Here is a 72089-nt window from a genome sequence, read left to right as displayed (position 1 = left end):
TGTTTTTCAGCTGATTGATGGCATATGGCAACTTGCCCACTTTTGGCCTAAGGCAGGTGCAAGGCAAATTATCTCACATAACTAGTTTAGCTTTGTTTTTTATTAATGTTTATGAAATAGCAGGTTTGGGGGGGAGTATATTAAGGCTTGGAACTCCAGTCAATTTTGAAACTGGCTTCTAGACCTTACTTTCCAGCACTATATGACAGTCCCTATTTTTCTCCTGAAATGATCTTTCACCTTATCAGAAACTGAAAATTGGTGGCAATTTTTCTTCTTTTAATTCATTTAAGCAGCTTAGCTATATTTCCAAGGTTATTTTACTGACTGTGTACATAGTACTATTTCTTTGCATTACAAGATTAACACAAGGTTCTAAATTTACAGTGGGATGGAAGGGAGAAACAGTTGAACCCTGTGACTACAAAAGCAGAAATCTCAAGTGCACTAATTAGAACCATTTTAAATGGGGAGACTAATATCCACCTTGTCATAGAAATTTTCCATTAAATTATGATTCAAGAATTTTTAAGACACATGTATGCAATAGTACTAAACAGACATTTCTAAGGTTCTTGTTATCTTTCCACTTGCTTTCGTGCATGTGTGGGAATGTTTGGTTTTGGTACTGCTAATTCTACACTAATATTATACCTAATTAATTATGTCTTAGAGGTTTTGACAGTCTATTTTATCTTGTTTTCACTGGTCTAACAGAAGATTGCGTCTCCTGACAATCTACATAAGCATAGGTGCTTGGTGAGAGAAAGTTTTTCACTAATTCCTGAGACACAAAGTCTAAAATCACAGAGCTTGGCCCTACCTATGTGCATATCTGCCAGGCACAGCAGCTTCTATCTGAACATCTGGAGGAACTGTAGAAGATTAGACATCAAACTACACAGAGGAGAAAAAAACTTACTCTAGAAGGAGGATTGGTGACAGGAGAGTCCTAGAAGTATTTCAAACCCCAAGCATCAGAATCAGTGGACATACAAGAAAATGTGTAGCCTGCAAGGCTGCCAAAACCTATGAAGAAAATGAACAATCAAATGGAGGGTGAGTCTGGAGGACAACACGAAATATGGAGAGTGTGACATGAGCATTTGACATTTTCCCCTGGCCAACCTACACGTAGCAGCAGTTCTCATGCCCTCACTGGAAAAGGACAGTCAAAAGAGTTTCCTCCTCTTGAACCAGCTCTCCAGGGAGCAGGAAATGTGATTGAAGTGATCCTAGTGATCCTGTCTAATCGATTCATAAGGGAACCTGCCCACATTGCCCCTCTTGAACCCGCCCTCTGTATGGGCAGGGTGCTCTGGCTGTGGCACAGGGAGCAAAAATAGCAGCAGTGTTTGAGTATAGAGTGTGTTTTTAGCTGTGGGAGGCAACAGAGATAACTATGGCCAGGCAAAGGTGTGGGGAGGGGGTTAAATGGGGAAGGGCAGGTGGATCACCTTAGGTTATCTCAGAGGTGAGGTTTAGTTGTTTTCCTTAAAAAGTGTAACTTCTTTTTTTGTTCTTTCAATATTACCAACTTTCATTCATCTCCGACCTTTTCTTTTTTTCATTCCTGTGGGATCTAATCCAGCAGAAGAGAGGTGGCATGGGGAACGGAGACACAGGACCTGGCAGTATTTAAGAAACACTGAAAAAATCCCTATTTAGAAAACCTTTTGTATCCTAAAAATTAAGTTCAAACTCTGACATCACACCACATTCAAAGACACAGCAGATGAATTAAATCCATTGATTTTTGTGTTCCATTATGTAAAACAAAAAGAAAGGAAAGGAAAGGAAAGGAAAGGAAAGGAAAGGAAAGGAAAGGAAAGGAAAGGAAAGGAAAGGAAAGGAAAGGAAAGGAAAGGAAAGGAAAGGAAAGGAAAGGAAAGGAAAGGAAAGGAAAGGAAAGGAAAGGAAAGGAAAGGAAAGGAAAGGAAAGGAAAGGAAAGGAAAGGAAAGGAAAGGAAAGGAACTCAGCATCAACACAATGTTCACTGGTCACTTTGGTGTTGCTTTTTGTTTCATGTGGAAGAAGCTCTTGTCATCTACAAGTCTAAGATGGCTACTAAAGAGGCTGATTGCAGTCTTCTTCCAAGTACAATAAAATGGCATTTATTGTTTCTGTGAGGTATGCAGACTCCTTATTGAGTGCCTGACTTTGTCCCTATAACTACTGCAATGCCTCAGTTGAAGAGATCACTAACCGTTCCATCAAACACTGTGATATGCCAGCTGCCTCTGATATTGATGAAGTAAACGCTAAATGAGGCACGCATTGTAAGCTGGCTAACAATGACACAGTTTAAATCAAGACCTATGTATAAGAATGATTCCACTGAGCCTTCAGCCTGAAAAATCTCCAACATATCTAATCTCAAAAATATTGAAAACAAGTGGGGAGAAAAAGGCACCTCCAGAAAACAATTTAACTCTGAATTATCAGCCTTAGAGCAAAAATGTTAGAGCCATCCCATAGAAAGCCCTCACCTTCCCACTTTTTACAAAGGGATCCTGGACAACACACTTAGACTAGATGTCAAAGTTCTACCCATTCAAAATGAGAGATGAATCACACCTATCTCATTTTTTTTCCTGTTTGCAAGAAAGGAGCATGTCCATTCTGGAATATAACCTTAGAACACACATGCTGCCTTCCCAACTCTCTGCTGTCAAGGTTCTCTCTTGCAGATGTGCTTAGCTACATTTCTTTGCAGGGTGACGGGTCTAAAGGCAGAGGGAAGGTCTTCTCCAGTATAAACCCAGTGTTGCACATCAGGGAGAAGCACATGTCCCCCTTTGGCAGCAAGTTAATGCCAACTCATTCTGCAGATGGGAACTGCCTTTCAGACCGAGCAAGAATACAATTATTTTTATTTTTCCTACAAACATCTATTCTCCTTTTTTCTGTCTTTCACCACTCTCTGGCTTCTTTCCAGCACTTAACAAACAAGTGTGTTCTGTGCTTGTTTGGGTAGCTTTCAACAGCTCTGTTAGGTGTCTGAGCAAGCATGCTTCCCAGGCTGCACTCATGACTTCTATGACGATGAAGAGGTGATGGTGACACGAGTATCCTATTTTCAGTCTTCCAGGCTATCAGGTCTCATACTGAGGGAGAAGGACAAAATGACCTTAGAGAAGTAAAGAAATATGGTTTGAGATTTACCCTTTTCCAATTGTAACTTTTCAATTTTTTCTTTTTTTCCTTTTACAGGGAATCTTCTGTTGGATCAAATACACCAACTATTTCTGTGACCCTGCTGCCAGGAGCAACAAGAAGTGGATTTAAATAGTCAAGTGAAGTTGACCTTTTAATGTTAACAGACATCTCTAGGGTGAGTTTTGTCCTCCCAAGACATCTAAGAAGAACCAGTGTTTCCCCCCATTTAAGAAGTACCTATGTTAAATGTAGGTACAGTCAGGATGTGCAGGCAAGGCAAGGTAGATGATCTACATTTTAACTGAGACAACAGTGTCACATTGTTTTATAGATAACTGATGAAAATTTTGTAGCAGTTCTTCAGGTTGTCCTGTATGGGAAATTGGAGGCCTGAAATGCTTTCTGTAGCCAGATTATACCAATGTTAAGGGCTGTTACAAAAAACACTTTTTCAGTGGTAGTTTGCTCCCACCACCTAGAAATACTGCTTCTGTCAGCCTTGTCCTATATAATCTTGTACAAAACTTGCAATGAGTCATAGGCATTCATGAGAAAAATGCAGAGGTCTTCCTTGCACAGAGGGGGGGAGTTTTACTATCCAAATGGTTTCCTGTTGTCATACAATTTTTATATTTAGCACTTCCAGTCCAGGTTTTCTCCCTTGTCTGTTCCCTTGCCGAGTGAAAACTTCCCCATTTGTCTAAAACAGTTGGAGTCTGGAGAAGAGGGACAAGAGAAAAGATGCATTCCCAAGTCACATGTTTCTGGCAGGCTTATTTTTTCAAGCAACTCTTCCTAATATTCCTCTGAAATTCATTATTGAGATTTCCTACTTATTGCCAATTACAGCTGCAGTTACTTAAATGGGATGAGTATGATCCTTAGTTGGTGGAAATCAGCATAGCCCACCAAACTTATAAAATGGACAGTGTTTTTTTGTCAGCTTTAAAGCCAGAACATGTATCAATGAGTCACTTCAGCTTCTAAGGCCTGAGTTCCTCAGAAATCCCATCCAGCAATCCTTGCATAAGCCAAATAGCTTTATAGACATTCATAGCCTTACCGTCAAGCTTTGCAATGCAAGCATTGTATTTACCTATCAGATAATTAGAGACCTCATAACCAACTTCCAAATTTTGTGGTTCCTTCAAAGAGAAGGAAGAGGAATGATTACCCACATACTGGACCATTTTGATCGTGGATCATGGAGTTACATGTTGCTTCCTGTACCCTGTTAAGCCATAGGATATACTAATATTTTTTTTTTTTTTTATTACTGCATCCTTAATGAGGTAGCTTGCAGAAGATGGAACAAGGAATCCAATCACTGGAAACCCCTTCCTGGCAATGGTAGATCATTGCAAGCCCACATCTATTCATCAGCAGCCTTTCATACCTTTATTCATATAGTTTGGCTGATTTGCTCTCCAGGAAAAGTGATTGATTTGCTCTTAAGTGACCCTTTTCCTCTTGAGAAGCATCAGAGAGCCGTTATCAGTCAAACTCCTTTCTTTGCTTTAGCATAACTTGGCTTGACTCCCATCTGCCTTGACGTCTGTCTGCAATACACACTGGATTCTGGTTTCTTTTTCTCTGGGTTAGATAGTGTAACTCCTCAGCTTTCCCACTGTCTGACTTGAGGGAATGTATTTAGAGCAAGTTGGCACAATCTCTTTCTTAGTGGAAAAGTGACTGCCAGCTCTTCCAAGTTTTGGACTGAACTTAACACTCACTGCAATTTAAGAGACAGCCCTAATAGTCCTCAGAGCAATGCTCATTCCTGCAGTCTCCTTGAGAACCCCCCTTCCCACTCTCTGGGCTGATGCTACCTTAATGAAATGCTCCTATTCCTCCCCCACAAGCCCTTCCACATCCTCAGATTTAATGCAGGCTTAAATTCTACTTTCAGTACTTATATGGTCCCTGCTGCCGAGATGGGTTCGTTGTTCTGAATCTGATGGAAATTTGTAGCACTTTTAGAAAACAGTGCCAGCTGGAATATTCACTCTCTGTGTGTCCAGCAAGAAGCATTTTCCATTTCCTCAGTAAAATCCTCTTGGCTACAGCGAGTGCTGCAGAAACCCACACACGCATGCAAATGAGAAATGACACAGATTAGGATCTTGCATATTGGAGTTGCAGATTTGAAGACAAGGAACAAAACGGGAGGCTTCAGAAGATGAGATTCATCTCCTCCAGGTGTCAGTAAGGTCACCATCTCTCAACATGGTGACGTTAGGTATGGAATCCGTGCATGCAGGCTTCGCAAGCAGCACTCTTCCCTTTATCAGGCAACTGCTTTTCTTGGTGCAGGCTCATGGATTTCTAATAGTATCAATGAAAACAATCTTGTTTTGGAAAACTTTTGGAGTAATAGGTTTGAGGTTTTCTGGATATAATACTCAGCCAATTCTCAGCTGTTGACAGAAATAACTAATTACATAATTCACATATATTTCTAATTCATGGCTTGTAATTTCCTGTCTCCTATTTTAGAAAATCAAAAGTCCCTGATTTAGGGCCAGATTCTAAACCTTTTTGTTACTGATTTATACTAGTTAAGAACACAACATGCAGATTTTCTTGGGTTTGGAGTGGGGTTTTTATGCTTTTGGCTTCTGGGGTAAAATACATTTTGTCAAAGAACAACCTGGGAGTGAGCTATATCCTTAGTGATAGTCATACTTAGGCATAATATGCCATCCGGTGTTCTGAGCTGTGCACTCCCTGTACTCTTGCACTTGAATGTGAAGAACCTGGAAAATGCCCAGTATGTTGAATTTATTCACTGGTGGAGCTGATGACCCACATAGACAAAACTGGAATCCAGGGCAACGATGCTAATAACCAAGCTATTTTTTCAGCATAGGCCAGTTTTGACTGAGACAGACACTATTCTACTTCTGTGGAACAGATGACACTCTAAAGAGCTAGGTCCCAGTTTTCCCCAAGCTGTGCAAGATCCCCAAGATACTGGAGATCAGAGCCAGATAAAGCCAGCTGGATGCCACAGGGATATGAAGTCTCTCAGTCATCAATTACTGCTAGAGCTTTACACTTACAGCTCTAGAGTATCCAAGAATTTTGTCTACACCTCCTACTGGGCTGGTGACCTTAGCGTACTTCAGCTTCCCAGATGCAAACTCATGATATTAGCATATCTCTGTTGTGCAAGGATATTTTAAGGATCTCTTCAGTAATTCTGGGTTGTGTAAGGTGCAGGTGCTTGGAAAGAAAGGTGCAATGGGGCAGTGAGACTAACATCAACTTCTGCAGACCAGCAAGGCTGAAGGACGTCCAACAAAACCCAGAAAACCAGTGTAAGCAAGGGAAATCTACTCAGATACCTGCTTAGCCACGCCTGTTTCTCAGTGTGGGTAGTAGGCCCACAAATTACATGTGTGCTATAAACTTGGACTCCAAAAACTTGACAAAGTAACTCAATGAGCAGCCTTGTCTGTGTTAGCAGGAGTGACTATGCTCTGAACACCAGTAAGATGCCTCTCTATGGTGGTATTCTTCAGTGAAGGAGCACTTAGAGTGTTAACCTGTCTCACTTTCCAGGAAAAGCTTCAAAGCAACATTAGAGCGAGGAGGTTTTTAAAAAGGGTCTGCACCTGATGCCCACCTGGTGCCAGCTGCTGTAGAGAGAGCTCTGCTCAGTTTACCCTGGCAAAGACTCTGCCTCACCTGCCTTCCCCACCTCAGCCAAAATCAGTTCCAAGAACAGTTTGCAAGGCAATATGTGACAAAGTTTCAGTGCTTTTGAGTGGTTTCCTAAAATATAGACTCATAGAATAGTTCGGGTTGGAAGGCACCTTTAAAGCCATCTAGTCCAACCCCCTGCCACAAGCAGGGACATCTGCAACTAGATCATGTTGCTCAGAGCCCTGTCCAACCTGACCTTGACATTTCCAGGGATGGGGCATCTACCACGTCTCCGGGTAACTTGGTCCAGTGTTTCACCACTCCCATCATAAAAAATTTCTTCCTTATATCTAGTCTGAATCTACCTTCTTTTAGTTTACCATTCCCCCTTGTGCTATCACAAAAGCCCTGCTAAAAGTTTGTTCTCATCTTTCTTACAAACCCCCTTTAAGTACTGAAAGGCCACAGTAAGGTCTCCCCAGAGCCTTCTCTTCTCCAGGCTGAAAACCTCACTCTCTCAGCCTTTCCTCATAGCAGAGGTGTTCCATCCTTCTGATCATTTTTGTGGCCTCCTCTGGACTCAATCCAACAGGTCTATGTCTTTCCTGTGCTGAATATGAGCATTAACATTGGTATCTCATTGCAGACTGACACAATGCAGCCCCAGTTGCAGACTATGATCTGCCAGAAAGGCAGTCCTCTCCCACGGCTCTGCTTGCCTCTCCAGAGCACTGTGGGGAACCCCTTGTATATACTGGCAGTTTTGTGGGTGATAAGCGTTGGGCAAGCACAAGACATTATTGTGTTCTGTAGATGCATTCTGCCAGGCCTTGACCTTTCAGAATCCTGCTGAATGTCTCTTCCTTGCAAGCAAGAAAAAAGAGTTAAAATTGCACTCCTGCTTTTCAACATCAGCAGAATAATTTTTTACAGGGCATAAAAAGAGTAAGCCTTGTTGCTTCCTTCCTTTAACCTTTAAAGGGAGCTTTGTCTTTCCATGAACTCTGATTCTGCTTGGTAATCTGAACTTGCTATTAGGAAACTGGCATTTTAAAACCTACCCAGGTTTCTGATCAAAGATGCTGGTGGTTGAAAGGACCTATGTCATGAAGCCCTCTCCCTGGCTCAGCTGGTGTCATTTCCTGAGGTCTCAACAGATTGTTCCTTCTTAGTTTTCTCATTGACCTGCCTCATTCCTTATTTCAACACCTTTCTCAATCAAGATTATATATATCAACTCTCTCTTACTCCCACAAAAAAATTCCTCTGAGTTCATGGCCTCTGTACTAGCCTCAGACTGTGATATTCTTCTCTCATTTTCCACTGCATGCACAGCTTACTATAAAGCAGTTAGGATGAGAGACGACAAACACTTTCAGGAACATGGGAACATTTATGTTGTCCAGCTCTATGCATTTTTCTGGCATTTAACAAATACTTATGCCTTGAGTAGTGCTGCATCATTAAGGAGCTTGGGGACTTTTGAAAGACTCTTCTATTTGCATTTCTAGGTACCTAGCACTTTGAAAGACTTGATCTTTGCTTACATATGTCAATTGCTAATGTGCTTTAACTTGATGGTAGAAGTCTGCAGTCCCTAATTTTTTCTTTGATTTGACTCAGATTTTAAACCTATCCATTTACTACTGTAGTATTCCTCCTGATTTACACTCATGGCAGTGAAACTTGGATTAGTTTCATTAAATGATAGATTCTCCTTAGCAACTAGAGTGAATAGTCTAAACTCTTGTCTCAGGTATTTCCTTTTAAATGTGAGTTCAGTGTCCAGATCCAGCTGGGGTTCATTTGGATTTGGGCTAGAGCAGTTCAGAGCAGAGCCTACAGAGCCCTCCTATATGAATTTGGACACCTGCTGATGTGATCAGTCAAATTCCCCTTTACTTCAACAGAGCCAACCCAATGAAATGTTTCAGAAAACAGCAGGGATCGATTGGTGATCCCCAATGATTATAAATGGTATCATGTCACAGATTCCAATACTGTTGCACATATATATATCAAGCTGGATATCTATGCTTATTAATGTCTTTAGAAGATGCTGAAGACAACATATATTTACTTACAGTTCTCTGCAACTACTTTCTTTGGTGCCAGAAGGCTTACACTGACATTGCAGATCATGGTCTTTAAAGATACTCCTTTGCCAGTTGTACATGAAGTGCAAGATGGTAGGAAAGTGCTAGTAACTTTCTTTTGCTTCTAGTCCACTACAGACAGGGATTAAGACCGCATCTCTAACTGGTGGAACTTTTCAGCTCCTCCCTCCTCCCAGTTATCAGCCTTTCTAGAAGTGGCAGAAGAGGAGATGGTTGTTTGCCTGCTGAATGTTCCCTCCAAAGGGATAACACTGCTGCTGCTCAGCAAATCCAGGAGACATTGGAGAGGAACCAGGGCTGGAGTCAGCTCTCTTCTGTCTCCTGCTTAGATATCATCCATGAAAGCACAGTATGAACTATGAACTCCTCAGTGCAAAGACCATATGTCTTTGAAAGACTGGAGAGTGGTAGCTCTCCTAACGGAGCAATAATATCTGAATGGAATAAAAGCAGAATAATCCAATTAGGAGAAGGTGGAGGTTTGGGTGATGAACAGAAATAGCTGGGAGAGGTGCACTGAGGTGCTGAGGGAGTGAATTCTGCAGAGTGGCAGAGAAACTGTGATGTGACTCTCAGAGTCAAGAAAAACACATAGTGACACAGTTCTCACCCGCCTGTTCTTTTCTAGAAGTTTATTATATTGAACAGGGCCCTTTCTCAGACCAAACTGCATTTGGATTCTTGGAAATTTGACAAAAATGTCTCCTGAGAACTGGCCTGTTTCCTCTCTTTCCAAGCTGACCTTTTAATGAGGTCTCATTTTGCTTCCATAAGCTGAGAACAGAGTGTACGAGACCAGCACAAGATGCACATTGTCTTCTAGGATTCCACATCTGGTTCATTCTCCTGCACTTTTCCACTTTCTTGGGGCTAAATCCCAGAAACATTGTCTTTGCTTTTCAGTGAGAGGTGGTGTTCTTTGAGGAACCAACAGAATGGATATACCCTTAAAACCACCACTATTCTCAGAGGTCCTAAAATAGCCACCTATTTACTGTGTCTTCTTTCATGACTTAGAACAAGTCTTTCACATGAAATCTTTTTGGTTGGTTGGTTGGTTGGTTTGGTTTTATCAAACAAATAGAGAGTGCAAGAGCATTGATTGTGTTCCTGAAGTAAGGGTCACAAAAATATTTTTATTTGATTCATAACAAAGTAATACTGCATCCTGTGGGGGGGTTGGCAATACAAGATCTAATTCCAGTATGATTCTAAGGATGCACCAGCAGATGTTAGAAGGAAAGGCTGTATCAAAGGTCTATGAGTATTTAGAATCATACTAAGAGTGGAGAAGAGGGCTTGTATTTGGTCTGCTTCATCCCAGTTGTTACAGACATAGCAAAAATAGAGTATCAAAGCCCCTGGCCCAAATACTTGACATTATAAATGGAGGAGATTGAATAGGATGGGAAGTTAGCCAGACTCCTTGATGGAAGGATTTGGGATTCTCTTTTCTTCTCTGAGGACTGTTTAATCATGCCAGGAGACTATGAATAAGTAGTAAGGGCACAAAGTAGCTTTCCTGTCCAAGGTGTCGATAGAAAATTAAGGAAAGTCACCTTATAGTCAACCTGAGCTTCTAAGGAAGGGAAAGCAGTGAATAAATATCTCATCTCCATGTTGAACATGTGGCTACTAAAGGCATGCACCAGAGCTAGGAGCTTGGTAACAGAAGAAAGATTTTATATCTACTGTCAAGCTCCCAAGGGATCTGGAAAACCCACTCTATCTCAGGCACTTGCAAGTTGATGCAGTTACTCTTCTTTGGCATGCTGTGGATAAGAGAGATTACTACACAGTTTTCTATTCTTCCATCTAAACTACCACAAAGAGATCCAGTAGCTGGGGTGGGGGAAAAGAAACAAGGCCAGAAATGTCAGTGATGTGGATAGTTAGGGCAAACAGCAGGTTCTTCCATTGCTGAAATAATTATATTAGTACTTTTCCACAATAAGATGATCTAGCTTAGCTGGAAATTGATGTATGCTTTACTGAGTGGCCACCAGTATTAGACTGGGAGGCGATGGACTTAAAATTGATAGCATGGAAACAGGGACCTTATTCAGTAAATAGAATTATGCTGGGCATCCATGTAGCATACATCTAACTGGACATTGTAGATCTGAGGCTGGACATTCTTCAAGAAGGAAATGTTAAAAGTGCAGGAGCAGCCGTCCCCATGTGCTGAAAGACAAGACAGGGGGAGAGACCAGCCTGGCTGAGCAGAGAGCTTTGGCTGGAACTAAGGAAAAAAGGAGAGTTTATGGCCTTTGGAAAGATGGGCAGGACACTCAGGGGGACTGCCAGGGTGCCCTGAGGTTCTACAGGGAGAAAATTAGAAGGACCAAAGCACAACTAGAACTTAATCTCGCTACCGCTATAAAAGACAATAAAAAATATTTCTGTGAAAACATTGGAAACAAAGGGAGGGCTAAGGAGAATCTTCATCCTCTATTGGATGCAGGATGAAGCAGAGTGACCAAGGGTGAGGAGAAGGCTGAGGTACCTCATGCCTTCTTTGCCTCAGTCTTCAATAGTCAGACCAGTTGTTCTCAGGTTACCAGCCACCTGAGCTGGGAGACAACAACTGTGTGGGGGTCCCCAGGGCTGAGTGCCGGGCCCTGCCCCTGGGTCACACCAGCCCCCGGCAGCTGCGGGCTGGGGGCAGGGGGCTGGGAACTGCCCGGCGGGACAGGGCCCGGGGGGGCTGGGCGGCAGCGGCTGGGCATGAGCCCCCAGCGTGCCCAGGTGGCCCAGGAGGCCAGCAGCGTCCCGGCCGGTGTCCGAAACGGTGTGTCCAGAGCCGGGCAGGGGCTGGGGCAGGGGCTGGGGCACCAGCCTGGGGGGGCGGGGGGGGTCAGCCTGGAGAGAAGGGGGCTGGGGGGGACCCGGTGGCTCTGCAACGGCCTGGCAGGAGGCTGTAGCCAGGGGGGTCGGTCTCTGCTCCCCAGGAACCAGCGACAGGACGAGAGCAAACGGCCTCACGTTGCGCCAGGGGAGGGTGAGATTGGGTGTGAGGGAACATTCTGCACCGAGAGGGCTGGCAGGCGCTGGCACAGGCTGCCCGGGGACAGGGGGTGTCATCATCCCTGGGGGTCTTTAAAAAAAAAACGTAGCTGTGGTGCCTGGGGGGATGGTTTAGTGGTGGCCTTGACAGTGCTGGGTTAACGGTTGGACTTGATTTTAGATGTCTTTTCCATCCTAAATGATTCTACGAGTTTATGATTTAAGAGAGGATCACAGCACAGTGCTGTGCACTGCTGTTCTGCAGGTAGAAATTCAGTCCTTATGCTACTGGATGCTTAATCAAAAAGCTCAGAGCCAACATGTATATATTTTTGAACAATTCCTTGCAGCTTATCTCAAGAAGACAAGAAGTAGAAAATAACTGCTTGATGGGAGACAGGGATTCATACTTCTGCTCTTCATAAGTGACGGAAAGTGAAATGTTCATAACTCCTGCTAATCATGATAAAGCAGAGCTAGGATTTTTAAAGGTTTTGAATAATGGAAGTGATAATATTTCATAGATGTGCTCACACACATATAAACCTTGTTATAGGACCATTTCTTAAATGATGTTTTGGTCTGTAGATCTCAGCAACAACTTTAACTGAACAAAATACATTGACCTGCATAAGAAAATAAATAACTTGGCACAACAGGATGATGGCATGGGGTGTTCCAGGTTGAGACAGCAGACAGCTTCTGATTTCTTCCTATAGCTCTGTCCAATCTCTACCATCGCAAAAAGATGTGGTTTCAGCTGGGCAGAACAAGAGATAGGATGGGTTAACAACTGCCCCAGCAACTGTTGTGTTCCTAGGTTTGAACAAGACCTTTCCTATATAGATGTCACATTTGTAAGAGCAAACCAGGAAATGTTTAGTGGATGTCTTCAGACAGAATGGCAACAACTGTTGGAAGTTGTGAGGCAGCCATTGAAGGCAGGATCTGTAGGGCTGCTCAGGCCAGAGACTGGGCTGCTCAAGTCTTTCCAAAGGCAGCTGGCACATCTCACTATCTGGAAGAGAAAACAGTCCTCAAAGAAATCAGCAGCTCGGCTCTAGACAAATACAACTCCTGGAGAACTTTTTGAGCTGGATTCTAGTGTTGTCTCATGTCAACAGCTAATTATTGCTCTGTGTAAAGTCCCTGAGATGGTAAAATATGAGGGGCTGAGACTATCCATCTTCTGGTTGCTCCAGATAAGGATCACAGGCTTAATAGAGTTGGTACTGTTACTATATTTAGAGATGCAAAAGTTTACCCACTAAAGATCTTTCTTGTGCATATATTTTATTACTTTCATTATGCACTAGAAATAGAAAGTTCATGATCAGTGCTTTTCTGTGGAAGAAAGAATTAAATTGCATTTATAAGAACTTCCCTCCTTCTTCCATGAGTCTCATATACTATTTGCTACAGGAGCAAAAGAGACTCATTTGATTTTGTAAAGTATGTTCCTATAGACTTTAATTTTACTATTTGCTTTACTTCCTTCTGATTAATAAACATGTAAATTTACATATATGAAAACACCACCTCTTCAGTCTCTTCTTCCTTTCTTCAGTAGAAGCTCATTGATTTTCTCTAGACAGCTCATCTGGGAGCTGCAGAGTGATCAATATTTGAAGAAAATGTGAGGTAGCTCTAACATCACCAAGTCTATCCAAATGAAATAATTCAGAATTAACTCAAACAATTTTTGCACATTGTTGACACAAATGGACATTTTTAAAAGGTAAAGAAATATTAATATTTTCAAATATAGGTTAAAAATAAGAGATAAACACACAAAATTACACAGTGTTAGCAAGATACACTCCAGCCAAAATGAATTAAAGAAATGGCCACTGGGACAGCAGTAGCAGTGTAAAAGGAAAACTCCCTTAGATTAAATGCTTAAAAGTTCCACTTCAATTAATAACTTTTTAATTAAGAGTATGTTTGGGGATGTTGCTGTTACAGACATAGACATCAGATTACCTTCATTTTGGAAACTTTGTGAGGTTATAGGGCCATCATTCTCAGGAGTTCAACTGCGAGAAAATACTATGCTTTATTATGGTTGGGGTCAGTAACTTGAAGAGGAGGAAGCAAAAAGTCTTAACACTAGCATGTACAGATTTTCTGTGCTGTCTGAATGCAGAAGGTCACAGTAGCATGAGGAAGTTGATACTGAACTGATGGGGTTTGTGCATGGATTAACTTTAGTGAGTGTAAAGAAAAGGACTGAGAAACCAAAAAACTATATATACTGAGATGTGACCTTATCCTCTGAAGATCTGTTTCCCCCTTCTTTAATACCTTTAAAAATTGGTAATAAATACTTAGGGCATGGGCCAGGCACCTACAGATTTCTATTAACTACTGGCAGAAAAAAAAATAAACATGTGTACTGATTTAATAATCACTGCAAGGTCTCTTGTGATTCCACCCATATCCCATCCGGGTTGTGAATTGTTGTAACAGTTAGATCCATTACCTAAATTGTATAAACACTCTTGCATTGGTGGCTGTGAGTTCACGACCTGTTTCCCTACAGCCACTCCCCCACTGTGAATGTACAATTTTATTTCAAAAAGTATATCTGCTGTGAGTTTGACATAAAAATAGAAGGCTAAAGCTGCCTGATATGCTCTGACTCAACCACAGGGAGTAGGAAAACTTATTTTAGTAATAAATTAACAACAACAAAAGAAACTACTGTTTTTCAGGTTTGACCATAAAGACACTGGGCCAGTAAAATATGATTTGGCCAAGACATAGAACGACAGTGTCCCCTGCCCCTCAATGCTTGGCACAGGAGATGGGACACTGATTTTTGAATGATTGGCACTAAAGACAAAAGGTGAAGTTGTCTGTGAAAGGGCAGCAAAGAAACAGGATTTCCAAACAAAAAAAGGCAGAGGTTTATGGAGGAGAGGGTTTCCTTCTTACACAGTTTGGGAGGGTAAAACTCACTGTACCTTTTTTTTTTTTTTTTTTTTTAATACACACAAGTACTGCTGACAGGATGGCTGAGAGTTTGTCTGGTGCTTCTTCCAGCCAGAGAATAGTATCACTTCTACGAATACCCAAGCATACCTTGTTCAACTTATACTTTGTGACATCTAATGATAAAGACATTCCAAAGCCAATGAGAGTTAATTTTGAAGCTAAGGATTTGGCTTCTAGAATCTGCTTGCTGGCACTCTTAGATTTCTGCTGGCATCATCCAGTCCTTCCTTCTCCCATCAAACACTGAATATGTTGGGTTGAAATCTGATATTTTTTTTTTAAATATATTTAAACTGCTTAAATGTATTTCAAAGGTTATCTTACCTTTTATGTAATTAGTGACATTTCATTCCCCTAAAACATTGATCCAGGATCACAAATTTACAATGGGAAGGGGTCAAGAAGAAGTTTAACCCAGCAGAATGCAAAACAAACAGATAACCAAAATGCAATAAGATCAATTATTTTAAACAAGGAATTTAATATCCAACCTGAAGAAAAAAGTCTCGGCATTTTGCTGTCTAGCTAAAATTGACATGTAGCCCAATAGAAATGCCAGCTGTGGGTTTTTAATGTAAAAGACTTTGTCAAAGGGATATATTTTGATACTTTTCCTTTCAATGAATGGATAGATTCCTTCCCTCTTGACCTCTCTTCTTGCCTTCTCTGACATACTAGTATTGACCTAGTGCAAAAGGAAGGGCTAAGGTTGACTTCCACTTCTGAAAATCCTGCACTGATTAATGCACATATGATGTATGCCTTGCCAAGAAGACGTTTTCATTTTTTTCTGATTCATGCAAAAGAAGCATATTCTACTTTAGCCACATAACTCTTGCCCCAGTATATAAGGGTTTTCTCCTCACCGCTTTCCACCTGTATGTCATGGCTACTTCAACAAAATCCACTTTTCTAGCAGTTTACCGGGTCAAAACTCTTCCCTACAGATGGTCTCCTCACAGTCCGTGCAGCTAAATTATCTGTTCTGTCATTTGCCCAGCAGAAGACACAAATGCATAAATTATTGGCACCACCTATTGGCGAAAAAAGGCAAATTTTACAGGATTTGTAGGTTAAATATTTTGAGTAAATATGGCTTGAAATGTTCCTCTTGTCATGATTTATTTTAATGATACAAGCCCATAAGGCCACTCAAGCTTTGCATTTCCCTATGCCAGGACAAGCTTTGAGTTGGGTCGTCTGAGTGGGGATATGTCTGCCACAGGGGTCACAAAACAGAGGAGACAGGGCATGAAGCTGCAGGTGAAGAAAGTCTCACTAAACTGAGTTTCAGGTTCTTCTAGGCAATTTGCCCCTCAGATTCAAGCACAGCTCTACAGGATTTTTTCCACTCCATCACAAGTTCCTGCTCGATGGACCTGATCGCCCTCTGTGACAGGGTGACCCGCTCAGTGGACAGGGAAAGGCTGTGGCCGGTGTCTGCCTGGGCCTTAGCGAAGCCTCTGGCGTCATTTCCCAGAGCATCTCCTGGAGACACCGGCTGCGCAGGGCTCCATGGATGGAGCGGCCTCAGTCAGTCGCAGGGGGCACCAAGCCGGGGGGAGCGTGGCTGTGCCGGGGGCAGGGGGCTCTGCCGGGGGCTCCGGGCAGGCCGGGCCGAGGGGCCGGGGCCGGTGGTGTGGGGGTCCCCAGGGCCGAGTGCCGGGCCCTGCCCCTGGGTCACACCAGCCCCCGGCAGCTGCGGGCTGGGGGCAGGGGGCTGGGAACTGCCCGGCGGGACAGGGCCCGGGGGGGCTGGGCGGCAGCGGCTGGGCCTGAGCCCCCAGCGTGGCCAGGTGGCCCAGGAGGCCAGCAGCGTCCCGGCCGGTGTCCGAAACGGTGTGTCCAGAGCCGGGCAGGGGCTGGGGCAGGGGCTGGGGCACCAGCCTGGGGGGGGTGGGGGGGTCAGCCTGGAGAGAAGTTGTCTCAGGGACTCAATGATCTTAAAAGATCCTTTCCAACCTAAGTCATTCTATGATTACCACAAGTACCAGTCACAGCTAGTCAATAAATCATGAATCAGAGTGGCTTTGTTTGCCTTTGGTTCTTGTGACCAGGAAAGAAGCTGTGTGAGGCAGAACTTGCTGAGGCAGATGCAAAACTATGGAAGTCTCACAAGGAAAGCCCAAAATGGCCTGGTATCTTTGCAAAAGATGATGTGAAGGCAACCACAAACATCAAAATCATGATTTGGAAGAAGCACCTGCATCTTCAGTTCTTGTGTTCATCCCGATTCTTGTGTTTGTGCTAAGTTATAGTTATTAAATATGTCTAGAATACAGCCTTTTTTAAATTAAAACAGCTGAATTTTTGTGATGACCCCCATAGAGCACAAGGTAGTGGAAGGGATCTGAAAACATTTAATGTGCTTTGAATCATTTCCTGTCAAAAGTTCTAACTTGAATGATCCATATTAGGCTAGAACAGTAACAAAAAATCTCTGGGGCATGGGACATGATGGTTCTCTGCAGCTACTGGTGAACAGACTTGTTTGAATGATTTGCATTTTCACTGAATAAAAGGTAGGGGGAAAAAGAGAATGGCATTTTGTTTCAGGCTACTTTTTCCTCAAATCCAGAGTTGTTTTGTGGTGATATTAGCCCTAAGTTATCTACTGAGAGGAATTTTTAGCTCTTGGTGTGTTAAAATGTGAATTCAGGCAAGAGCATTGGATTTTGGCTCTGCCTAGACTAACTGGAATGTGGAAGGGGTCTGTCTGCTGGATGCTTCAGCACTATTGCAATTTGTTCTCTGATGTTTCCTTGAGTTTTGTTTCTCTTTGTCTTCCTCAACTTGGAAAAACACTGGTACGGGTAAAACCCTCTACCATCTTCTCTCTAATATCTTCCACCTGGAGAATATCTGCCTCAGTATTGTGATTCTCTTGGTGTTAAACATGAGTTGATCAACTTCTATTAGCCTGGACAAAAGTCGTCCTTTGTTGTTATCAGCTTGCCCAGCAGGATGGGATCCGGTTCTCCATTTCTCGGAAATAGAAGAAATAAGTGAGGACACTTGGTAGACACAGAAAGACTCAGACAGACTTTCTGAAATGTATAAAGCACTGTTCAATATGTCTAAAAGGCGACCCTAGACACTGCCACGACCTACCCGTTACAATATCTGAGTACTTGCACTCTGTGGAGAAGGACTGACTATGACACATATACCTTCATCTATTTTTAAAGAGAATATTGTTCTACACATTCTGAGATGACAAGTGATTGTGGTCAATTTTAGCAGAACTAGCACATGCATGAGGCAGTGCTAATGGCAGAACAATTTTCATTTGCCAGTCAATTGTACTTACCTGACAGAAAGAACATTAATAAAGATGTCGTATCGTGTTTGATCTTCTGCCTTGAATAAGTGAGAGGGCAACTTCAGCTTTTGGAAGAGCTGCTTTCACTTGAAAATACATCCTTTTCTATGGGCTTCTGCTGCAAAACACAACCAGATTATTTATTTATAGTGAATGCCTATTGTCTTTAGACAAATTGAAGATAAAATATAAAAGCTTAAAGACTGAATTTAGAAAGTGACAACTTATTATTATTATTATTATTATTTAGATTTATAAGACAGCGAGTAATCTACAGATTTCCACCACTGTGTGAATCCTATTTAAGTGAACTAAGAAGAAGAAAGCAGGAATTAAGCATTTCTTCAGTCCAACAACTAGTAGAATACCAAGTCCTTTTCCTAAAAAAAAAAAAAAAAAAAAAAAAAAAAAGATGACTGTATAGAGGTAAAATGTCAACAAAATCTATTTCTCCAACTTGAGTCTAGTCTGCAATGTGAATATTTAGAGGTAGATGTGGTATGGATGACAGTCTGTCCATAATGTGACATCCTCCACGGGCAGAGAGTGAGCCTGCCATACAGAAAGCAGCAATTCTTTGGGTGCACGTCTTATCTGGTTGGGACTGGCAGGGTCCATCTTAATTGAAATTGACTGTGGGCAGCCAGTTCCAAATATTTCTGGTCAGATGGTGGCAGATGAGTCGTATGGATGGCCTTTCCCAGGAGTCTGCAGCTGTTTAAATAGCCACCCTGCGGGAGCCACAGCACCACAGCTATGTTTGTCGTTATTATACCTCAGCAGGGACGGGGAGAGCCATGGGGACAAGGAGTCCTTCCCACTTCCTGGTCTCCATAGATTACTTTAATTGGTAAAACTATGCTCCTGTCACTGGAGACGACACATCGCAAAACAAAATATGAACAAAATCCTGTGCCTACGAATTCATTTGCCCTAAGGTTCAGCAAAACCCTTCTGGGTAAAGCTGTGTCTACGGGGAGTCAGAGCACCAGCAGCAAGAGAAATTCCTTGGAAAGGGGACAGGCTTGTCACACCTCTCAAAGGGGGGCATAGTAAACAATCTCTATGGCTTTCTGTCACCTCCCCCCTGCCCCCCCCCCCCCCGCCCCCCCAGTGATTTTAGGCTTTTCCATATGAGCAAGTACATGCATTCTCAGTGTGGAGTCATTACCTTTCTTGACTGAGAGAAAAATAAAACTGTTTCTGTGTGTGTGTGTGTTTCTGCACACATATATGTGAAAGTAAGGGACATTATCCTAATAAGATGCCTTTTTATTGCTTTCACATTTAATTCAGTTATGACAAGTGTAAATGCACTATTGAAAAATGGTACTTAGCAGCTTGCACACTTAAGCACATCTTTTTTTTTCTGAAGTTAATTAATAAAATTTTTACAGGAACAAACAATTCTTACTTGTGACTAAAATTTAACAAGTGCTATTAACAGGCTGCTTTAATCCAAATCTGTTTATGCAAGCCTCTTTTATTTGTGCCAGGGATGGACATGATACACTTTACAATTTCAAGAACAGAGAGAAGTAGGAGTTGAAGATAAACTATACTCTCCATTTAATAAGCTAACAGTTCCCTAGATACTGTTTCATACAGCCAATATTAATCTCATCCAATAATAGATGTGAGATAAAAATTGTCTTTAGGTGCTGAAAAGATAAAATAATCATAGTGTCATGGAATGTTTGTGGTTGACATAATCCTAAATACAATCTTGATATTGCCTGCAGTTGTTCTAGAAATATAATTTAAGTTTATTCTCCAGCATCTCTGCACCATGGTATTCTGTATAAAATCAGTAAAGAAATTCAGATCTCTTTGACTTCGAATTTGCAGCTGATAACTACGGTTCTTCTAAGCCTACCTGCCTGACTCCAAACCAGCTGATTTTCCTATTGAAAGGGCCTTTGGCAGAGTGTGCTCAGGTCCCATTCTTTAAGTTTTAACACAGCCTGAGCAGGTCGTCGCTTTTCAGGCATCACACTGTGCAAAGTGAGAGGGTTTCTTCCACCTCAGATTTCTTACACGGTGTCCAGCCATTCCCCTTTCCAATCTCAAAGGGTAGTAAGTTATTTTACCAGTTTCTCCATGTGGCTTTGAGACCCTTTCCCAATCTCCCAAAGGTCTCTGCACAGGATAGTAAGGCAGTAGAGCTGCCCCTCATGCATACTTACTGCTGCTCTTGTGTGGAAGTCTCCAAGGACCTCAGACAAGACCCTGTAACCTGAACTCAGAAAAAGTTCAGTAATTAATGCCTTAAAGCCTGGCTTTGAGCTTGCTGCTCACTGAACATTAACAGGAAAGTACCTGTCATCATGTGCAGCAGTTTATACCTGTGAAACTGTTCATAAAACTTTCCAGCAGTTGGTTTGGATTGTTTTTTCCCAAAAAACAGAGTCCCAGAGATTAAACAATGTCTATAATTTTTATTTTATTCTTTTTCTATTTTCTTTTATTTTTTTTTTTTAGTTTAACTTTGCTTAAAAACTTTAGGTATCTTTAAGATTAGTTCATTGAGAGAGATTTGGTCAACAGTTGCTTTCTTCACTATTGCTCTGATAAACTTGGTTGATGGGTATCTAATTTTCATTCATGTGATAAATGAAGGAGAAGCAGAATGGTCTTTAATGTAAGGGGGAAATGGTGTATCTGACAGCCTTTAGACTGCAGGTCCATGTCACAAAGGTATTGGAGGTGTCATCTCACCATCCCCATGTCTCCCACTCTAGAAGAGTTCACTGTATAAGAAGTTCCCATGACCGGAAGCCCAAGTTTCATTCCATAAGAGTTTACTTTGGAAAGAAACTTGTTCCTGCAGCTTGCGTCCATGTGATCTCTTTCAGCTTCTAAGTGCAACTTGGGTTTATTCCAGCAAATGTTGCTATATTGAAAATCCAAGAGTGAGAGATTTCCTGCCCCTCTGTCACATAATTGCAGTCAGATGGAGACAGAATTGGTGTTTGATCTCCAAGCTGGCTCCAACTTTTACCTCTCCAACACGGACTGGCTGATATCTTAGGTCCAGGCTTTCCAACCTATTTGTGGAGCATAGGAAGGACACCACGTAATCACGATCAATGCTTTAAAAGTTACTAGATAAAAAGGTATAAATAGCCCTTGGATCAGGAACTGGAAACCAGCTTCCGCATTTCAGTTGACAGCCCTATTGCTTTGGCTAGCAGATGGCCTTGCTGCTACCCTTCTTTGATCCAGAGGAGATTTAATCCTAAAACTGCTGCATAACGGCTCAGTTTCAGCATGATAAGCAAAGAATGCGCTCTCCTGTCTCCCCAACACGTAGGCTGTCTGCTGATAAAGCCATTAGTGCAGCCTCATAAGAAAGTATGAACCTCCACACATAATAGGGATTGAAGGGCTTTCCATTTTCCAGAATATGCTTGAAAAATGGCAGCAATTCTCTCCTTTTTCTGCAGCACCTGAAGAAAGCAAATAGAGCTTGTTAAATCCTTTTACAAGCAAAACTGTACACGTTAGTGCTAGACAAGGTGGTCTAGTTAGTAAGGGTCCTCTTGTATGTAAGAACCACATACCAAACCTAAGGAAAGGGAAGAGTTTAAGACACTTCAGAGGTTATTATCCTCTGCCACCCTCAGTCTGTCAGATGTTGAATATCCCTTTTGGAGCCATCTCTTTTTCCTGAGCATATTAGGGCTCTGAGGCTGAAGGGACCAGCTCAGGAGTCAGGAAACTCCAAGTTAGATGTTGTGATGGTTTGATGTTCATTTCACCTATTAATCTCTATTTAAAGTAGGTTTGCTCTCAAAGATTGTCATCTAACCTAAGATTTGTGTAGAAAGATGCTCTTCCAGGGTACAACTGGTTGTATCCTAAGTTAGGTGAAGTATCGCTGCTGTCTAAAGGTTTCCCTCTCTCTCCTCCCCTCACTTGCCCTCTCAAAGACTGTATCAGACCCAGTATCTTACATCAAGAAGTTTTACTTAAGTGAGATAAATCCTAATGAGAGCACCTAACTTCTGAATTTATCCTTTAGCTTATTGAGTGAGGGTTTTACAAAAATGTAAGAAATGACTGAGCTCACCCAGATTTTTAACGGTTTTCTGTATTTAGATTACATTTTTCCCATGGTGGGGTTGCCTTTTAGCAGGTGTGTGTCTAATTTGCTGGCACAATGGCATCTGAGTCTTAGAAATGTGACAGGCTGGAGGTGTGCATTTGTCTTTTAGAAAAAGACACTTGCTCTTAGCCTTCACTTTGTCTCAAAAGTTACACATCCGTAGTCTTTTGCAGTAGGCACTTTAACAATATAAATCATACATTATCCAATGAACAATGATTATGGCTGTTCCCAAGTCTCCTCCCTCTCCATTATCTGTTGATTTGCTTTTTTATTAAAGTTCCCATACCAAGTGAAAACCACAGAGTTCCTGTGAGTGAATTTTAAATGGGTGTTTCAGATGGAAAATATTGATTTCCAATCATATTCTTTTTAAAAAGGCAAAAAACCACAATACAGCATACATTTTACAATGGAAAAGTTCACACAGGATGCAGGAAATACAGAAAAATGTTTCCTTCCCACTTCAGTGCAGGAGCTACACGGTGTGTTCCAACTCAAGAGAACATGCAAACAATGTTCAGTCTTCAGGCAAGGTCAGCAAAGCAGATGTGACTTTAAGTTTACCGCTTGTATAGCGTGAGAACAATCCCTGGATAATGGAAAGACCTTATGGGGAAGCCATGGAGTTTGCTAAGTGTCTTGGCTAAAGGCACCATATGATTCACTGTGTGCCATTTCCACATTGCTCAATGCTCTTGGGGCTGCTGGAACAGCAATGATTAAAAAAAAATGAATCACTTTGAGATAAATATCTTTAAAGATTGTCAGGGGAGGGTAGTAGAAAACATCAGGACTCCAGGGCTACCGTTAAGTCCTCCTACTGAGTGTAGATCGCTGAAGGATGCCTTGCTTTCCAGGGACTAGTTGTATTACTAGAGGTGTGAAGTCATCCTAGGGTAAGATATATCCTAGTCAACTCCTAGATTTTCAGCCACACTTGGCTCTTCCATTGGGAGCTGTGAGCTAAGACTTCTAGCACAAAAACTAAATGTACACATGGCCTTTGTTTCAGGTTCAACATTTAGTTTATTGGAATCTTGATCCTTGACAGAGGTTTCTGTATTGTATTTCTAAGAGGACAAGGAGATCAAAACATGGATTCATGTTAGAGCAATGAAGCAGGACATTTTCCTTGGAAACTTCTCACAGAGATTTCAAATAGTGAGACCTGTCCAAATAAATATGCAGTTCACTGACAGCTAAAGATTATCTATTTGTAGTTCATTAGTGTTTTATCATAATAAAAACATTAAGGAGATGGTATTCTCTTTCAAATTTTTTTTTTGGGGGAAGAGCAATAACGCTGTCAAGTGATGTATGTGACAGAGTAAGTTAACCTTTGTAGCTCTGACCAAGGTCAGGTGACTAAGGTTGGAAAATAAATTTTAATCTTCCTTTATCATCTGGGTACTAGGATTTGCTGGCTCTGGATCTTACTGTACACAGATGTGAATCAAGCTCTAGTTTTCTGCTAATCTCCTATTCTGTAAAGCAGTAATGAATTGGAAGGAGTCTCTGAACTGGTAGTCTATGTTTTCCTGAGGGAAAAAAATAAAATCAGATAGAACTGAAGAATCACTTGCTATTGCTTGAGGTCTGTTTTTTATCAGCAATCAGCCTAACTGGTTTAACAGTATTTATTCTGCGTGACTAAATAACTGAATAACATAACTGAGAAAAGTAATGGATTTAAATTCATTTACACCCCTTAATGAAATGCATGTCTGTGCAAATTAGTGTAGAAAATTAACTAGCAATGACCTCTTATCCAAGATGTATGTCATACTTTGAAAATAATTTTACCTTAGACCAGGTTTCGGAGCACAGATACTCACCTTATAAGAAAATAACCACAGGCAACATTATGACAAAAAACCTTTCTGATAACTCACCTGTTTTTCTTACCTAGTCTTATGCTGTACTTGCTTTCTAGACTTAGCTGATTTTCCCAAGATGGGATGATGAAGCAAGCTGTAACATAAGATGGAAAACTTGCTAACTTGTGCTTTGCAGTCAACTATCTGTGGAAAAATAGGCAATGCAAGCCTTACAGGGCTGAAGAGTTTTCAATTTTATTTGTTTACACACACAAATTTTAACAGAGGGATTGGTGCTCAGTTGCCTTGCTCCAGAACATGGGCCCATGGCTGCAGTGACTGAAAACCTCTTGAGCATCTTTACAAGTTTTTGAAGTCAGAAATCTTATTTGTGATTAACTCATAGTCTTTGAGATGATGCCATGAAAATAGTTCTGTTAAAAATCAAAACTCTTTGTTTTACCTTCACTCCATGCTAGAACAGAGACAAATAGAAATCCAGAATTGTTAGCTTTTGGAATTTATCTAACTTTTGCATTTAACAGGAAGGAGTGAGATGCACTTTGACTTCAAGTGCACCAACTCCTTCAAAGTCAAACTGAAAAAACATGTACTATCATTTTATGTATCTTCCATTCCAGAAAGATTGCAAGAGTACATTTGGAAAACACACAGCACTGAAAAGAACTTGCCTTGAAAACAGCCAGGTGAATTCAGAATTAGCTTTCCCAAGTATGTGCTTGACCAAAAAAGACGTACCACAGCAGCTGTTCCTCCTCCCACTATTCTCCTCTTTTGAAGGATATGGGGGCTGGCAGTTGATCTTGAAATTAAGAAATTATTTGTGTAGCAGTAATATTAATGTCTGATTTTAGGACTTCATTTTCACTGTGGACTGCCAGATTGTTCTTTTCCCTAAGCACAACCATGGCTATACCAGCAGCTCTGCATGACAGCACTCTCCTTAGTGGCCTTAGGTCAGTCGGTGCTGAAGTTATTGGTAAAAAATGACTTTGCTACAAAGCAGATGAGACCATTGTACCAGTGGATATGGAATTGGAGAATATTTCAAAGTACAAGTCAGTGATGGTAGAGGATAAAGCAAGGGACATCTTGTATGTTATTGATCTGTGGGGACTTGACAGGCTAGGTTTTAACTTTCTAAAGATAGAGATGGGAGGCAATCACATCTCAGTGCAAGGACTGAGAAAATACGTTCCTATTTTTCTCTTGATTTTCCTGCTTTTATGTGTGATCATAGCACTACTGAACAGCAGAATTGGTAAGACTCTTCAACCACATAGGGACTGTATGTGTGTCTGATTTCAAGGGGTTTTAATGCCCGACTTGGACATATGATTCCTGCAGTCTACATAAAACTGCCAATAGCAGTGAAGATACAGTGACAGATCACTTTTGGATGGTTAGGATGCACGGGAAAATGTTGGAAAAAGTAATAATTCTGGGAAGTTATGGTGAAAGTCATGGTCTAGATGAGTTTTAGTGTGCTGCAATAGCTATTCTTGCGTATTTTTCTCTGCATTTCTCTAAATGTTCAAATGTCATTCAAGTTCATGGGTATGAGAGAGTGCAGATGTTAAATTTCATTTATCCAAATGAAAGTTAGAAGCCCTCCTGATACCAGGTCTTTGACCAAGCTGAGTAAAGTTTTCTGATATGACTGCACACTTTCATTTATCACAAAGATTCATAAGATTGAATATCTGCCAGGAAAGCTGAGCAAATTCAGATGGAAGATCAAGACTCTCATTTTTGCCTTCCAAAGTAACTAAACACTATGTCATTTTACCACAGGATATAACAAAGTCATTTTTTCTTAACTCTTTAAATCAAGGCAGATTTTTTTAAAACAACATGATGTAGCTCAGACATTTAGTTTTCTTAAAACTCAGTGAAATTTCCCCTCTTGCCTTTGTTCTACAGAAGTCAGTCATTCCCAGTGACTGCTGACCTTAAATGTAAAAATCTTTGACTGTTGAAGAGATTGACTGCAAAAGGGACAGAAGCATGACATTTAAAGCACACACATGTATTTGCTGATTATACATATTCAGGAGTCATCCGCTTGGATGACTGTTTCTCTGCACATCATCCTGTTCCCAGGTGAAGTGATCTTTCTGCCTTGTTTATAAAGAAATTTATTGCATGTAATGATTATTTTCTTCAAAAAAATTCTAGCAAGACATGATTTTTAGGCAATAATAAAAAAAAAAACTTGCCCTTTTCTTCTGAAAACAATATACGGGTTTTTACAGTTCAGTGTAGCAGTATTGCCCATTGGGATGACTTTATCACAGTGTCCTCATTAAGAAAGGATGATATTTCTACTGAACCATCAAGTGTCTCATTGTTCAGACCATTAAAGAACACAAGAACTGAGATAATGAGTTTGATGTACACGTTAACACATACTTTATCCTCCGCGGTCAACCCTACCAAAAAGTCAACTCTTGCTGTATCTCAAAACTGGAGACAACCGTCCATGCAGAAAGGGAAATGTTACTCCTGAGGACAACTGCCTCACACTCAGCCTCTGTCCTTGGAGGCAGTGTGGGCACCACACAGCCAGGACACTTTATGTCCACAGGTAAAAACACCTGGCAATAACTGTGAATGAACTTTCCAAGGCTGTCACAGGAACAGTCCTCACTTTGTTAAAAGGGAGCTTGCCCTGTGGCTGTGGACAGGGGGTGTCTTGGGTGCTTGCACCATTCAAACAAGCTCAGGAGAAGGATTTTCCACCTCAGACCCCAGAGACACATTCCTGCATTTTCCATGATGACGACATTGTGAAGATGTAAAGAGGTGCTGGGGCACACAGGACATGTCTTTCCTGCAAGCACCTATGTCTAGGGGGTGACTCAGAGCAGGGACTAATGAGCTGTCTTCTGCACTGCACTGTCCTGCCCATAGAGATGAGATCTGTTCCTCCTAACTCCTACAGAGATATATAAAAAAAGAATAGAGTATGATGACAAGATAGAGGAAAGCTGGAAAGTGAGAGGGGAAAGCAAAGATGAAAGTTCAGGAGAACTAGTTTCCCCCTGCATCTCTTCTTTCCTAAACCTTCACTTTCCCCCCACCCCTTTCAGCATTTCATTATCCACATATGAACCTTATGCCTCTTGCACCTTTATCATCCCTTGGTACCATTATCCTGGAAGAACTGAGGAAAATTTATATCTGCAGATCTGTTGATGGTTCTTCATTTATGGTCAAAAGTGCTTCTTTACAAAGGTTTCTCTATTCGACCATGTATAGATCTGTATGCACACCCCCTTCCTTGCTTAAAATTCTCTTTGAGTCTATAATTACATAGTAAGTCTTTTAGACTCCCTTTCTCCTGCTGTGCTTCATAGTGAACAATTTTTCATTGTTTTTGTTTCAATCTTTTCTATTTCTCCAGCAGATTGACAGCACATTTTTACAGTTTTGGCATTTACACAGGAATAACGATGTTCTCACACTGTCCATTTCTACAGATGACACTGCATCCGGATGATTTTGCACCACAAAGTTTTTTTCACAATGTTCTCCAGACAGTCATAGTACTGACTGATCAGTGGGGATCTTGGTATACCCAGATCCCTCTCTGCCCCTGCCCAGGCATAGAAAGGACTACCCAAAGCATGATGACTGTGTTCTGAAAACCATGCACTGAAAACCATGCAACAGTCTTGGGAATATTTGTAAAACCTTTAACTCAAGCTGCCTGGGGAAAAAAATTGGCTAGTCCTTAACTGTTTGTCTCACTCAGAAATGTGACGGTGGTGTGAATCTTATAAAAAATAAGAGATAATCTGGGTGTTTGTTGGTTTGGTTTGTTTTTTGTTTGTTTTTTTTTTTCTTTTATATGCTGCTTAATGCAATATCAAACTAAGAAAAAGCTGTAACCGCATTAGGGAAAACAAGTGTTTCAACTGAAACTGTCTTCGGAATAGATGTCAATTCTTCAAGCCTGGATTAGACACTGGAAAAAGACTTGTGGAAGCCAATGTGTAGAGGAAACTAACACCGACAGATACTACCCCTGCCCTACATGTCTTGAACCTACAAGCCAACCCCAGTAAGATGTTATGGATGGAGAGCAGTCTCAGATATATTACGAGTTCTTATGCTTTACAATTATGTGACTACACACAAGAGGGAAATTTTGCATAATGTCCTCTCTGAAACAAGAACCCACTCAAGTGCTTAGAAAAAGCTACACATCAGCAAACCAGGCTCCACCAATCCTTTGCTCATGAACTGAACTCTGCATCTCACTGTGGTCTTTTCCTAAAGATACAGGTTTCCTGGCACTCAGCCATAGCTTGTGCTAAAGAGAGCTATCTCCAGTCCTAGAATTGTGTTCTACTTCATGTAGAGACTCCACTACACGTTTTAAGTTATTTTCTTCTAAACCCAAAAATTTCATTAGCAGGCTAGAGGGGAAATTATGAGGCTGAGTCTCTCAAGAATAGATTACAACAAAGCTAGAGTCAAAAGCAAAAATGGTAAAGGTCTGACATGATGCAGGGATGTTTTTAAATACTCATGATTTAGATGAAGCAAACTTGGAATCAGACCACAGGACGCCTGACAGTTTGTGGCAGGTGTAATGCTAAGATGTGCCAGGCATGTAATTTTCTCCAATTAAAATAATTACATGATTGGTGATCAGTTACTGCACTTCTGAAAAATAACTGGGAATCCCTCATCCATGGATATTCTCAATGACTGTTTAAGACTTTCTGTCAAAGAGATATGATAATCACTGCTCTGAATGGAGTATCATATCCACAAGCCCTCTCATGCCCAGTTGTCTTTTGGCAGGTTGTTTCTAGCAGTACTGAAACAGCTTCACAAATGTGACCAAAATTCCCTTCTCCTGCACTTTTCTAACTATGTCCAGAAAACTCAAAAGATCATCAGATTTCCCAGATGTAGGAAGGGTAAACTGGGATAAATCCTTCCTTCCCTATCAGTACCTGAGATTGAGTACCAAAAAGTAATCCGAACTTCATTGTATACTAAGTCACCAGTAAACCTCTTCTCTATCACTGTACAGTGACTTGCTGGAAAATTTTCCTGATAGTCTTTTGAAAGTACAAGAGATCAGATAAGGAGCCTTGTCCTCTTAGAAGGGGGGATAAATCTTGTAAGGACTGGGGAAGAAAAAGCAGATTGCCTCTGTCCCTGGATCCCCCTGCTTTGCTGCAGACACAGTGCTTAACCAAAGCAAAGCTGTCTGGATCCAAGAGCATGAGCGATGGAACAAACCCACAAACATCATTAAGTGGGAACATGAACTCCTGAGGAAACCAGAAAGCATCAAGGGGGTGGAAGTTCATCCAGCAATCGCCTGGAGTGTGTCCAGGGCTGCAAATGAGTCCACAGTTCATGGTTCCCCAAAATAAGATGGATGTAAAAATGTTGGGGGGTACAAAAATGGCTTCTCCAGCAGTTTGCCATGTAGCTTTTGAAGGCTGTAACTAGGAAGATGAATCTGAATAGTGGAAAACTCCTTTCACTGAAAATGGTGTTCAAAAAAAAAGAAGGAAAAAGAAGGAAAATGAAGGAAGAAGAGGAAGAAGAAAGATCTGAAGTGAGCTTCCTCTGCTAGCTGTCTCCTGCTTGTCAGGAAAGGAGAGATCGGCAGTTCATCACCCACCCCTCAGAAGAGGCTGGCAGTGTTTACGCTGAAAATATAAAGTCAAATGTAAGAGCTGCAATTCTTGCAATGCCCCTGATTTACATTTATGGCTATAATATAGATAATAATTATATATTTATTTTATATATATATATATAACATAATATAATAAAATAGATCTTCAGGAAAGGAGACTGGCAGAAGGAGAAACATCTCCAAGAGGAGGTCCAAAACCACTGGCAGGCAGGGATGGAAGGGCAAGCAGATAGGCACCTGGATGCTGCAGAAGGGGAGAAAAGTCAGTAAAGCACTGCCAGCCTAGGGAAATAGGAAGGCACGTTTAGCACAGGCCTTCATATAACATATGAACCACTCCAGAGGGCTGCAGAAACCCTGAAGACCTCCAGAACCTTCTGGTGGAACAAGCATGGCACCTGTGCACTGCTCAGCATCATCCTCAGGTGCAGCAAATGAGCTAACAGCTTCGTGCACTCCCGGTAGCGACGGACGCATTTCAGCTGCAGCTCCTGGTGGTGGGTTGACTTTGTCTAGACACCAGGTGCCCACCAAACCAGCCTGTCAGTCCCCTCCTCAGGTGGGCTGGGGAGAAAAAGCAGTGAAAGGCTGGTGAGCGGGGCTAAGGGCAGGGAGGGATCACTCACCCATTGCCCTCATGGGTAAAACATACTGGACTTGGGGAAAATAACTCCATTTATTGCCAATCAAATCAGAGCAGGGTAATAAGAAACAAACCCAGCGCCGAGCACCCCTTCCCTCAGCCCCCCCTCTAGCCGCGCAGCCCCACCCCCCAACTCTCCCCGCGTTCCCGTCACTGGCGCCGGGGGCGGGCGCGGGGCTGCGGCCCGTCCCGCACTCGCTGCCGCTGCCGCTCCTGCCCCCTCAGGGGCGGCTCCTCACCCCCCCGCGGGGTGCCGGCCCTCAGGCACGGCCCGCTCCTGCCCGGGGCCCTCCCCGGGCTGCGGGGGGCAGCTGCTCCCCCGGGGCTCCCCGGGCCGGGCCGGGGGGCACGGGCTGCCTGGCCGGGGGCTGCCCCGCGGGTGGGGGGCACCTCTGCTCCGGCGCCTGGCGCTGCCGCAGGATCTGTCCCTTGTCCCCGGTGTAAGCGGCGCCCCCCAGGCGGTGCCAGCGTGGCCGCTGGGCTGGGCCGTGGCCAGCGGCGGGCCCGGCTGGGAGCCGGCTGGCGTTGGCGCCATCGGGCACGGGGGAACCTGCTGGCACCTGCTCACAGGAGCCGCCCGGCAGCCCACAACGACAGGCCCTGACACGCAGGCACCTCACATTCCCTCCGACAGCCTCGCACACTGCTCATCCATCTCACCTAGAGCTTCCAGCCAGTGTACAGAAAATGGAGAAAACTCTGGGATTTTTGTGAGGCCTTTATTGCCCTGAGATGCTCATAGAAGAGCAGAGTTCAAGGCCTAACCTCAGACATTAAGACTTAAATGTGAACAAAGCATGGCTAAAAGCAGTTTGAGTTCATGAAATGTGTAAGGCATCGTGTATAAGTAGCTTTAGGTGTATTGTAGCTGTACACGTAATGAGTGGCAAGGCTGTCCTCCAGACCACCATGGAACTTGGGCTATTGACTGCAGACGTTCAGGCCTTGTGTGAAATTTAGATTTTATAGAATACAGCCTCAAGACAATAAGAAGGAACTCAAGAGCAAACAAGGCCAGATTTGGGTACTCCCTGGTTTACCTCAGGCTCTGGGACACCTGGCTGCTGTGCTTAGCCAGTTTTCAGTCATGAATAGCTCACAGCCAGGACAGCCTTTTTTCCAATGTTTTTTCTTTTAGGAAGGAGGTCTCAAGGGTTAAATGTTCTATTTATGAATCCTGCCAAGATTTTACAGTATTTCAAGTATAGGCGGGTATTTTTAGACAGAGAACTCTAAAATTAACCATTCCGCCTTAAAAATACCCCGCCACACTCCAATAGTTCCCATTGATAAGACTTGAAGACAAAATACATTTTGATTCCCAACTACCAAACAGAAGAAAAGGAAAATTTTTCTCCCTGTAAACAGAGGGAGAGAAGTATTTTCTTGAAGTAGCAAGTCTCGCATCTCAACCCTGTCATCTATAAAAGGCCCTCCCTGCTCGGTGAACCATCAGGTTTATGGGGGATGGCAAAATAACCCTGAAGCTCTCTGTGCTTGAGAGTTCAGGTGGAAGGCATAACTTTTTTGAGTAAAATACCTTGAAATTAGACATAAAAGAGGATATATATCATTAGTTTTGTAAAGTGTTTGCTACCATTTTTTGTGATAAAATCAGTTTTTTGTCTAGCATATTAGAGGTAAACCCCTGTCTCTGTGGAAGTCAGAATTTCTGAATTACTTGCAAACTTTCAGAATTTCATCCATAATTGTCTCCTCTCTGTTTCTTTTCCAGCCTTTAAATAAAGGGTTCTGTGTAACAACAAACAAACCCCTCAGCTCCCTCAAGAAACAGGCACCGATAACAAGAGCTTTTTTTCAGATGCTTAGCTGAGCTAAATCTATGTAATTCTTTCTGTGCTGTAGAGCTGTCATTATCCTTGACTTGACTGAGGCTTTCAGCTTTCCTCTGACGTCTTCAGAGCTTGATACTAATTGCAACCATAGTCCAAGCTCAGGCAGTGGGCCTATTGCAGTTGACACAGGTTGAAAAAGACGTATGGGCTTGGGAAGACAGCTCAGATACCTCCAATTATCAAGCACCTTGCCCACTCCAGAAGATACCAAAAATTGCCACAAAAATCCCAACTACTTTGGGAAACAGAGCCTTGCAGGACACTGAGACTGTCCTTAGCCATTTCTATCAAACAGCTAAACTCTTGGTATTGGTTTCAAAATTCTGTATCTTTTTCTGTGTGAAACAGATTATAAAACTTTTATATGTTCCTTGAAACACTATTCCAGCTGATTTTTGGAAACTGAAATGATTGTGCTGGTAAGCTGTTATCTTGCTGAACAGAATAATAGTCACAGTCGATTTTGTTCAGATTCATTCCCATAACCATGATTCCAGAATAATTTAAAAGCAGACTTCACTTTTTCTTGATGGAAGATTTCTTCTTGAATATCCAGAATCAGCTTCTCCTCACATTAACCACTTGCTGATCTCCTACAAAGTTATGACAATCAGGGATATGTAAACTCTTTGCTCTTTTTAAAAGCAACTATAATTTCAATGGCCAAATGGAGCATTACTTACTGTGGTGGGGTATCAACCCCAAGTCTCCTAATTACTTTATATGTCTAAAGCAATTTTGCCATCAGGATAAAAACTTTCTGAATAAATCACTTTTAGATGATGTTTGCTAGCCCACTCGGGCTTCTGAAGAGTTCCAGCGAGACCAGGTACAGAACTATTTTTACAGTCTGGTTGAGAATACTTTAAGTGGAAATAAGATGACTTTTAAATCTCCATGTCGGGGATGTCTTCTGGGACTATCTCTTGTTTGTGCGTGCATGATCCTACGAACAGGCTGATGGGTGAGTCACCCTGCCTGCCACCTTATCTGCACAATACTATGCAATCTGGAGAGTGTGGCCACATCAGAAAGTGATTTTACTACTCCTGGCTGCCCAGGCCAAAAGCTGAAGCAGAAAAAGGAGATTTTTTTCTTTCTGTGTGTTATGGAAGTCGAGTACACTTCTTTTAATTTCTGATTTTGATTTGCAGTTAAAAACTACCAGAAAATAAACCTTCCTTTTCTCTGTGGCTCTTTTTTCTCTTTGTTGTCTTAGAATTGCAGCTCTAATTTATTCTGGTAATTAATGTTGCCTCCCTCCAAAAGAAAAAACTGTCTTTACATATTTGAAAAGCAATGCAAACTTGGTTTCATATTCTTGTCTGTGCAAGTGAAATCAAGATCAGGTCCTGCAGGCACTCAGTGTTAGGCACAAATGAGCAAAGCATTCCTAACACCTGACAAAACCCATGCTAACATCTTTACTACTACATGAGGACTCCTGGAGCACTCAGTCCAATTTCTGGCTTGTTCAATCACCTCTGTTTTAAAAAACTGCATCTTTATCTAAGCCAACACTACCTCACCCTTACCAGATAAGATAGCCAGGTGACAAAATGCCTACAGTTTCCCTTTGAGTGAACACATACCTTTTAGAAAAAAACTTTCCCTTATGATTTAAAGAAAACATCTGGTGAAGAATTGTGAAGTCTCTAGGGAAGTTGTTCCACTGGTTATTTTCTCTCACTAAAACATCTTTTCTTTATTTCTAGTCTGAATTTCTCCAGCCTGACTTCCACCTATCACAGCATCCTTTTCTCCCAGATTAAAGGGCTGTATTTTCTCAGGAAAGGTATTTCTGTAGAGATACTTGCAGAAATGAGAACGAGTTAACTCTTAATTCTCACGGTGAAGCTGAAGAGAGATAGCTTTTAAATCTCTTGGTTAAAGTTGCAATTTAAAGACCACTTGCTGCTTTTTAAAAAAGCCCTTTAGGTTTTTTTCAGCATTCTAATAGAAGTATAAATATCAGGCTTGAGTAAATACATATGTAATTGTCCAGTTAGGGCTGCATTCAAGGTAATACAACCTATCTGAAAATCCTCTATTAGTATGTCAAAGCATAGCATTGGCCATATATGCAACAGCTTCATGCAGCTCGACGGTTTGTCCACCATAGCCTTGTTGTAACACTCAGTAGATGTTATTGACCCCTTTAGTGCCATACTTTTAAATCCCTAGAGGGAAATGGTTCATACAACAAGGCAGATGCAGGAAAATGCAGGTGTTTATGCTCAATGTTGATTGGAAAATACTATTTCCCACAGGAGTGGAATAAAGTCAGAAGAAATACTAGTTATCCTTGGAAACTGGTAATAGATAAATTGGAAGAATGTGCAAGCTTGATCCTACTGCCTCTGAGCTTTGATATATTTAAGGGTTCAATGACAAAAATTAGTTGATGATGTTACTGTTCTTGTCTTTCGTTGTTTAGTTACAGGAAAATGCCTGCCCTGAAACTGCCTGGAAGGGTGATCTGGCCTGACCAAATAAAGCCCACCTATACAGGAATGCCACATCCATCAGCCAGTTGATAGTTCACCTCTCACTTCAGCTGCCTAAAATCCCAAATCCTTTAATTTAAATCAGCAGAGACATTGCAGTGCTGTTTCTTCACTGTGCTCTTGGTGACGTGGTATGACCATGAGATGATGCCTGAGGTGGAGATTTGGGCACAGAAGCAGTCCCCCAGCAAGCTCTTTACCTTTACCTTTGCTATTACACTAGCTTTGCACTGCACACCCACCCACCCCACCCCCTTTATTTTGGGCCTAATCTCCCAGACTGTTAATTCAAGGAAGAGAAACCTAACAGATGAATGCATAATGAATCATTTCCACTTTCCTTTCTTCATAGTCTAGTTCAGTCTGGAAATGTCTCTGAATGAGTGTACTGAAGTCAGGAGCTGGTATAACTAAAGTTAAAACCTTTTATCTCACTTCTCTATTACATTGTCTGTCTAGACAGAATCTATTTATACTTGGCTGTAGTACCTAATTTAGACAAATAAGTTAATTTTGGTAGAATTCAAGTAATAAATGGCACAGACGTTGCTTTCTCTGATCTTTAAACCTGAACAATCTTACTATGTACCTATCAAGGTTTCTGCAAACAAGGAATTTCCAAGCAAAGACAGATGGTAGACTAATAAGAGGGGATTTAAAGTCACACAGCAACTCCACTGCATGGAAGATCACAAAGAAAACCTGTTCTCAGTGTAATTAATTTGTGGAGGCTGTCAGGAATCCCCCTCTTTTCACCTCTCCATATTCCTACCACTGTTCTTAGGCTTCATTCTCTGATCAGTGCTATCTGCTTCAAAGGAAGATAAAAACCTATTATGAGTCACACCTACTTGTAATGTCCTGTATCATGGGATGAATTTATTTTCACACCCATGTGATGGATTAGCAAAAGCCCCTGCTTATGTTCTTTGTGCTAATAAAAGGCCAGTGCTTTCTTAAGGAGCAACTGATAAAGCTATTTTCTTTTCTAATACATTCCAATAGCGGCACCTCTAATGCCTTTGTGCCAGCCCCTCCAAAATGCCAGACCTAGAGGATCTGGGAAAAACAAACACTCAGCTATTTCATTGTGGCACAAGATGCTTTGGGTACATTTTGTGATGTATCTGTGAACAGAAATTGGGGAAGGGTGTGTGCCTTCACTAGCTCTGAGTTGGGCTTGCTGACGGTATTCACATTGCACTGTTGAGATGGATCAGTCCACTTCAGCCAGAAGCTATTTCCATTTAATTGCGCAGGAAATGTTTGCACAGGGTCTCTTCCCACCCCAAGCATTCTGTGATGCCCTGAACCATGGCAAATGTAATCTGGAGGAGGTTGCAAAACACCTATTCTCCACGTTGCTATAAAACTTTTCCCAGTAAATGTGAGGAGGCTTGCTAGTTAAAAGTATGCTGGGCCGTGGGAGAAAGCTGCTGAAAGCAAGGCTGATAACTCACAGGTAGGAACAAACTGAAAGGAACTCCTGCTCAGCATTCTCTATTCATAAATCCTCGATATATTAACAAGCTGGATGTTTGATTTTTCCTCTCCTGGCTGGTTTCCTCCTAAAGTGTCCCCATCCCTCCATCCTCACCAGAACTAGCTGTTGAGCAGGGTCTGTGATAATGTGCAATTGTCAATGAAGTGATGGAAAAATACATTCATTTTTTGTTGCTAGCTCTGTCAGAGGTTCTCAGGGCTCATTACTGTGTGCTGGTAAGTCAAAGGGGTTTTTTTCCTGCAGCTTCTCTTTCCTCTTCAATCGCCCATGGCTGGTGGCCCAATCTAATGGACAGAAAGGATCACAATGTTCCAGCCTGTGCTGTCCAGTGTCTTGGACACTGGTTTTGGAGATAGAGATTAAAAGCTCAAGGTTAAGGACATTCCCAGACAGTGGAAAGCTCCAGCACCCAAACCACTGCTTATGGGATGGGGACTAGTGCCTTTGATGTTGGTTACAGCTTGAAGGAAGGGGATTGTGGCTACTGCTCTTTGCTCCACTCGGTGCTGTCAGTCTGTAAATGTGATATGATCTCACTCATGGGACAGCCTGAGAAGCAGGATTTAAATTGTTGAAGGCTTTCTGAGAAAAAAAAATAAAGTCCCTCGCAGCCTCTTAATTGCCTAAAAAAGCAAAGGCAACATTTAGATATGTACCTTTGGGAGCCAGGGGTTTTGTCCTTGGTTTCTATAGTGCTCAGTGATACCTCTGCTGCAGTTCTTGCTCTGCTCTACCTTACAGGAGTGTTGCAAGGATAAATGGCGTTCGAGCGCTGGTCATGCCCATCGTTAAGAGGACTCTGTCAGTACCAAGGATGGGTGAATGGCTTTTGAAGCAAGCCCTGGAGGCATGAAAGAAGTTTCTCTTTTGACAAACTCATTTTGGGGAAGGCCAACTTGGGAAGGACACCAATTGAATTTCTTGTGTTAAGAAAACCCATGAAAATGATTCAACTTGAGACATTTAAGCAACTGCACTGAAAGGTTAAAATCCAGGTAGTTTCAGTCCCCAAAGTTCATCTTTCTCATTTTCTGGGGAAAAAAAGTAGCAAATAATATACCAAGCTCAGAGCCATTGTTTGCAATACATAATGAAAATGTCTAAAGCTGGAGAAGAAGAAGAAAAAAGTGGAATTGCTGAATAAAGAGCTCCTATCTCATCACATCCTTACTTGCCTGCTTGGCCTCACTTGCTGTACAAAGTTATTCCGCAAAAAAGGACATTTTCCCCTATGCAAGTGGAAGCTTCATGATGAGATAGGGCTAGGAAGATTCAGTAAGCAAGTTGAGACTGTCAGGAGCTGTGTGGGTGTGTGGTGTGCATGTGCTGGGGAGGCACTTCACTGGATGCCCAGCACTCAAACTTTGTCCAGACTAAAGTTAATTGTAAACCTATTGCAACTGGAAACACATTTTTGCTTGAGATTAGTGTTGGATCTTTTTTGCTTTTTCTCATCCTATGACTGTCCCGTGAACTCTCAAAAACTGTGTAGAAGTCCTTATTCTGGGATTGCATGAGGCAGCTGGTTTTATCACTTCCTGCAAATAGTAGGGAGAATATGAGAAGAATAATGAGCTTGCAAAAGCATAAAACTTACAATGCACAGGAATTCTGTGGTGTTTTTTAGTGTCTTTTCTAATAAACCTTTTTGTAATGCTTCTAATCATTACCCATATTGCAGCTGCTTAGTTAGAGCAAGGGACCGTCTAGCTAGATTTGAGGGACTGAGAGTAACTGCCCATATGTTGAGGACTTTGGGGATGAGGCTGTAATCAGCCACCAGCAAGAAGAGCTGCATAACATATGAAGAAGAGGATGTCACAGGACATTTGCTAAAGAGGTTTCCAGCTGCCCAAGAGGACAAATACTGCAGCAAGACAATTGTTTGTACATTTAAAACACTCTTTTTCTTTTGTGTCTTTTTCTTTCATAAATATTTCACCTGGTTCCTGCATACAACTGGTGCTTTTTAGCTGAGAAGCATCACCTCTCAGAGGCATTCGGTCATCCCACCCTGCAATCCTGAATACTGCTGGCAGGTTCCCAAGGCTGCATCTGAAGGGCATGCCACAAGTACCAGAAGGGTCTCCAGACCTCACCAGACCTCTTTAACCTGCTTTTTCTGGGGCGCAGAGATGTGACTGTTGACATGTTTAGAGCAGATGTCCATGGGGAAGTGCATTCACAAGTCTGGCACAGCATGAGAGATGGAGGGTTATGTTGCTGCACCCTGTCCAGCCTGGCTATGGCTTTTTCTAGTCCTGGCATTCATACAGAAGTTTTCACTAATCAGCTTATCTGCCCTGGATGCTGCTTTGGTTTATTTAGTGCCATCATGGAAAACATGATCAATAATAACATTATCCAGTGTGTTCCTGTGCCGCTTGTGCAGCCCCATGCAATGGTTTGGAGACCCTCCAAGAGGACTTCCTCTGGGAGCTGGCTCTGCAGCCGAATAGCTTTCACTGCTATGAAACGTTTCCTGATATGCTGCATGTTTGTCCCCGAGGGGACACCCTCACCATTTCCTTTCCCGCTGGTACCTTCCCCCTTCACACACTTCAAATGGATCCCTAGGCTTCCTCAGGCCTGGCTGTTTGCTGACATGCTTATGCCATTCACAGTTTTGGAAGGATGGGTCCCAAGTCCATATTTAGGTCATTAAACCAAAAGCCTTCTTCTTAGTGCTGGTGCTGTGGTGAAGGCTCCTGCTGACGGATGCAATCATATACTTTACCACCAAATTCTGCATTTCTGAGCTGTGCATTTGTCTCCTCACAAAAACATAAGAGTCCCGTTGATGTATTTTTCCCTGTGATGCAACACCATCAGAGGCAGAGAGGGGAGGCAGAGTGGCCCTATAGATTATCAAAAGATATTAAGGGTCACGGATTAAACTTCTTCATATGTGCCTCACAATTCCATGCAGTCTGCACTGTAGCTGAAGAGCAGGATTTATTTTTAATAACAAGTAGGGGATGAAGTGCAAAAGGGTGGTGTCATGGGATATCATTTAAGGAGGAAGCTTTGCATGGTCGGAACATGATAATCCAGAGCAGTGGTGTACCTGCCCTGACCGAGGGGCTGAAATCCAGAGCTCTAGTGGTAACAGGGTGCTTCCTCTGCTTTCCATCAGTGGCAGACAAGGGATAGCACAAGGTCTAGTCCACAGCACAACACACTATATTGCCTCTGCACGTGGAGTTCAGTGAGCTCTTCCCCTCAATGCACTAAGATTATCAGGCTTTCTGTTGTTGTTGTTGTTTTTGTTTGTGTGTGGGCTTTTTGTCTTTTTACTTTGTATCGTCAAATAAAAACAGGAAAACACTAAAAAATTATGATAGAGTACAATATGATTTAGGCTAATAAGTTTTCACTAATTAGCTTAATTCCTTTGAAAAGAGGGGGGAGAAGGTAAGCATCCCTGAGACAGTTACTGAAGAAGAATAAGGCATTGCAAGGAAAAAAAATATTGCAAGAAAAAAACAAAGCAAAACAAAAACTGTGAGAAAGACTTGTTGCCATGGTAACAATGTGTATCAAACTGATGTCAAACATTCTATGAAATAATCTCACCAAGTTATAAGATGCGATGATGAAGCAGATTACAAAAGGAGTCTGTCAGTATTGTGTTTATGTTATTGTTTATGTACCTATTTGCCTGCATGGTATGCACATATCACACCCACACACCACCCACAGCACACAGCTGTCCTTCTGAACTGTCTTAGCTCTACTCCAAAATTCAGGGGATGATGGGGGAGGAAGGATAAGGAGAAGAAAAGAAAAGAAAACAGCATTCAGATTTGGGAAGTAAAAAATAGTACTGCATCTTTTTCGTACCAGGTGGACGTAAGTTGAATGGGCCAGATTTGATTCTCACCTCAGTTATTTGTCCTACAGGTTTCAGCAGTACAATTCCAGATTTGTGCCAGTGGAATTGCAATCAGAATAAGCCTAATATTTTCTGTGTTAATATCATATTATTTCATTTGTGTGCTCTGCAAGTATCAATGCATGGACATCAATCAGTCTGAAGAACCAGGTTGGGGATGCTATGTGAAACTTAAGTCACAGAATCACAGTATGTTTGAGGTTGGAAGTGGCCTCTGGAGGTCATCTTGTCCATCGCCCCCACTCAAGCACAGCCGCTGAGAGCTGGTTGCCCAGGGCCACGTTCAGATGGCTTCTGAATATCTCCAAGGATGGAAACTGAACATCCCTGGGCAACCTGTTCCAGTGCTTGGTCACCTTCACTGTAAAAAAGTGTTTCCTGATGGTCAGAGGGACCCTCCTGTGTCTCAGTGTGTGCCCATTGCCCCTTCTCCTGTCACTGGGCACCACTGGCAAAAGCCTGGCTCTGTCCTCTTTGCACTGTCCCTTCAGGTATTCATGAACATTGACTTGACTCCCCTGAGCTTTCTCTTCTCCAGGCTGAGCAGTCCCAGCTCTCTCAGCCTTTCCTCACAGGAGATGTGTTTCAGCCCTTTCATCAGCTTTCTGGCCCTTCACTGGACTCTATCCAGTATGCTCATGTCTTTCTTGTACTAAGGATCCCAGAACTGGACACAGTACTCCAAGAGGGATCACCTCTTTTGACCTGCTGGCAATACTTTGTCTAATGTAGCTCAGGACACCATTGGCCTTCCTTGCCACAAGGGCACATTGCTGGATCACAGCCAACTTGGTGTCACCAGGCCACCCAGATCCTTCTCTGCCAAGCTACTTCCCAGCTGGGTGGTGGCCCCCAGCAGGTACTAGTGCCTGGTGTATGTGAGGTTCGTCCTCCACAGGTGCAGAAGTCTTCAGTTAGGTGGCTGAACTGGCTTGTCTTCATCCCCTCATGTTGCAAAAGGAGAAACAAACGCTGGTGATGCATTTTTGTGCTTGTAGACACAACGGGCCCAGTGAACTGCTCAGAGGATGAAGCTGAGGCTTGTAATTACTAGCATTAGTATTCCCGCAGTTGCCAGAAGAAGCATCCAGCCCTCCTGATGGGTTCTTGGAAAATCAAGAAGAGGTGCCATAATCTGCAGAAAAGCAAGCAGAAGAGAGAGACCCATCTTCCCTGAAGGCTGGAGTGGATTTGAAAGCAGGCAGCAGCTTTAGAAACCAAAAATTATTTTTCTGAACAAAATAAGAATGTCTTTTGTTCCCACTTGGCCCACTGACCTCTGTATCACACTTTTTTGACCTTCTGTTTCTGTCCTAACCAGGTATAGAGAAGAAAGCATACATATCCATCTCTACAGTCTTCCTAAATGTCTCTGATAATCCCTTTCCATTTTTCTGAGAGCACTTCCTAGGTTCATGAACGCAAACCCTCAGCTTCGGTGAGCAGTGGTCTCACTATCACAAAAGTGTTATGCTAATTCTGCCATATCCTCTTGGCTCACCATTGCTGTGCTCCCAGCCATGTTCCTCCTTGTTCATACATCCCCTCTGCTGCCTTGTACCCCTACCGTCAGATCTCATCCTGTGGACCGTGGTAAACCTAACCAACTTCCTCAAGCTTGTAGAGGTCCTTCTTGTCCCACCAATGTCCTTGCGTGGGCCATTCCTCTTTCACAAGCTATGCCAGCCTCCATCCCACAAACTACTCACTGGCTGCCAGATAATACCCCAGTTCACTTCAAAACACTACCTACCAGGGGTGGTCTGCAAGGGCCAGACACACAAATTACACCACAAAGCCATGTAAGAAAAACATGGATGGTGTTCTAAATCCATAAAGATAAGGAAAAAAAATTATAGCTGCTGTAAGTCTGAGTAGCCTCCTTATTCCAGGTGACACTTCATTATAAGTCTGCAGGGGAAGCCCTATGCTCCTTCAAAGTATATGACGCCTCCTTGATGACCTCAACTACCTACCATTTTTAAGGGCATAAGAACTGAACTAAAACATTGTACAGATTTATCCAGAATGATCATTTATTGCTGAAGCAGGATTCTGTTCTACACAAAATGGAGTTTTCTCACACGGAGCAAAATTTCATGATAAAACAGCTACTGCTTCATAGAAGTATCTACTTTCAAAGGTTGAAATAAGGATAAACAGAGCCATCTTTCCTCCTCTTTTGCAGCTGGGCTGTGATTTGCAAAGTCATTTTACAGCTTTGAACTATATGCAGAGAGTTGTGCCAGTAAACCCCTAGCAGACCCACTCAACACCCACCTTTGCGAGCAACCTTACTCTGATATGAAAATAAAACTCACTGTACTATGTGATATTTTGTTCTTCCATCCTAGATCTTAGTTTTTTTGTGATTTTCTTCTCTGGAGCTCCTAGCCCTGGGACAGCTACATTTCTTCACTTTTTACAGCGTGCAAAATACTTCAGGGTCCTTCAAGGTCAAAAGCATGGTGGCCAACTCCTTAGTCTTTCCTGCCTGCCCTGTCCCTCGAGGCCCTTCATGCCATGCTCACCAGCGCAGTACAAGATCTTGCTCACAAAAGGGCAATGTAATCCAACAGCAAGGCTGCAGTGTTAAGCATGCAATGTTCAGGAAGCACAGATAGGTTCTCTCAGCCATGCAGTCAGGCCACCTAATGCTCTATCACTGAACTATGGCCCTGTCACCCTGATAGCTGAACTCTTTCATAGGTGGTAGGTATGGGTGGCAGGGCTGTGTAAGCACCTAGTCCCAGCTGATGGTCTGAAGCTCTGCAAGAGCCTGGGAGATGAGGAGCTCAGGGGAGTTTTGACCTTTTGATAAGGTGCTCCAATATTTAGAAGGGCAAGTGTTCTTGTTCCCTTCCAGACATCTTCTAGGAGATGCCAGTTTTATGAGCTGAATATGAACATTTTCCTGGAGCTGGCTTTATGCTGTGTTTTTATTATCCACCTACTGAACTCCATGAGTCAAAAAGAAGCAAGAACCCATTATATCTCTTATGTTCAACATAAAGTTACCAAGAAACATGGACGAGCAAAGAGTATCAGTGTCCCCTCTGTATTTATCTCCTGTGTTCTAACGTCTGCTAGAAAGCCTAGCAAAGAAGCCAGCCCTGAATATTTCAGTGCCTGGAATCACAAGGAGGATGGGTGGAGCTTTCTTGTTTTGTTTATTTTAAGTTTTTTTCTCTTTGGAAACAAGCTGAAGTGATGAGCTATTATTTAAAGCTGTCCCTTTTCCAGGCTGTGATGTCAGAACTCCAGACAGCGTGGAGGTTAAGCTCAGGAGAGAGTAAATCTTGTGCTTTTGCTCAAACAAATGAACAATAATGCTGTTGCCTGGCTTTCTGGCTTCCAGAAGAAAAAAAAAAAAGGGGGGGCGGGTGGGAGGGATGTGATTTAGTCTGGATTGCTCCACAGTTGCAACGGAGTCAGCAAGATCGTGTTTAAGTGAAGCCTCTTACTCCCCTCCCTGCAACAGTTCATATGCCACCGCTTCAGAAGTAGCACAATCTCAAGGAATGGGATGGATCTTCATGATTTAGAACTTTAAAAATGAATTTTCAAGTGATTCCGAAAGGAAAAAAGAGGACTTTTAAAACTCAAGTGATGTCATAGGCTATTTTTGGATATTAAAGACCCAAGCCAGCTTGGTGAAAAGCCCATGAATGGCAGTAAGGTGGTCTAGGTGGAATTTAAGTCCTGTGAACATAGTCCTCTTGTTTTATCTAGTGTCCCTCTCCAAGCTTGAATCTGGCAACAGCAGTGGTAATAACATATGGGCAACTCCACTGTCTAACAGGGGTGTTGCATGCCCTTCTTTCTGCAATTTGATGAAGATAGACCATGGGGGAAACTCCCTGTGTATCTGGTGTGTAGCACTTGCCACATCTGATCCACTGAATTTACAAGTAGGAATATGTTAAATTAATTGTGTGACTGTAGATACACCAGTTTGGGATGTGAGGTGCTACGAGCTCTACCACAGACATCATCTGTGGTTGTGGTCACATCACAGTGTCCTTCAGGTCTTTATAAACATTTAGGTGTAGATTTACCACGGAAGACCATGCATACTTTAGACCACTGGCCAGCTGCTTTTTGTGATGTTCCTGCAGACATTTCACCTCCGTTTACGTGCATCCCCTCTGCTTCAGACCCAGGCAGACATTATTTCTCCCCCTTGCTTAACAGCACTCTGAGATTTGAGTGGCATCATGAAATGTAATCACCTCTGTATCCTTCAGATCTTCATTTCAGGAAACTGATAGGAGCCTGTAGAATAGATTAACTGGATTTGGGTTGAAACACAGCCTGGAGAGCACCAAGTGGCCTAACAAGCACCTCTTGCATATAAATGTGTCCTAACAGTACAGAATTTTTTGTTAAGCAGATACTGTGGCTCCTCTCTCTACTTCTTCTGCATGCTTCCCTGGTGATCACGGATGGGAAGAGATGTAGTGACCATAAATGGGAAGAACTTTGGTTCCAGAATTGAGAGAGGGATGTGACGATTTTTTTGTTCATTACTGTACTCTGATAATAAAATAAGATAACAAAATCATGCCTGGATTCCCAGAGTGACATATAAAATTGGCATTGTGAGGTGACATGCTAGATGGAGCAATGCTTACAAAAATTTCCTTGGGGTCTTCATTTTGATGAATGTATTTAATTAAACATTATGGATACATAAAAAGATCATCAACTGGACTAAAAATACTCTGAACAAAGAACCACAGAAAATAATGGGTTTGGTGTCTGCCTTTGTTTACCCCAGGCAAAACTGGAAGTCTTCCATTTGTTTGTATTAGTATTAGTATTAGTGTTAGTGAAAGTAGAGAACCACTGGTCTTGACTCACCAGTGGTTTCCAAGTGCCGTCCACAGACCCCTCCAGTGGGTGTGGGAAAGATCCTTACCTATTGTCAGTCAGCTGAAATTCGTAACACAGATGCTTCTAACTCCACTAATGTAATTTTACAGCTGCACAAGCTGGAGAAGGTTGGAAATCACAAGGTCCAAATGCTCAGCTGGTGCAAGCTGATAGTACTCCATTTCAACGTCAGCAGACTTGGCTGTCTCCCCTTGGCTCTATCAGGAAAGATCTCATCATTTGCCTTCGTTGTGGTTCTTTGTACTCACAGGGATTCAAAACATGTTTAATCAAGAAGCCACATTTTCTGGGCAGACAAGACTCTGCTGCAGAGCTATAGTGCATCTAGGGTCAATGTTACCCAAGCAATGGTTGATAAATCAGGCAATCAAGTTGGCAGACCTGATCCTTACAGTACCAGTGAAGTCCACAGCTTTTTGTACATTTTGGTGTTCATATATCCAAAGGCTGAATACAAAAAGCGTGGCACAAAGCCAAATGTTCTGCCTTTTCCTGGACAAAAAGTGTGTGAGTGAGAGAGGGAAGCTGCAGGGGGTTTGAGGATTTTGCCCTTAGGCTGCCCTGAAGCACAAACTAAACAAATGAACAACTTTGTTCTGAAGCAGCCAAACTACAGTACCTCTCACACATTGCATCATTACTTCTGCCACAGGAGTTTCTACACTGGAAAACTGTATTTTAGTCAAACTTTTTTTTTTTTGGTAGAAATTTATTTTTCCCCAGAATATTTATTTCTGGTGAAGAAACCCCCTTGGGGATATTCTATAGAGCCTTCTGTAGGCAGTTAACAGATACAGATAATACAGATAATAGTGGGTTCCGTGTTGTTTGTGGAAGAAAATTGTTCCTCAGAATGGGGAATTTGGGAGGATCATAGTCTGATTCATCTGCTCTGAATCACCCCCTGCAGCCCTTTAACCCCCCTCCACTGGCCAAAGGAAGTTAGTCTCCTGATTATGAACCTAGCATGAAGCAACCCACATATATCGGGGTGGCATAAAACAGAAGATGATCTCCAGCACTGTGTGTGACTAGCCTCATCCTGTAAAATATGAAGCAATACAAAAGAAAAATTCTCAAAGCACAAGTTGCTGAGGTTGCATCCCAAGTGGATTGTAATTGGCAGTGCTCACTTTATACACATTACATTGGACGAGGCCATAGCTAGTGGATCAGTTCCTGCACCTGGATCAATTCCTGCACCAACATCCAGTTCAGGATGCACCATCCCAGTACCAACTGACATTCATGTACCCTTTCTCATTCTTTGGGGTTTGTGGGCAGGGCCACATACCTCCAACAATGTCTCCTTGCACTGCAAATGATTCTGCAGTCTTCTTGGGCAAAAGCCTCGCCAGAAGATTTGCTGCACAGAAAGCTCAGGAACAGTCATCCTGGGAAAAAATGGCTCATGGAGAGTATGATACCAACTCAGGCAGCACATGGTTGTGTTTGGAGAAAAGATTGTGAGTACACCCCAGTCCTGCAACCTGACACACCAGGGACCCTGGGACTCACCCAAACTGGGTACTGCCACGAAGAAGATGGAGAAATGATGTAGGATAACTGGAGGTTTGGGATCTGAAGAGTTTATCATGTATCCTAACGGGCTGCTCAGGAAAGTGATTGAGTCACAATCTCTGGAAGTATTTACAAGACATGTAGATGTAGTGCTTAGGGACAGGGTTTAGTGATGGACTTGGCAGTGCTGGGTTTACAGACAGACTTGATGATCTTAAAGGTCCTTTCCAACCTAAATGATTCTATGAAAATGTCCGTGAAGGCTGTCCCTTTCAGAGCCCTCCTCTCCTCACCAGCTCCGGGTTGTTCTACAAAAGAGACAGGGCCCAGGCACCAAAGGCTGCAGCTCACCGCAGAGACAGCTCTCAGCACACTAGCTGCAGCCCAGCTTTTAGAGCAACTTCTCACTTCACTGTTAGTCTGTCAGTGGGAAATGCTATTTGACAAGAACAGTGCCTCTGGCTCATCTCTGAATTTCTGCATTACCTGGAGGTGAAGGTGCTGCTCTTTTCTCATAGGTCAAACAGTGACTACTCGTCAATTATGCAGCTTGTCATTATCAGCACACCATTCATTTGTGTGTCAGAGAAAGCAACCACACTGTAAAAACTGGATCCAAGCCAGCACTTGGTGCTGGTTCCTCTGAAAGGAGACTGTCATGTTTGTATCCAGACAGAGCAGAAAATACCATGCTGTCAAAAAAACCCAGCTCCAGATTGCAGTTCCTTTTACATACAAAGCTTTGGTGCACACCAAACGACCTACAGTTTGTGGGTGGGCAAAGTCAGTTAAAGCTGACTGATTTGGTTTTGGCTTTAAAAACAAGGTAAAGCAGCACAGAGCCAGAAGATCCAGTAGTAAAGAAAGGCAAAGTAAGCATCTCAGTGTCAGAGGAAGGGGCTACTGAAAGCTTTTCATGGGAGCAAGACAAGGAAAGGTCTGCGTCTTCCCCTCTGCTATAAACCCCCTGAGTCACCCAACACAGAGCCATCGCTGTGAGGAATTTTGCTCTGCTTTAAGGGGAAACTAGGAGAAAAGGACGTAAAGGTGGGAGTGGACAAATTTCTCATCTCATTCCAGCCCCTCCCTCTTCCAGCTCTGAGGTCTTCACTGTCACATACTCAGCATCCAGCTACTTATAGCACTTTAATTCTTTCATGAAGCCCTACTATTGACACGACACTACCATAAAATGACTAAAACTGTTATCAAGATCTCATCCCACAAGCCCCTTGAAAAATTTGGCAGGAAGGACTGTGCTTTAAAGACCTTGCAGTCTACTTGGGCGTAAAAGAGCAGGGAAGCCTGTGCATACAGCAAGTCAGCAGAACAAGCGTGATGATTTCCTCCCTGAATGATGCACCACATCCCAAGAAGCTCAATTAATAAAGCTGAGCTTCTCTTGTCAGGGTGGGACAACTCATCCCTAGTTGGTGGGAACATTTGCACCAACTGGATATGACAGGAATAGACTCAGTCTTTGATTTTCATTCCAAGCTAATGTCAACATATTAACACTGAAATCTTCATTCAGCTTTAATTATTGCTAATGAAGTTAAACTCTGTGCACTAAATAAGTCTACCTTGCCAGATCCTTATGTAAGAGCAGGGTTTGCATGCCCTGATGTAGGCCAGATGTTTTCTGCAGTGCATTAAAAAAACCAACAAAACAAAACAAAAAAAACCATACCAAAAAACCCAACCAACCAAACAACAAAAAACCCAAACCCCAACCTTCTCCAATGACTGAAAGTACATGTTTTGTCCACATCTGTTGAAAAGATTAATGAATCCTCTTGAACTTGGTTTACTGCAACTCACATTTGTAAATTACAAACACTCAATTGTTCCCAAATATGCACCAAATTAAAAAAAAAAATGCTGTTGAGTTTTCAGAAGCAGTAAAACTAACCAGCATGAAAGAGGAAACATGGCTGAAAGTGAAATTTAATCTCAAAAGGGAATTTCATATCAATCAAAAGTTTTATTCCAAGGCTCTCCGGGTTAATCTCCATTTTGATGTTTTCAACATCGCCATTTGAAAAATGCTAATATAGGGCAGGGCTGTGAAACACTCCTTCAGCTGGGAAGATAGTGGGAAAACTTGCATATCAGCTCACTTTTCCAGGCAGACTGCTCAGCCACTCAGCCAGGGCACCATTCACCCATGCTTGGATTTCAGCATTTCTTTCACTTCAGTGCTTTGTCACTGAACCCCTCCCAGCAAATAAAAATATTTCCGCTGGGCTTACTGCTGTCCCAGACCTGACCCAGCTTTTAAGGGCTTTTCTCTGTGCTGTTATATTGTCAAGTTCCTCTTTGCAGTGACTCCCAGTAGGCTTCTGTAAGATGAACATAGAATGAGCAGGAACTATTAAAGAGGAGCAGACGTTACTTACATTTTTGTATGATTTGTCATACATTTGGACCATGTATCCATTGCCCATTTAGCTGTGTGGTCTGTGTCTTCATTCACTCTGCCTGCTCTCTTGAGCTGTTCCAACTGTAAGAAGGTGCAAGGTGCCCATATCAAGGATTAAAGTGTCTCTGTTTTCAGATGATCCAGGGTTAATAGCTGAGGCAGGGAGCAAGCAGGCACAGCAGTACGGACATCTCCCGTCTGAGTGTATGGATATGGAGGGAGGAAAAGACTTTTGGAGCAAAGTCCAGGCTAGTGGGGAAGGTGAGAATGAACAGTAACTTCAGGAAGACAGACCAGAAGCTGGAGGCAGGTTTTAAACAATGAGACTATTTAGGAACTGTCTGTGATTTTATGACCAAATCAGACAGGCTGTCTCTCAGTTTGCTACATCTGCTGGGCTAGGTGTTTTTTCAGGGGCTTTTTCATGCTCTTGTAAGAAGGCACCATTGAGGTCACAGGGGTGATGTAACCATCCAGGGGATCCTGGCACAGGTACAACTATGCTTTGTACTGGGAGGGAGGAAGAGCCTCCCTGTCTGCTTCTATCAGGGCAACACATCTCACCAAGCATAAGACAGAAAACATGAAAAGGGAAGCATGATCCCTGTTTCCCCTTCCACAGCGAGTATCCCTGCAATGAGCTAAGTGAGTATTTTGTCAAAGCTAACAGTTCCTAGGTTTTGATTTAACATGAGAGACTGTGTCAGATCTCAAAGTAAAGCAGAATAACCCCAACGTAGCACCAGTAAAGAAACCAGCACCAGTGTAGCACTGACAGAAAGCGTAACTGCTCAGGCGTGTCATAGCAGGTGCTTTCTGTTGAAACAGGTTCTGTTTCTTGCAGTTTGAGATAATACTTGACACCACACAAATCCTCCTCCATATTTCCAGTATTGTATTCAGTTTAGTTTCTATTAACAAGATAAAACCATTGACTTGAGTCAGCTGGGAGCAGAGCCTAAATGCCTGTCTCCAATCTTCAAGCATGCTGCTAAGTGCTGACCTGAAGCTGAGTAGTCCTGGAAAATAAGGATGAGGATTTGGGGGCTCTTACTTAGGTCTGTTCCAGGCTCAGCAGGTGAGTCTGGGTGAGAGCCATCAGTTTGTATGGTGCAAGTTAGTCACACTCAGATCGCTTTAGCATCCTTGAAAAGCTATACAGCCATGGTAGAGGGTGATGCACCTCCTCCTGAGCTAGGTTATTGTCAGTCTGTCAGTAGAATTTTCCCCTTGAGGCATCAGTTTCTCCTTTTCACTCTAATGGAACATCACAGTGACTGGCTTAGAGTGAGACATCTCATTTTAGATTTCTAAGAGTTAAGGAAGGTAAATACCCCCAAGTCAACTCCTTAGTGCAGTATCTGTAAAATGAGAATAATGATTCTGTGCAACTCAGGGAAGCTTCAGCAGGGAATGGTTGAATGCATAAGAAAGCCTCATGGGAGCATGTGAAATTCTTGATAATGATGTATGTCACCCCAACATTCACAAAGCCAGATAAATCTTTGCTCATGAGATTTGATCTCATCAGTAGATTTGCAAAGCAAGATACCCAGGACTGCAGTGAGTAGGAGGGCTTGGCTGGAAGAGCAGGACTGCCGAGCAGCCATGCTGTGATGCATCATTCAGAGCCAGCCTGGAGGGACAGAAACTTACTGTCAGACGCATGGTGGGAGGTGGTAGGGAACTTGCAGAGCAGCTCTCCTCCAGCCAGTCCCTACTTCTGCTGCCTCTGCTCTCTGGAGGATGTCTTGAGGGGAGGCTTCAAGTCCTCTTTGAATTATGACCTTGATTTAGGAGATCATTTAGCACTTTGTTTGCCCTTGTTGGGACATCATCCCTCTGATCTTGAAGTGGTGGAGGACAACCACAGCAGCCCATCTGTCCCTTCACTAGTCTGCTCACCCCACTCCCCTTGCTGCCAGGGGTGTCTGCCCCTCAGCTAGAGTGCAGTGCTTTAGGTGTATTTTCTGATGCATTTTGTCTGGGAAGTGGAGCGGAGAGCACAGCTGGCAGGACCTGCTGAATAGAAGTTGAGTTGCAGTGGGACAAGGAAGCAGCCCTGCTCTTGGCCAGACATGCCTTGCTTCAGCTGCATTCTGCCCACAGCAATTTGCAAGGTGACTTCACTAACATGTTCCCTTGGAGGATGCAGCTGCAAGTTTTTTGACTTTAGGGCTATTGTTGTTTATGTCGTTGTCAATGCAGAGGCAGGAATGGTGTGGATGAAACCCAAGGGAAACCCTCTGCTAATATCCTACCCTGAAATGACAGGAAGGTCAGAGCTAGTTTCCCTGCATCTGCCAGAGTCACCCCCCTTTCCCATCCCTCCCCCTGCTCTGGGGACGGACAAACTACCCGTGCCAGAGGCAAGTTAGTTCCAGGATTCATCAAAAGTTTCTGAAGAACAAATTTTCTGATGCAAGAAACCAGATTGCACAAACAGGCAGATGTTTGCAAGCTAATGTCCCAAGGAAGATTAAAATCCCAAGACACATTTTTTCATAGCTCACATCTCAACTGCTGTCAGGATGCTCAGATTGCTCACTGGGGACAAAATATATAGAATTGACCAGCAGAGACAATAAGAGGTGGAAATTTCCAAATGCCACCTTCCTTCATGATGAGAGATGGGGTTTGTTTATAGGGAACCACGAAGGAATGATCCTCATTCATCAAGACTGCAGCAGTGCCCTGAAATCCCACCGGAGACTGGGGCCTTGATATCTATAGGAGCAATGAAAGTCTGCTCCTAATCTGTGAACAGATAAAATATTGTCATCCAGAACAGAAAAGGACCTTGTTGCACTCCTGCATCTGATTTGTGTCAGACAGTGGGGGCAACCTGCTTCTGCCATCCAAGATGGCTACAGCCACTTGTGTCCCTTTTTATTTTTTACTTGTTCTTTTACTTTCATCATGCATCCTCGTTCAAGACATCACCTCAGCTTTTCTTTGGGAGTTCTAGGACACATTTCAATTTATACTGAACCAGCTCTTCCTTGTAACTTCCCACCCAAAGAATTATTTGTCAATAAATCTCTATAACCCAGCAGGCTGAAACATCTTTCAAGTCTCCAAGGTTTACATCCAGATTGGGCTTTGCAGCGTGTTATGACATCCAGGAAACCAAGGGTGGATTAAGTGGCCAAGGGCTTCTCTTAAAGACCTGTAAGATCCTTATAAAGTCATAGCTTTCCACCCTCATCATCCAAAGAAGCAGGATGACTTATATAGACCCTGCAGACAGATCAACAGGTAGGCAGATACAGATTTACAAGGGTATGATGTTCTTCTCTCCCCTTCTGGGAAATTATTCAGGTTTGTGCATAAAACTAATATACAAACATCTACACATCCTAACACATACTGTAAAACTAGCTTTTTTGTAATTTGCACATACAGGTTTGCAGTGCAGTTATGTGACTTGCCCCAGTTCCTCAGTCCCACGAGACAAATAGAGTTGATTTTCCCACCAGCCGCATGGGCGCTCTGTGCTAGTACAGCAGTGGCATACAGAGGTAGAACCACGGACCTCTTACAACAGAGGATGTTTTTTTCCAACATGAACGTGAAAACACAAGTGTGCAGTCCCCTTTTGGCCCTCCCTTTCCCCAAATGCATTTGGGACACAGGCTTTTGTTAGGGCTGGTTCTGAGTTTTGGAGCTCCCTGGCTCTAAGTAGTATCACCTTAGCTAGCACCTCTCATGCTCATCGATGTGAGTATGGAGAACTGAACTTGACACAGTTGCTTTTGATTTTTCTGTCCTGTGATAATGTCAATGTATACAACAGAAAAAGGGATACAGGTTTTTAAAAGTTAGAAATTAGCATAAAATCATAGGATCATTTATGTTGGAAAATACCTTTGAGATCATCAAGTCCAACTGTTGAACCATATTCTTTCCATATTTCCAGGTGTTACAAGTCTTTCTTCTCCACTTCTGTCCTTTCCACAGGTTTTAGAGTTCTTCAGTTTCTGTGCATTTCGGTTTTGCACCTGATGCTCCTATCGCTCCAGAACTAAAAAGCTTTCCCATGGCTTCAGGCAGAAGAAAGTGCAAAAATACTTTATTCGCCCACTGAGGGGACTGGCAAAAGTTGTATCCAACAAAGATGGCTTCATAAACAGGGTCAGAGAACAGTTGTACCCAATAAGCTGGCCTTGGCATAACTATTTATTTCAGCAAATATGAGCCTGCAATTCTAGTTATGTAGTCATTACGCAAAGGACTGCATGAGACCTTGATGACTCACGCTCAGTACTTTGAACCAGCCCCTGAGTTAATCTCTTGATACCATTGCCTAAACAAAACCAGTTTCCATTTTGTCGCATATAATGCAATTCATTAATGTCACTAGACACATGTTGGCTGAGGAAACAGCTCCCTTCGATTTTTGGAAGGGACCCTGGCCTCCAGTCCTTAGCCTGTCTGTCCACCTGTTGTCTTTCCAAACAAGCCTGGGATAAGCAACCCAGCCAAGCAACCGAGTGCCCAGTTACTGGAGCGAGACTGCCTGGAGCCTTACATGAAATATGCTTGGGAGGAGTCCGAAGCTTGAAGCCAAGGCTGGTTAGGGAAAAAAAAAGCTCCTATTTTGGGTGCCTTTGCTGAACATTCCACATGAAGGAATTTCCTCATTTTAAGAAGGAACGTGAAATGGTCACACACAATTAAACTGACAATTTTATATTTTGATTTTGTGTGTGGTCTGTTTATACCCATAAATCTGCATGACAGGTCAGGTGGTGAGGAACGTCCTAAGGACAACTCTTAACCATATCATTCTTGTGATTTTTCTTGCTCATGAAAACAAAGTCTCACAGCCTTGATGGGCAGGGATGGAGCTTTACCATCTTATTTTCTGTACCTATTATAAGAACATCCTTAGAGGTTTTCAAGTATAATCTCTAAAGCAGAAAGAAAGAGAGAAAGAAAGAAAACAAGGGGCGGGGGTGGGGGTGGGGGAGATTCCCAAGCCTCCAGGATAATAGCAGCTCCAGCTGCTGCAGATTATTATCTTCCTGGGATCATCAGTCTTTTCTGAAATGCCAACTAACCTGTGTGTGACTTAGATTTCACACAGCAGCTTTCAGCAGCATCATGCCAGAGTAGCTAAGTAACCACAAGTCCTTTGCAAAGCTCTTGCTATTTCACCTTTTATAATAAATAAAATAAGGCAGGACTAGTCTGAGAACCTGCTGCCCCAAAACAGGTCAGCTTTATACTTTCCCCAGTATGATATGGAAGACCCTTAGCTGGAATAGGCTGAAGGTGTGTGAAGAAACATTAAAAATCAGACAGTTTCATCAATCATAGGCTGTGTCCTGGCTCCATGTAATTTATTAGTGAAGATGCAGCAATGGGATGATGTGAGAGTTTCTTATTTTCTCTGTGCACGGTAAAAAATTCAGCTCTTTGTGTCACCAAACTGACTTGCAGAGGGCAATTTCAGTTACAAACTCAGCCATTGACAGAGCACGGGTAGTTTGCTTAGTCCTCTGCCTTCCCAGTCCAAACCAACATGGTGAAGGCAGCGGTCCGTATCTTCTTTGCCTCTAGATGTCTCAGACTTTTAACACCTCAATGCTGTGCACATCACATGAGGGCATCCCTCAGAGTATGGGGTAATTGTCTCTGTTAATAATGGTCTTATCTTCCCCTTTCTTGCACCCCTTTTTGGTTGTCTGGCTCCAGGGGGGTGAGAAGTGCTGATTTTCCCCATGCCTGTGCTGTGCTAAACACAGGTGTCCCACTATGACCATGCATTACTGGAACATCAGTAACAGCAGCGTTGTAGTGGCAGGTGCTGGGGTATGACATTCAAAAGGGTTGCCTGATGCACTGGGGGAGGAGGTCTGGAAATACTGCAGAGCATGGCAGGGCAATACAAGCAGCACCACAGCTAGAAGCACCATCCTGGCAAATCTCCCCTATGATGCCGAAGTCAGGTTTAGGTTTATGGTACCTTTTCATTTGCAGTTCCCTGCAGGAATCCTTCCACATCTCTGGGATGGATTTAGTTGACTTGCCTTCCTTGGTCATCAGTAAAACCTCTGAGCTTTCTTTCTCTTTGGGCTTTATTGTTCCCTTTCACCAGCCTGTTTCCTCCTCATGATTGTTTTGGCCTTTGCTGAAACTTATAGCCACGTTATTCACCAAGCACGGACAACCTTCTGTGTAATGACATTTTTCACCTCTTTCTTGGCTTCTCAGCTGCTCCATGTCCTCACTCCTCTTTTCACATGTGGAAGCAAAGAAGCCTTTGCTTCTCATCCTCTGCAGGGTCTTATTCCCTGCCACTTCATGCTACTCAACCCGGGATCCTGTGTCGTTTGCTGGACCTCTAGGTTTCTATAGAAAAGGCTCAGAAAACCACGAAACCTTGGTTTGCATGTCCATGATATAAAAACAAAGTCTTAAAAATGTACTGCTCCAACAGCTGTGAAGAGCTAGACTTGCACACCTAAACAGGCAGGGAGAACTTCTCCACGTCTTTTTATAACTACCTGCTCTGCAATTCTATGTCACTGCTTAACGTGCTCAAATTTGCACCTTTTTTCCCTTCTAGAAGAAAATGCCAAATGGTCAGATTCTGTTGTGTTTCCCACTTTGAACGGGAAATTACTCCTTAAGTAGTCTCCTCCAAGCAATCAGAGCTGAAAATAAGAGGCATGCTCCCTAAGGGTCTTTCCCACGTGGAGAAATTAATTCCATGCAGGAATACCTGTCCTGTCTCACCAGTATTTGAGAAACAGGTTGAACTCTGGCAGGTCTCACCAGTGTTTAGGAAACAGGTTGAGCTCTGGCAGCCACACAAGGTTGCTGAGCACTTGCAGAAGCAGAGAAGTGACTGGAATCCAGTGCTCATGACAATCTGATGGAGCCAGATGGGTTGATGGTCACCCAAGCAGCTTCACATCCACTGTCCTGTGCTGTGTGCAGATTATGCCAGCTTTTGGCCTGGTATTCCCATGGGAGTTGTGTGTACCTCCTCTAAACTGCCTGACATCCTGACGAACAAGGGTACTTACTCCGTACACACTCTTATGGCAGTCCATATCTGCATGCCTGAGGGTGAAGGCTCTCCATAAACACAGATTCCTCAGTGGTGGACTGAAGAGAGACCATCACTTTCTCAGTTGTTTCAGGGATGCTCTGTCGTCCAGCAAGTAGTTTTCATTGTAGCAGAACTGTTCTTATTACACCTGAAATGCACATGCTGGTGTTCAAACAGCGGCACGCCGATCCAGCGCTCCGTCCAAGGCTGCGCACAGAACCAGTAATCCCTATCCCAGGATCCCAGGTACTTCCTAACTGAGCACACCCCAAACAGCAATAGGTTTTCAGCACTGCCTTCCCATGATTTTTATTTTGTTGTGAAGATCAAACACTGTGAAATTCACTGATGCCATGAAAACAAAAGCAGCAGTACAAACAACATCAATAAAACACCCAATCTGTCATTAGTCAGTTGTCATTGCCCATTGGTCATTACCAAGTGAATGTGACACAGACAGCACAGAGGAGATTCAGCATGGGTAAAATAGAGGGATAAGAAAGCAGCGCAGATCCATCTGGTTCCCCAATAACTAATGGCTTGCATAGATGAAAATTATCACAAAAGAAAATACTGTGTGATTAAAAGTCATTCCTGAATACCTCACCTCTAACACACAGCTTTTGCAGACTGATACCTGTGTAGCTAAATATGCTGTGCATCAGGGGTTACTCCATAGGCCGTAGGTTCGTAACTGCTGTCATCAGAAATCACAGTACCTTACTGATTTACTGAAACATCCAAGAAATGATCTCATTTTTTCCTATGTGAACTGTCATTTATGAATGCTTTCACACTGTTCTAACTTGTGTAGCAACACTCTATACTGTCATCTTCTCAACCTACAGGTCCTAAAAAACTTGGCTTACGAAAAAAACAACTTGAAAACAAACTAGTGATAACTCAGTGTATGAGATGTGGGACTGAAGTGTGATGCTCTTTGCAGTTCCGTTGACCTTGTTGGTCATATTTGTTGAATCCCAGGCACTGTTTGTGAGCAAGGAGTGTTCAAGGAACATCCACCAAAGAGATAAGGCTTCCACTCTGAGAAACAGAAGGTTTGCCTAACAACACACCTCACAATGCAAAAAGTAAATAAAATAACAATGCAATAAAACTGTGATAGGGCCAACACGTGAACTGTGCTGGCATGAAATATGTGTGGGTACAAAAAAACAAGTGAAAATAAAATAGATACTTACAATCAAAAATAAAAGTTATTCTTAAGGATACTGGCAGGTATTTCATAAGGCAAGGCAGAAAATCTTGCTTTTGGGTTGTTTTTTTTGTTTTTGTTGGATTTTTTTTTTGTGTGCAGGTATTTGTGTCAGAAGAAAATTGTGTTGTGAGTAGTCGATACAGACAAGCAGGTGGAAAGTTCTGTATGCAAGTTCTTCATCCATCACAGGGTGTGTGCTTCTGTTGGGCACAGATGGATTGTGGCAGCTTGTATTCTCACCCACCCCCATGTCTCATATAGTTTGACCAGAGGAAACAGAGACTATTCAGGCACTAGGACGCCTTCAACAGAATTCACATTGCCTTGCAGCATTGTTGTAAATCCCCACACTCTGGAGAACTCCAGGAAAGTGCTATTTGTGGTAGAGACACCACCCTGTACACACTCAGCTCCTCTGCCTTTGTCAGGCATGCAATAATCCCCATTTCTCTCCCTGGAACCACCATAAGAGCAAAAAAACCATCGCTAGCCAACTTTTACATCATAGATTAAAACTTCACATCATCTCTTCAGCCTTATGCCCTCTCTCCAGGAATTGGCAGTGCACGCTTAGCATTGATTTGCAACGCTTTGGACCCATTCCTCCCACTTGCTTGTAGGGTACCCCTCTGTCTGTGTAGCCTGACTATCCTCTTCAGAGGAGCATCTCTGCTAATGACCTCCCACCTACACGCTCCGTTTGTTGGCTGGATCGTAGCTCACGGGAGCTGTACGTGCTGGGGCCAGATGGGAGAGTGAGTATTGCTGGGCAGAGGACTGGCTTTGTGGGAAGGCTGTTCTTCACATCCTCTCATTTTCAATGTCCTCTTGATTTCAGCTGAGTTTTCTTACTGGCCTCGGAAGGGTGGAGGGGAAATCAGAGCTATTCCTTATCCCCATGGGAGAGCCGCTGCAGGTATTAAAGTTAGTCTTGCCTTTGCCTTTAAATCCAGATGGATTTAGGATTTAATTACAAAGTTGTTTGTGTGTGAGGTTTTTTTCCTCCATCTGAAAACTAAATCTGCACCAATGATACAAGGAATGTATAAAACATTTGATTTCTACTGCTGTGGGACATAATCAGCAGCACAAATGGATGTGGTGACCAGGAAAACACTTGAAATGAAAACCAAAGCAAGCAGTGACAAAGCTTTCTTTGCACAAAGAATGACAGCTGCTGTTGTCAGGATTACACTCAGATGAGCGGGGATTGTGTCAGTCCTGTTTTAGGAAAGGATTGCAACTGGAACCTCTCTGTCTCAGGGAAAGAGAAGCAGCAAATGAAAAATGTCTTTGAGCAGAGAGAAGTGACACGTTTTTGTGATTAAATGCACTGTTAGTGAAATGTCAGGTTGTATACAAGCTTGTTTTCAACTCTCGGTTGAACCAACTCCTAATTGATCACACAGAGGGTATCCCACATAGAAAAACCTGACAAGTTTTAGAAGCAAATGACTTTTCTTTTTCTTTTGGAACATTTGGCAAACGCACCCAAGACTTGCATTTGAACACTTCTTATGAATACTATTGTCAATAGGCAAGGATCTCTGGTGGCCCTTTGCTTCCCAGAACATCCCTCTGTTTCTTTGCCTGCCCCTACCAAAAGAGAAGACTTTCTGCCCTTGAGGCTATAGGACATCATGGGAGATGCACTCTGATTATGGGGGCCAGAAAACATCAAGGGATTGCAACAAGATGTACTTGAAGCCCTGGGAGGGGCTGGAGCAGTTTGAGTGGACACACAAAAGTGTGAAATCCACCAAAACAAAATTATTCACTATGATGTAAACCAAAGTGTTTTCATTCAGGATAGCTCAGACTGTTGTCCCAGAAACAAGCAACCTTGTGATGATACTCAGCCCCTCATTTCTATTTTGCCTCAACAGAGAAAACACAGCAGAGCAAAGAAAATGGCAACAATTTCCGTGCATACACAAGCACTTCCTTTTGAAAAATAAAAGCTGCCTTGAAGTTTAATGCATGCTCAGAGTTCAAAGGGTGCAGGCCAAAATTAAATCAGCAAGGATGACTAAGGATTTCTTTGGAAATTGGAAACACCAGTCTGTTGGCATTCTTGTGTGAGTTCAAGACTAGCAGGTGCAAGGGAGGGGGAAGGCTACCTCTGGTGCTATTTCATCCCAGGTACAGCAAAAAAATGATGCCCTGGCCTTGTTTTGGGAATTGCTACATATTTCTTGGAAAGTATACAAGAAATAGCGTATTTCCCCCTCAGCCTGGGCAAGGATATGACATGTGATCAAAGCAGTTTTGAAGCTGGTTCACTATGTCTTCCTGTAATTGCAGTAGGGTTGTGGGCTGGTGGGGTTTTGTTGGGGGGGGGGGGGGTGTTTGTTTGTTTGGGGGTTTTTTGGGGGTTTGTTTTGTTTTGTTTTGTTTTGTTTTATCCATTGATGATGCTATTGTGTATTTTGAGACCTGTTAACGGCAAACAAATGTGAGCCTATCAGTGCTCTAGCAGTGCCTTTTACAGTTTCAGCTCCCTTGAAAACCAAGGACTTGTGTACCTGCTTCATGAGTAATAGACTGACTTTCCTTTTCAGCTGGAAATCTTACAAGTAGAAATTTATTCTGAGGTGACAGAGGTAGATTTTGGGTCAGAGTCCTCAGAACTCCTGCACTATTGGAAAAACAGGCTGAGATTTGCACACCCTGAATGAGACCCACCTCTCCCAGCAGCTGTCACCCCAAACGTGCATGGATGTGGTGACTATGGGGGAAAAGGATTTAGGTGATGAAATAAAAATGCTTCCTCTCCAGCTGCAGGGAAGTGGTGAGGCATCTAATTGAAAACCATCCCTGCACATTTGCTGATATACACACAGAAGTTTGCCTACGTTGGTTTCCAGGCTCTTTAGATAGCCTTACCTCCCATTCAGAACTAATGCTGGTTTTCAGTGGGGTTGGCTTAGAAGTGGGGAGACAAAGATGAGGGTTTTTTTTAAAATTTGTTTCAGTCTAAATGGCTGATGAACTCTTCTGAAAATGTCACCTTGATGGTAAGTGATGAGCAGGTGAGCATTTAGTTGAGAGCTTTAGAAAAATCAAGCCTGTGATGCCAAGTAATAGAATATATAGATGAGAAAGAGCTGATCTCTTACTGATATTCCCCCCTAGCACTGCAAAACTGCTTTCAGCAACACATTTTCCAGAATCTATTTCCATGTTAGACAAAGGCTCGTGCTTTCAGTCTGTGCAGTGAAAGACAAGAGAAGAAACAGCATCCTGCTTCTTTGCCAAAAGGCTTCTTACTGGGCACAGTCTGAAATACTGCAAGGACAGGCAGTTGTTTTCCTTCTTGCATTTGCTTGGAAAGTCCAGGCTGTGAGATTCGTATTGCTGGGCACTGCTTGGTGGTCCACCTTAGGACAGTGGCAGTGGTGTGTTTGGCAAAGTGATGGTAGAAGTGCAGGCAATGGCCACGGGACATAGAAAAGTCAAGGTTTCTAAGTGTTGGGAATGTTTTTTTATTAGAACAGCTAGTGCAGCTGAAAAATAAACAAAAAACAAAACCCCTAAACAACCCGTGTTTGTGGTCAATAGCCCATTTTCCACATCCTGAAAGCTTCTTTCACATTAAACCATCCAGTAATAGCTGAGGCTGTGGAAAGATGCTATCTCTTACAGGAGACACAGCCTAAGGAAATAAGATTCTTTGTTTAGAACTTGGTAATCTGACCTCCTTTCAAATTTTAGTCCCCTGTACCTCTCATTTATTAAATTCTGTTATGAAACTTAATTGGGACAGAAATCCCCAAGTATATATATTTTTTCCAATTACTGAGATTGGCGGAAGATCTTCCCGATAGAGGCACCGATCACTGAAACCCTGGAACACAGACTGACCATGCTTGGTTCCTTAATGTACCTTCTGTACTTATTTATTCTTGTGCCAGAAAAGCGGGGAATGCTGCTACATCTCATGCCCCTTGCTGGACCAATTTCTGCTCAGAGCTTCCTTGGTAAAAGGGCAGAGTAATATCAGCGCCACAAACGCAGCTGTTCTGCAGTGGTGTAAATGAGACTGTCAGATTGCTGCAGGTGCAAAGCAGTGGAGAACCAGAGAGCAGAGCCAGGGACATCTGTACCCTTTCTTCCTCCATGTGTGCTCCTTGTTCCTTTGACCCACTGAGGTTGGTGCTGATTTGTGCCATAAGGCATACAAGATAAGTTGTGGAGGAGGAAGAGCAAGCATCAGGTGCTCCTGAGAGAACAGAGTTCCTTTGCAGTAGAGTGAATATTCACTTTGCTCCAGGGTCTGACTAATTTACCCCCTGGATCTGAAAGTACTTCTTAATCTAAATAAAGATCAAAACAAGAGCATTGAATGTGTTCTTACATTAGTAGAGAGAAGACACTGACCCTATCCTTTAACTCTCTGAAGACGCATAATTAGGTTCTGGAGTTAAAACAAGTTTTTGCATGAGAACTAAGGTTTGGTTTCTTTTTTATAATAGGAGTTAATGGCAAGTTTTGAAGGGCTATGGCAAATAGCCTCTTCATTCCTGAAGTCTTAACTACTATGATGCCTGAATGACATGGCTGAAAATACTTGCTTAAGAAAACAAATGGCTGGACTCAGTTCAAAAGTCCACAGAGGAAGTCCTTTTTCTGCTGTTAGCTAGAGGTTAAGCTAGACACAATGTTGCCTCTTGTGATTAAACGCTGCAACATTGCCTGTATGTTTGGAGTAAACAGTCACAGCTTCCTCTGCCACTGCTTCCAGGCTGATGAGACATGAGTCGCCTACCTTCCCAAAGCTGTTCAGCGGTGCTCGTGCTGCAGTGTCCCATCCTCCACAGAGACATACAAACAGTGTCAGGGTCCCATTACCTTTATTCAAGGGTAAATGACGTGTGTGTGTGTGTGTGTGAGCAATTTCCTCCCCCAAGCACATATGAAGTATCATTAGGCTATTAATAGGAACTCCAGGGCTTCAAAGTAAGAGCAGATACTTAAATAAACTTATCAGTTGCCTTCAGTCTGTTGTCTACAAATCCCAAGGGGAAATGGGGTCTCTGGGCTGCCTCTGACCCCATGGAAAGTAATTAAGAAATCAAAACCATTGTCAGCAGCTGAAGTTTGCTATTCAGGGATCTACCAGGCAGCAGAAAACAGAGGTAGCTGCAAACCAGAAAAATGTTGAGAACTTCTGCAGCAGGGAAAGTGCAGAAATTACAAAGATCAGCACTACCATCTGTTGAACTTAACAGTTCTAATATCTTCACTTAACCAGAATATTTCAGGGGATGGTGCATTTCTTCCTCCTAGAGCACTACGAGCCCTGCAGGATAGCTGCACTCCTGCAACTCTTGCCATTGATGGACAAGCTCTGGCTTGTACCCGCTGTAACATTCTGTGAAAAAACACCAAGCACTTTGGTTTTTTCCTTGGTGGTGTGAAAACTCCCCAGCAGAAATGGTGGATCTGGGATTCAGGTGTCTATTGCTGTTAAGTGTTTTTCAATGTTGTTTAAAGCCTATGCTGATTTTCATGGACTGCCTGCTATCAGATGTGTGTTTGCTTCTTGCTCTTTCTGGTACTGTTTCATTTTTACCTTGTAGCTGAAATGTCATCCCCTTTCATGCAGAAGTGGTTTTCTTGCTCCCTTGTGCATCAGACATTTTGCTGCTGGAACAGTGAATTTCCCTCCACTGGCACCTCCCATAAGCTGCGTTCACTCCTGTAGACTTGGGGTGTCTGCAAGATAGTAAAATAAACCCTATTCATAAAAGGCAGGCAGAAACTGTTTTTATTTGAGCTGCAGAGGAGAGAGCACTACCCAGCACAGCCAGGGTGTGAGGCTGGACAGGACTGCCCCGGCTTCCAAAGTGTAAATACTCATTGCAGACTAAGCATGGGGGAAACACTGCCTGCCTGGTTGCCCACTGCCTGCATCACAGAGCTTCAGGAAGCAGAGCCCCCAGACAAGGTGTAGAGGAATGAGGCTGGGTTAATTATCATTGGTAATATACAGCTGTGGGCTGGCTTCAGGGGCGGTGGGTTGGCTGATGTAGATAAGGTGCAGCTGTGGCTGGTTAAGTGGTTGAGAGCCAATGAAGAGAGAGCAGCCGAGGAAAAAGCAGAGAGAGAAAGAAGTAAGAGAAGAGAGAGTGGGCCCTGGATGAGGTGAGGACAAGGCAGCAGAGGGACTGGCATGAAAAGTGTGCTGGTATGAGATGGTGAAAGACCTTGTTGCAGCCTGATAGTCTGGAGAGTGCTGTGACAATTGGTGCCCTGTGTGAGGCCCTTCGGATTATGAGACTGCGTGTAATGAGTGGTGACAGTGGTGATGGCTGTGCTGGGGGATGTTTGAAGTTTTGAGTGGTGACAGCGGTGCCCAATGCAGTGGAGACAGGTGGGTATAGCCTGCGATCCAGATCACATTGAGATAGGTGGGAAGAGCCTGGGGATCTGGATCAGACACTGGTAAAGGTGAGCTGTTGGGATCAAAGAGAAGGAAGCCCAACTGCCGTGGAGTTTAGAGACTGAGGGTAACGGGCGATAGCAGCAGAGTACGTGGCCAGACATGGCAGCAGCCTGCAGCAGTGGCGGGTCCAGAGCAGTTCCGGCCAGACAGCGGTGATGGCTGTGCTGGGGGAAGGCGCGGGAGCAGCGCGGTACCGTGAGCAGCTCCGGCCGTTGCTGCTCTGCTCGGGCTGCTGGTATTCTTGCTGGCATTTATATGCTTGTTGAAGGTGTCTCCACTTGTAGAAGAAATGGGAGACCACAAAGATGTTAAGAAGTTTTTCAGGACACAGAATGATGTGTTAGTGCTGTATTCTAGATCTGTTGCTGCTGCAAGCTCACTCAGGTTACTGTCCAGTGTGACCCAAGAGGTGAAAGGACAGGGTACTACAAGTTCATCAGAACCACCCTCTGAAGAAATCAAAATCCCAGATGCTAAGAAATCAGATAAGAAGAAAGGTGATCAACCTGCAGAAGATGAAAAGCCCAAGATAAAAGTGTAGAAGGAATTCAGGGACAAGTTGTCCGGAGAGTATGAAAAGTTTATTTGTAAAAAGGTTATGTTGATTGTTAAATACCTATGGTATGAAATGTTAAAAAGGGGAAAAAAAAAAAAAAGGGGGTGGGGGGAATTGTAGAGGAGTTATAGAGGACTGTATGAAAAGTTTATTTGTAAAAAGTTTGTGATGATTGGTAAAAACATGAGGTATGAACTGTTAACAAGAAAAAAAGGGGGAATTGTAGAAGAATGAAGGCTGGGTTAATTAGCATTGATAATATACAGCTGTGGGTTGGCTTCAGAGGTGGCGGGTTGACTGATATGGACAAGGTGCAGCTGTGGCTGGTTCTGTTAAGTGGTTGAGAGCCAATGAAGAGGGAGCAGCTGAGGAAGGAGCAGGCCCTGGATGAGGCGAGGAGAAGGCAGCAGAGGGACTGGCATGAAGAGTGTGCTGGTATGAGACGATGAAAGACCTTGTTGCAGCCTGATAGTTTGAAGAGTGCTGTGACAACAAGGAACCGCCTGGGGACAGTAAGGTGAGAAACTTGCAAGAAGAGCAAAACTGAGCATCCTGGAGTGATAAGGCCAGGTGGCTGAGCCTTTGTGGGACTGGTCTTTGCAGAGACAGGGATGCAGAGACAGATCCTGGCTGTTCAGCAGTGCTAGCTGAAACACAGCACACTAAAACCTTCTTGAAGCACAAGGGAACTGAAGGAAATTAAGTTGCTTCTGCTTAATGATGCCAACGAGCAAAGCCTGGGTGCTCTTTCTCTCTTTCACCGAGCAGGGGAGGATGCTATCTAACACAGCTCCTCTGTGAGCAGCTAAAAGACCATTCATCAACAACTGAATTCCTGTGGTGGGTGAATTTTGGGGAACTAATAGTTGCTGCTTACCTCTGTGCATAGGAAAGTTCCTGAAGCAACAAGGTGGGCTGCAGACACACCTTCAGAGAGCAGCAGACATGCTGCAGTGCAAGTCATATGTTCTGCTTTTCATTCTACCCTTCTTCCCAGCTCAGCATCACCAACCTGAAAATAGTCAGACTCCTCCAAGGAAGGCACAGGGATACCTGGCATTCTTCTGCATCAAGATAAGGTCCCTCAGCAAGGGGACCATTGTTGGATGGTCCATTAAATTTACCTCTAAAAATTTACCTCCGTCCACTGATGGGCCATTAAATTTACCTCTAAAACATGGACTCACATTTTGTCCATCAGTTGAAGAAGAAGCCTGACTAAGAATGGGTCAAGCATATAAGGATACACCTTCCCCAGACAGGACAGCTGTCATACTTTGATAACCCTGGGTGGATGTTTCTTCGATGATTTTTTTTTTTTTTCTTCCATAATTCCATCCACTCTCTTCCTGAAGCTATGTAAATGTTGGGCATCCACAGGATCTTGCAGTGAGGAGTGCTGCAGGTGGCAGGATGACTTCTGAAAAAGATTCTCCTTCTCTCTGTCTCCTCCTAGTTTCTTTTCATGCTGTTTGGAGAAGAAAAAAAAAAAGTTAAGGAATCTTTCTTGGGCCTAAAAAAATTCTTTGTCTTAGATATGAGAAGAAATTAATTCTCTGTGCTTAGAAATGGGTGAAGCTTTACCTATAATCTCACATCCAGTCTAGGGGAGTTCTTTTTAAGAAAGTCCAAAATGAATTGAAGGAAATCCAGAGTTCAACAAGAGTGGCAGTTGTGTTAAAAAAAAATGACTGTAATGAATCATTGAAAGAATTGAGGTTTTTTTAGTCTAGAAATAGGAAAACTGGAGGGAGGATACAATGGTCTGCCCACCTGAAAAAGTACTGCATATAAGAAGATGGATCATTGTTCTTTGTGTCTGGGAAATACCTTTTGGGGCAGGACACAAAGTAATTACTTTCCTTTGCAGGAAAGTGGATTTTGGTTAGAAATTAAACCACTCTTCCTAATTATAATGCTCTCGGCAAATGAGCTGGGAAGCATGGGAATCCCCAAGTCCTGTGAGCTGCAGGACTGGTGCAGACACCCCACATGGACAGATGAACAGACCTCCTGTGTGTTCCTACCTCGCAGCCTGCGAGCCCCCACCATTCCTGCCACCCCAATGGCATTTAGAGGATGACCAGTATTTGATAGTGTCACTTGAAATTTCCTGTCATTCTTTGCCAAAATGGCTTGGGGAAAAGCATTCCCTTTTTTCCTCTTAAATACGTTGAGCAGCCCAAAGTACATTTTCCTCTCTGAGTTCTCCCCTCTGTAACTGATGTGACCAAACTTCCACAGGTCACACTTAATGTTTCATTTGATGTGGTGATGCAACTTTGCCCAGCTGGTCTGTGCTTACCCAGTGCGCAGACACCGATGGTCACAGATGGATTGATTTACTTACCCGGTAAGTGGGAGGTCACTGGATAAGACCATAAATATAGTCACAATCCACATTTTCTTCCAACAATGAGGTTTATCTTTCTGTATCATACATTTCCCATGCAAAGTGTGTGGTTCCTCTAGCATGTGATTCCCATCTTTTTGGCAGCCTTGCTGTGATAAGTTTTATCAACATTGCTAAATGAATTCTGCCAAGGAGTGGACTTGAGGCCTGTTCCCCAGCTGCCCACACCACAAAATCATTAGTCTGATCCCTGGCTGTTTTGGATGGCTCTAGCTCTGCGCAAGGCGAACCCTGGTTTAGTGAGCAGTTCACTGCAAGGACCTCTCCCAGCAGGCAGCATGAGTGAGATTAAATTTGGGGGTTGTCTTCCTCCCTCTGTTTTCCAACACTACTGCTTGGCTTTGCATCCTTAAATATCCCTGGGGACCCTCCGATGGCTGTAACTCAGGTTGTGAAATGCAGCCCTTCCACTTGGCGCTGGTGATAAAAAGTCCTCCCAGGGGCTCTGTAGTATGAACATGGTCCGTTCAAGATGGAGCTAATGTGAAGTAGTGCAGACATGAGGCATGGTACATCACTTTGACTAAAGATTTGGGATTGCTCCTTGGTCCTCTTTTATTTACCAGCACAGACATACCCTTTGAGCTCTCACTTATTTCAGATGAATGCTAGTGAGAAGAGAATCAGACCCCTACATTTTCATTCTGAACATGTCTTTTTGGTCAGGTGGACTTGTTTTCTCAGAACAAAAATGGGGGATGAATGAGAGAAAATCGCCCTAAATTTCCTTTTTTATCTTTTTTGCTTAGTGGTTTCAATATAAAAAAGCTGAAGGATGTGTCATTTTCACCTATATTGTGCATTGTCTTTTTTTTTTTTTTTTTACAAGGAGAAGGAAGGGTTCCTTGTGTTTTTTTTAAGGAAAAGTATAGAATCAGAGCATTTTCCACCACTTCAGAAGGAAAAGAGATATTTGGAGAAAGAAAAAATCATGGTGGTTCCCCTCCCCCCCTTAATATGTTTGGGGAAGATGATCAAGGTGCAATGTCAGGTTTTCTTTGTGTTGAATATCAAGGTTTTACCAGGAGAGATTTAAAAATCCTGCAGCCTTGACTGCCAAATGATACTGCATCTTTGCTGGGCATGCTGGTCTCCCAGCTCTGTTTCCCTTGCAGCCGTGTTCGCCCAAACCCAATACAACCCATCCCTGCTCATATGCCTTTCTCCAGGTGTCTTGCCTCCTCTCTCATCCTTACTGCTCCATGAACCAGCTCTTTGATTCATTCATATCTTCAAAAGTACATGTTTTTCTCCTTTCTGTTATGCATGTCAGGACAGAATTAAAGGGCAAACTGCTGCTTGGGCATGTGGTCCTTTGCCCAACATGGGGAAGGACCCAAAACTACTGTTGTGGCCTCCCCTTTGACTGAGAGTAGGTGTGCCCCAGCAGGTCCATAGTGCCAGTATCTAAAGCATCCCCCTGCCCCCAACACACACACTGTTGCATGACTGCCAACTTGATGTGCAATTACATAGGCTACCTTGAACCACTTTTAAGACAGTACCTGTCACCCCTGTCTCATTTGGGCTGGGATGAGGTTAGCCCTCTCCTGTTTTTCTTCATTTTTCTTGGATGGAGCAGCCAGATGGGACAGCTAGAGCCCTAACTCTGACCCAGTCATGCAAAAGGGAGCCAGATGGCCTTGCAGGTATCAGTCATTATCCATTATTTGAGCATATTTTCCCTGTCTGCAGGCAGAGAGATGCAGGTTGACATCCTCCCAGGTGCTGAGTTCAGTGTCTTCCCTATAGCTGGATCACCAGTATAAAACACTATTTTCAGTTTCTCTCTGGTCTAAAGACCAGATTCTTCCCTCTCCCTTTCCCTGCCTTCTGGTCCGTCATCCAGCTCTGAATGTGATAGAGGATTTCTCTCCCCACCCAAGTCAAAAAGAGTTGTAGCAGCACAAAGGCAATTTGCTCTTCTAAGTGTTATATTTTCCAGGCTACCTCTATTATAACCTCCTGAAGGACTGTTATTTGCCCTCATATGGGGCAAACCGAAGAGATTTGGAAACCTCTTTGAAGCTGTGAGTAGCTTCACCTCCTTGCATTTCACCTCATGGAAACACAATTTGTTAATGTGTTCTCAGTTCATCTCCAAACTGCCACTCCTCAGATGCAGAGCAGAAAGAGTTCTGTGCCTGCTGATAGCACCAATGCAGCCATGAGGTCAATAGCATCAGGCTGCACCTGTTTCACACCATTCATAGAGCACCATTAATGGTCCAGATAGTGATTATTTGTTCATACGTGGAGGGGATTGAAGCTTCCCACATGGCTGACAGCATGCAAGGGGTAAGGGACTTTCTGTTAAGGAAAGACAGACACAAGCACATCACGGCTGCTAAGAAAATTGAGCTTATCACAACAGTGACCCATACACTTGCTGTGATGACTCCAGAAATGGTAAGGGCCAGAGCCTTAAAAGAAATGCTGATAAATAACACTGGAGGTTAAAGGAATGGTGTGCTTGAAGTGATTTCTTGGAGCCTCAGACACTGTGGCAGAACTTTTGCAGGGCTCTGTGAAGTCCCCAGACCTGTGGAAGGCAGGGCGTTCAGTAATTATAACAGTGTCTCACAGACATATGAATCAGAATAGCTCCACTGAGGGTATCACTGGTTTGCCAAAGGAGCAAATAAAATTATTTCCATTTTAGTGGTATAGATTTGCAGTAACCAGGTAATTTCTGTTCACTGCTCTAGAAAAGAATAAAAATCTTGTAGCATCCCCGTAGAGAAGGGAAACCAGGGAATAAACTGCTATGAGCCAGGTCACTTGCTTTTTAGCCTAATGTCCTTAGGAAATGAGGGTGCACAGTCACACTGTGTATGTCATCTGTCTTCCTGTGTCAGCCCAAAAAAATGTTAGCCCTTTTTACAATGTTACCCAATTTTGAAAAGCAGGGTAAAGTCTTAAAAATATTATGCCATATTGAAGATAAAATTTTCATTAAAATATGAGGTGGAAATGATCCCTAGTGCCTGTGATGTGACTGAGGGAGTCTGAAGCTTATTTCATATCAGACATTCTCCACTTAGAAGAGCTGGACAATACCTGGGCTTCCTCTTTGTATCTCTCTTCCATCTGAGCAAGATGCTCTCTAACCACATCACCAGTATTGCTCTTTAAGGCAAAAAAAACTTTTATTTTCTGCTGCTCCTTTTTAGCTCAGAATGGCAAAATGCTACAAACACTATAATGTGACCTAAATGCTATGGAAAATTAAAGCTTAAGCAGGAGATTGTGGCTTTTATCTTTGCCTTGTTATTTATGCTGCTGTCTTTCTAAGCACTTCTCTCGCACTTGTCTGGCAAATTAAAAACACAAGATAAAATAAAAAGTTTCATTTCCAAAAGTTCCCTTATTATTGTGAATGGTTTTCAAGCCCTTTCTGTTCTGCTGTGAATGGGACTTCTACAGTCACACTTTCTTCCAAGCATGAAAGGACTTCAGACATTCAAAAGCTGTACTAAACAATTGCCACATGATGCAGAAAATCAATAATACCATTTTGGAGAATCCCCAATGCAGAACAATCCTGCTAATGGCCAGGTCAGCATGCACAGTCCTCACACCCTGGGATCCTCTCTGTTTTGCTTCTGGGTAAACTGAGGTGCAAAAGCAGTCTGTGAATTTATTGCCAAATAAGCCAAAACTCTTAAGAGGCGTAGCTGTAACTGCCCTAATGGATGCTCTGCCCTTATTCAGGTGTGGGCCATACGGCTTCCTTCCCTTGCTGCTCTCTGTCCTGCACACGTCTGCTTGGAGATGCCATGAGGCTAAACTGGGAGGCATCTGCCGATGAGCCACGCAGTCAAACAAACTCCCAGCCAGAATGTGATCAGCAAGTACTGAGCACCCTGTTGCCCACAGGTGCTGATAGCTTCATGAGTAGTGAAGAAGGAACAAACACAAATTTCACAAATTATTTCTACATTTTCAATAAATACAGTGGAGAATAAAAGGAGACAGGATCTGTTTTCTGGCTGCAAGGCACACATCATGTTCACACTTTTTTCTCCCCAAACAGAATGACTTTGTCGTCTGGCCTTTCGGGAACGTCCTGGACAGGTGGCATGCCCTGAGATTGTGCTGTCCAGGAAAGCACCAGAGCAGGGTAAAATCTCACAGCTGGAGGCTGTGTCCTGGGACTCTTTAGCGACTCAGGTGCATATAACCCACTGGTGCATGATAGAACCCCTAAAACATGTCTTTGCACAGTGCAGGGATGCACAGACATGGACAAGCTGTGTTATGGGGGCTGGAACAGTGCAATGTCTACAGCAATGCATGGCAGTCTTCAGCCTGTGCTGGTGATGGACTCCTCATTAACTCCAGCTTTGGCCCCAAGACCTCTGCTGTAAAAAGGTGGCCAGCCCAAAATCACAAAGGCAGGATCTGTCATTTGGGATGGATGACACACTGACAAAGAGCAGAACTTGACCTGGGAATTTTATACATCTCATTTCTACCTCTAGAGATGACTGAAGTAAGGAAGAAAAAAGCAAATCAAAACCACATATCATCCTTGTTTTGTCATTGTGTACAAGAGAAGGGGAATAACACAAATCACCAGTAAAACCAACATCTCTTCTGGGAGAAAATTCTATTGCATTTGTAAGAGGCTGTTGACAAATAACTGGAAGCATTGAAAGTGTTGTTTCATTCAAGCTACCCCTTTTTATTTCTAACCATTGACAGTGCTGGGGAGATGGAGGCAGATTAAATGGAAGGCACAGAATTGACAACCGGAGTTTTAAAGCAAACAAAAGTGTATTTAAGATGGGGATGTGTTGTTCCCCATGCTCTACTTCAACTACCCATGAACACTTCTCTGAAGTGAAGCAAAGTGATCTTGTGTGCCAAATTTCAATTTTAATTTCTTCACTGTGTTCCCCATGGCCAGCTGAGTTGGGCAAGCATTGCCACAGTGTGAAATAAGCAGAAAAGTCCTCCCTCAGGTATCTGTCAGCAGTAGGCTAAAAATAAAATAAAGTAGGCAACTGTACTACTGTACCATACAGCCAAAAGTTAGTTAGCATCCAAATGCCAAAATTATTCTTTGCCCTGCATTGCAAAGGAGCTCATGGGAGAAAAGTGCAATGGCCCCTCACAACCTTTATGGTCCATGAAACATTAGTTGTGACTGCTTTGGGTGAGCTGTCATCTTTCCCAGGATCTGTCCATATGTGCAAAAGCAAGCTAATTTTCAAGCTACCTTGCCCAAATTCTGCTGCCATTTCCAGGGCTGCAGCTCCCTTTGATGGGTC

This window comes from Falco peregrinus, chromosome 2, assembly GCF_023634155.1.
Source record: "Falco peregrinus isolate bFalPer1 chromosome 2, bFalPer1.pri, whole genome shotgun sequence".
In the NCBI taxonomy this organism is placed as follows: Eukaryota; Metazoa; Chordata; class Aves; order Falconiformes; family Falconidae; genus Falco; species Falco peregrinus.
Note: the sequence above shows the minus strand (reverse complement) of the source record.